Raw genomic sequence first — 72,089 nt, forward strand, 5'->3', positions numbered from 1 at the left:
CATCGGTCATCAGCATCGGTCAGTTCGGCAATCACTTCTACTGCAGCGTCCGCGCTCGCCTCAATAGGCCAGCTATTCTCAGACGACAAGCGCACATTTCAGTCCTGCCAGTTGTCTGATCCGTGCTGTAGGCATATTATGGTCCAGCTCTCAGGGGCTTCCTATCCACCTAACGCGTGGCATCGTCGTCAACTCTTGCGATTTAAGCTGGAGAATGGAGTTCTGTACCGTCACATCTACCACCCTGATGGTCAACGCTGGGTTTCCGTGCTACCACGCTCTCTTAGACTTGACATGCTTAAAGCCTTCCACGACGACGTGACTGCCGGACATCTTGGTATTCAAAAAACTCACGACCACATTCGAAGTCGCTTCTACTGGCCTGGTATTTCTACTAGCATCGCGCGCTACGTTGGTTCCTGTGTCCCGTGCCAGCGTCGTAAAATCCAGACAACTGCACCGGCCGGGCCTCTGCAGCCGATTCCAACGCCATTTGAGGTTGTAGGTATCGACCTTTACGGCCCTCTTCCCGTCACATCTACTGGAAAACGATGGATAGTGACCGCCGTAGACCACTTGGCACGCTACGCGGAGACAACGTCTGTATCAACTGCCTCTGCTTCGGAAGTAGCCGACTTCGTTCTGCACGCTATCATTCTGCGCCATGGCGTCCCTCGTATGTTGCTGAGTGACCATGGAAGGGTGTTCCTGTCAGAAGTAATAAATGAAGTATTGCGCGCCTCTAGAATAACACACAAGACAGCTTCAAGCTACCGCTCTCAGACCAATGGTCTCACCGAGAGGTTTCACCGTACTCTTGCTGATATGATAGCCGTCTACATCAGTCCAGATCACAAAAACAGGGATACTCTTTTACCATTCCTCACCTCTGCCTACAACACGGCCGTTCAGTGCACCACCGGTTATTCGCCGTTCTACCTCGCTTATGGACGTTCCCATACTTTCTTCCTCGACATTTCCTTTTTCAACTGTGACGTCAACTCGCTTCCGTCTTCCACCGAGGAATACATTTCAAGACTAGCCCGGTGGCGCGATCGTGCTCGCATAAACACGGAAGCGCGACAGCAAGATCGAAAAGTCATTTATGACGCATCCCATCGCCTTATATTCTTCCGACCTGGTGACGAGGTGCTCCTGTTCACACCTATTCGTACACCTGGTCTGTGTGATAAGTTTCAGCCACGCTTCATTGGGCCTTACATACTTATCGAACAGACTTCGCCTGCTAATTATCGTGTGAATCCACTTGTCGTCCCAACAGACCGCCGTCACCGCTCCACAGAGATCGTGCACGTGTCTCGCATGAAGCCTTTCAGGTGACGTTCTCGGTCACATTGACTTGCTACGGCCAAGTTCGATGTGGGGGGAATTCGTGTGGACATTCGTTATGCTCATCTTCTCATATGTGTATTATCATAATCATGATTATCCGTCTGGGTCCCTGTCCTCATTTTCACTGGGTGTCTTCACAATCATCATCGGGTGTGTGCGCGCTCGGTCTCACTCTGCCCGTTCGCTGCTGAGCCCTTGGGCTGAATAAACGCTGTCTCAACCCAGACGTCATAATATATATATATATATATATATATATATATATATATATATATATATATATATATATATATATATATATCACAGTGGTGGCGGAGATATAAACGAGAGAGAAGAAATGAAGCGGAGGCAGTCCAACTCATTGTGCTCACGCGAAGACAGACGGGAGAGCTGGCGCATGCGCAGTGGGAGAGTGGACGGTCGCTGAAGGACGGACACAGCCTCAACCAAAAGCTTCTTCGCATCTAAAAAATAGTAGCTTCATGCACATAACTGAAGCGTGCCTGCCCTTCACCTGTGAAAGACAGTCTTATTGACTGCAAGTTCTAATTCGAAACGTTTGTATTTTATAGGCTTTCGACAAAAAGAACTATGCATATTATGTGTTAAGGGTTTAATTTTACTGCCATAAGCAATGCGTTTGGTTGAACCAGGCGCTTCTTTGAACGCGTCAGCGAAATAACAGAATTACTCTCTGGCGCAACCTAAAGGTGCCTAAATTGAGTAAAATGGAATTTCAAGTGCTGGGTGACGCTAGTGGTCATTCTTTGTTGAGTTTTCACATCAGATTAAAATTATAATTGACTTTCGATGAAAGAAAAGCATGCTCGTTGCCGACGTAGTGATGAACAATATTCTAGTTTTCACCCAAATTAGTGAAATTTTTCCTAGTGGTAGACAGCCCCGTTAAACCAGCGGCATAAGCGTGAGTCAGTTTAGCGAAGTCAACTATGTGAAGCAGTCGTGAAGTGTTTCATGACACAAATACAGCGAGATTTCTATCGTGCTCCTCGTTGGATCAGATTGAGGGGCATGATAGCCATCCCAAATCCTATGTAGCATCTGGGACGGTTGTCATGCTTCCCCATAGTAGAGTGTCAAGTACTCTAAATTGTTAAACACTTTTTATAAAGTCTTTAAGACAATGCCTTTGTTAGATAATTATTGACCTCGATAATGTCCGGGACAGCTGCACGTGGCTCTCCCATTAGAGAGCACAGATACTCTGGGTCAGTTAGAGGGGATTGCTTCCCTATAGTTAAGCACGAAGTACTCGAAATTGTTGGACACTTCTTATGAGCCAAGTTATTGGTGGAGCTAAGATTTCGTTTCAGGTTGTAACCGTGTATGGTTAGTATACCTTGTCTGCATATCTATGTACCATATTCCAGAAAATTGAAACGGGTATGACAAGGTACTGGGACCGGTCTCTCGCCTCACTGATGGTGAGCTGGTACGCGCTGCAGACGAGCCTCATGTTCGCCTACGCTCCTGCCATCGAGTTGATGTATGAAAACAGGACCGTGGCCCTCGAGGCACACAAGCGTTCCTGCCTCGACCTTTCGATCTCGTTTTCCGGCACGTCGTACGGCTTCTTGTCGTTGCCAAGAGACCAGTTCAGCAACGCCTACTGGGAGTCGCGCATTATTATCAACAGGGTGAGCAAAAATGACGGCGTCTCCCTGGAGAAAATGCTGATGAGTGGGCGAAGCTGTAGGGCCGGAATGTTGATGGTAGCGTAGGCGGAAGGAGTTGCAGAAGTGTGGGTGGGGGCATGCACTGAGCACACTTTTCACGTGTTTGGAAGAGCATGGAGCTGGAAAAGTTGGTGTATGTAGATGTGTATTGCGTGCCCTTTACGTGAACATGATACGTTTATGCGATTGTGAATTTTTAGGTCGCATCTAAAAGCGGAGTGTCTCTATACGCGTCTTTAATGGTTATCCCGCCATCTACTTCTTCTAAAAATATTTATTTAAAATGTCTGTCTTTTTGTACAATATATATATGTATATATATATATATATATATATATACATATATATATATATATATATATATATATATATATATATATATATATATATATATATATATATATATATATATATATATATATATATATATATATATATATATATAATATAAGGGAAAGAAGTGTATACCTAAGGGCTCGTTTTTTCGTGTTTTGACACAATAATAATGAGATCTAACAGACAGTAATGCCAAGGAATGTACAGGGGAAGTTATTAAAACCAATGGAATGTAAATAAGAAGAAAGAAGAAAGAAAAGTGGATGAAAAAATAACCAGCCGTGAGCAGGAATCAAACCTACGACCTTCAAATAACGCGTCCGACGCTCTAACCACTGGGTTATCACAACGGCCTTCCCTCCATCCTTTTTTTGGGTTTATATGTGAATTTAGAAGTAGGAGTGTCAGTCAGCGCCATCTATAAGCCAAGGGACGAGTGTGAAACACTCTTTTATGCGCATGTTTGGCGTCACCTAGCACGTGAACTTATTACGAGCGGAAGGCCGCTGTGATAGCTCAGTGCTTAGAGCATCGAACGCGTTATTCGAAGGTCGTAGGTTCAATTCCTGCTCACGGCTGGTTATTTTTTCATCCACTTTTTTTTCTTCCTATTTACATTCCATTGGTTTTATTAACTTCCCATGTACATTCCTTGGCATTACTGTCTGTTAGATCTCATGTATATATATATATATATATATATATATATATATATATATATATATATATATATATATATATATATATATATATATATATACGTGCGTGTGCGTGTGTGTGAAGTGTCACGCCCTTTTTGACGATATAGTCATTCAGTAAAGAAAATACAAAATTCCCCGGTGTGAGCATCAGTCAGGGTATGCCCGTTGATCTTACACACCAGGTGACGGATTCGTTTCTCGGCGAGTACATCAGTCCCAAGTGGCGCTCGAACAACGCGACCGCCATCGCGCTCTTGTCCCTCAACCGGATCTCCCTGAGCCTGCTCGAGTGGGCGGTCAACGTGGTCCAGAAGTGGTCCACCTTCTACCCCGTGCGACGGTCGTTCGTCGAAGTGTGGAAGTGGGCCTCCAGCAGTCGCGTCTCCGACGTCTACCGCAACAAGAGAGGCAACATGAGCTGCTGCGTTCGCGCAGAAGGTGTCAGCGCGCTCGTCCCGCCAAAATCGACGGCCGACGGAGGCGACTGCTGCGGCCTATTCGACGAACTGGTCGCCACGGACGACTGGAGCTCACTGGGATCGTTGAACATCAGCGCAGCGCTCGTCGAAGCTCAGCGGCCGTACCTGGTTCAACCGGTCGCCTGGAACGTTCCCTTCTTTGCGCCCAGCATGGACGTGAGTCTCGTAAACTTGAACGAAACGTTTAAACCGTTTAAAGGAATAGCTAAAGTATATTTTAAGAATATCGCTTATGCATTCACGTAAGACGAAAACTCGCAGGTGAAAGTCGCTTCTTCTTTTCCATAGCTTCCGAGAACAAAGGCACTGCAAGCTTTTTGAACATCACTTTGTTTTACACTGCCTCCTTGATCGGCCTGCCTTAGATAAACCGAAGATGCCATTTGATGACGCCATCACGTTGTGTGACGTCATAATGACTTCACAAATTTTGGCGATCTGCGACCTTATGTGGTGACGTTATAACTTGATGTTTGATTGTTGATGCTGGTGGCCAATTTTCGTGTTTGACGTGCTACATAAGGCTTCGCCTCAAATATCTTAGCGGGGTTGGGGTTATCTCTATGCGGTGTTGTGTGAAGAACAAGGCGATGACGTACTGGTCATCGTCCTATTAAAAAAAAAAACAACTGCCACCATCTTGACTGCTGGACTATTTTTCTACTCTAAAGCAGTAAATACATCCGCAACATTTTGTTGGATATGCTGGGTTAAATGCAAGATGCAACTTCGCAGCGGACGTGTTCTCGACAGCTCCATCATGTCAACAGGAACTAATTCTGCCACTCCTGCTTCAGCCGCGACTCCGAGACAGCCTGCACAGCCAGTCGTATTGATGCTACCGTGTAACCCTGGCAACTTCTATTTATTATTATTTATTATTATTTATTTATTCAAACTCTCGGCCTTTTCAGGCCTATACAGGAGAGGGCGTACAGAGCAAATAACACTTCATATCGCGAAGATGAAAAGAAAAGAAAAATAATGATATAACAGTATAAAGCAATACACGAACAATGCACATGTGTTTCACTAAAAAAATATACTTAGCATGATAACATCAATGGTAACATTGATATACAGATGCAGGTGGTTAAGCACATGTAGCAATGTGCGAGCACATGCGCGATACAGTTTCAACCTTTATTTCGGCGAAGATAGCACAGGATTTATTGCAATGTCTGTAAATGAATTTCCAACAGCGATGAAAATGATTCAGGTGATTGTGCACTGACAACGTCGTTCGGCAAGTCATTCCACATCTCTATAGCTGCGGGAAAAAAATAATACTTCAACGCGTTACAACGTGACAGGATTGAGCGTATGCATTTGTCATTGTTAGTTTTACTGGAGTGACGGTGTGGAGCTTTAAGGTAATCATCCTTATTTAAATTTACCAGGTTGTTTGAAAGAAGAAAAAGAAATTTCAGGCTGGCTGATTGTCGTCGGCTAGCAAGAGTTGCGACACGTGCTTGCAAACGCAGCGCGGAAACACTCTTCCGCCTGGCATACTTTGAAAAAATAAATCTAAGAGCCCGGTTTTGAATCTTTTCCAATGCATCAATCATGTTCTTTTGGTGCGGGTTTTGAACTATTGCTGCATATTCCACGAAAGGTCTAATGAGCGTCTTGTACGCTGTTAGTGTAACTTGAGGGGAAGTTCCGGTTAGTTTACGCCTTAAAAAACGCAGTTGTTTAAATGCACATGCAGAAATTTGATTAATGTGGACATCCCACTTTAACGATGATGTTATTGTGACCCTTAGGTACTTTGTGGTATTTACGTGCTTGATGTCTGCCCCGGAGAAGTTGTACTGAAAGTGGAGTGTTGTCTTTCTATGGGAAATTGTAATGCACATGGTTTTGTCCGTATAAATTTGCATACCATGTTTTTCACACCATTGCTCAATATTTTCTAAAGATTTGTCAAGTTTCACCTGGTCTTCTATTGTGCTAGTGGGAGAGCATATGACGCAGTCATCTGCAAAAAGCCTCATTGTAATACCTGGTTCCATAGCAGTGTAGATGTCATTGATGTATATGAGAAAGAGTATTGGTCATAGTACGGACGCTTGGGGAACACCAGAGAACACGTCGGCACGGTCGGACTCGACATTATTAAAAGAAACATACTGGTTGCGGTTGGAAAGATAAGCAGCAGTCCAATGGACTATTTTTGAGTTAACCCCAAGTGATTCAAATTTTTGTATGAGCAACGAGTGCAGGACGTGGTCGAATGCCTTAGAAAAATAGAAAAATCAATAAATATTGCATCTATTTGCAGTCTAGAATTAATAGCTAAAGCAAAGTCATGAGTAATCTCTAAAAGTTGTGTAGTGGTCGAAAGCTTCTTTCTAAAACCGTGTTGGCTTGGATAAAGCAGATTATTTTCTTCTAGATAGTTCATAAGTGCTTTGTTTATTATATGCTCCATTAGCTTGCAGCATGTACTTGTCAGTGATATTGGCCTGTATGTGTTTATCAGTTGTTTGTTCCCACGTTTATGCATAGGAATTACTTTTGCACGCAACCAATCATCAGGAAGCACTGCTGTTTATAATGATAAGGAAAATATCTTTTGCAGAAAAGGGGTTAGCTGAGCGGCATAGCGCTTAAGAAAAGCATTAGAAATTTCATCCGGGCCTTGTGATTTTTTGACATCGAGTTGAAGAAGCAGGTTAAGTATACATATGCCAGACTTTGTTATTGTTAACTCTGGCATGTGAATTTCACTGTTAGACGACAGTAAAAATGAAGGCTGCGTACGCGTGAAAACTGATTGGAAGTAAATGTTGAAAGCATCTGCAATACTCTGTGCATCTTCAACAAGACTACCCGATATTTCCATTTTAGTTACTGTGCTATTTGGCTTTGATAAGTATTTCCAAAATTTACGTGGTTGATTTGTTATAAACTCAGTCAGAGTGCTTGAGAAAAGTGGTCTCTTGTGATCTTTATTTCCGTTTTTAAGTGGCGTGAAAGCTCATTGAGCGCAGTGGATTTCTTTTTATGTTTGCGGAGTCGTTGCACTTTTCTATTTTGGTGGATTATGTTTCTCGTAATCCACGGCGTTTTACGCTTAGTTTTCTTTAGCTTAGTAGGTATGAAGGTTGATTCACAATGCGTGATTCTAGATTTTAGTTTGTTCCATAGATCCATGACACCCGATGACGTATTAAAGAAATCGTCTTGTGATGCTTCAAGAAAGTCTATAACACTTTCGTCATTTGCTCTGTAGTAATCTTTAACTGATATGCGCGTCGTTGCGTGTGATACGCAGCCGCCCATGCCATAAAATGTCAACAGAATGAGCTTGTGATCAGATATTCACTCTTCAATACTTATTGGTGGTGTTAATGAGCCAGACACAAATGCAAGATCAAGCACTGAACATGCCGACCCGTGGATGCGAGTCTGTTCTATCACCAGCTGTGTCAACGAGTGACTAAACATCATGTCAAAAAGTATATCTGAACCTTCAACAGCAGTATTTCCGATGGCAAAAGTGTCCCAGTTTATTCCCGGCATATTAAAATCACCAGTAAGTATTAGTTTCGTTCGCTCACCTACACAGCCGTGAAGAAAGTTCTGTAGCTTTACAAGGTATTGATCAGGAGCATTCGGCAACCGGTATACATCACCAATCAACACAGGGGTGTCATTAATAAGGATTGAACATCACACATTCGTGACCAGCAATGCCACTTTTTTTTTTATAAAAAGGCATGTTCCGTTTGATGGCGATGGCATGCCCCCGCCATGGCCATCCCGATCTGTACGAAGCAGTGCGTATGCTAGTGGCACTATCTTTGAATCGTGAATATCAGTGTTTAGCCACGTTTCCGTAATGACCACTACATCAGGTCCGTACAAAAGCAACAGTTCTTCCAACTTCTGTGTATTGTTTACGATACTTCTTGCATTAAAGCAAAGCAGCGTAAGTGGCTCTTTTGTTTTCTGTCACGCTTGAGAAGTGCTTGCCTTCTTGTGACCATCGGTACGGGCACGTTTCACAGCTACCATTTTATTTTATATCTCATTCCATGTGAAGCACTCTCCGTTGATTTCAAGTTTGTCGTAAGCTAGTGTCACCTTATCTCCGTTACTGCGATTCAGCGCAGACGCCTGCCACAGCTTTCTGCAAGTTTCACAAACAAACTTAGAATAGTCTTTCGATACAGATATGGCTGTATTTTTTAGTTTATAACAGTTTCATAATACCAGCATTTTTTCTGTAAAATCATAGAAGCGCAATATAACCGGTCGGTCGCGGTTAGGCTTTCGAAGACCGAGCCTGTGCACACGCTCAACAGATTTCACTTCGATGCCCAACATTTCAGAAAATATCCCTGGCGTGAAAAAGTTGTTGCACCATTTCTGGTTTTTGTTCTGTTTCTTTAAGACCATAAATAATGATATTGTTTCGGCGGTTTCTATTTTCTAGTTCTTCTATTTTGTTATGCATTTCAGTGAACTCAGTGCGCATAGCCAATGCGGTTGCTTCACATTTTTTTATCTTCTCCTGACATTGCTTTAATGACGTAAGGGTACTTTCAATCTGAAATAGCCTTAGCTGGACATCTTTAAGACCCGTCTCAAGAGCTGTATGAGATGTCTTAAGTTCATTGACGGCCTTTAGTATTTGATCTATTTTGTCAGGACCTGGGTTCTCTTCTACGTCACCACTCAGTTGCAATAACAAAAATATCACGCGAACACACTGCAGGTAGCAAAACATGTACTGTGGGCTTGGCAGCACAACTAGTCCAACGTAACTAGTTTTAGTACATTTAACAAGGGACCGTTTATCACCAACCTGTATAACGAAGAGCACGTAGTTTAGCATGATGCTCCGAACAGTGCCACCAAGCCCAGTGTAGCGCGCGCGGGTCATGTTCGGCCTTTTATGCAGTCCCGCTGATGTGCCAGATGTCGCTGGTGCGCCAGAAGGATCCTCCGGACGTGACTTGCGAAGCGTCGCATCATGATGGGGTTCTTTTTGCCATGATACTAGCGTCGTCCCAAGTTGCACGTGTTGGATACTTGATGACATCGGCGTTGCGGTGGAATGACCGCAGCAACCCAGCAGGGAAGCACGTTCAGTCCCGTGAAAGCCAAGACATACCTGTATAACGAAGAGCACGTAGTTTAGCATGATGCTTCAAACGGTACCACCCAGCCCAGTGGCGCCGGCCACGTTGACGTTGTCGCATTGTGCGTTGAGAAATCGAGGCGGTGTCTCCACCATGTTTCCTGACGCTCCCACCTGATGATAGACCAACAATTTCGTTTATCCAGCAGGTTGTGGGGGAGGAGCTGGCAAACGTTGGACTGCAGCTCGTATATTCGTTGACGGAACCTCGTGTCAGTACCATAGCGCCTTCGCTTTCACCGGAATGATTTGGTCGCTATCGTGATCCCGCTTGGTAGAGAACGCAGGACGACAAGCCGGTCTGTTTTTATTGCCATGGTGTAGGACATACTTCTCGCTACTGTTGCTCTCGTATGGCAGATATTGTAATCCAGCTGTAGAACTTTCAGCTTCTCTGTACTCACTTCAGACCCGGGCACAAGAACAGTGCTCTCGTCGTTAATGCAGATTAGTGATTCACACAATAATGATAATCGTTGACGTTTTACGCTCGAAACCACGATATTATTATGAGACGCTGTGGTAGAGGGATCCGGAAGTTTCGGTCACTTCGTGTTCTTTAACGTGCACATAAATCTAAGTACGTGGGCCTCAAGCATTCTCGCATCCATCGAAAATGCGGCTGCCATGGCCAGAATACGATTCCGCGGCCCGCGGGTCAGCAGTCGGGCGCTGTAACAATTAGACAACTGCAGCCGGTCAGTGAGTGGTGTTAAATTTATCGGAGGCTCCGTCAAAGGTATGAAAGAGGACGTAACTCATTTCATTTGTTACGCTCTCGCCTTCGGCGCGTTCGCGTGGGCGGAGCAAGACGGACGTTTCCTTCGCGTATTTTAAAGTGCCTGCTGCGACAATCACGAAAAAATTTACATCGTCCACAGTGATGTCTATCATTGTTAACCGCGAAGATATACCAAATTCTAAATTCACTTCACGTGCTCTTTGAAAGGACGCAAAAAAATAATTTCTTCTCGTATCACAGAATGAAAATGTCAGAGGTATGCGCAAATATTCGAGAACTTATCTTATTCGAACGGATATTATAACAAAAAATTCGACGTGAATTTAAGGGTTTCGAGATTCCTACGTGGTCGAAATGAACGAATGAAGATTTAGCTTACTGCAAGTAACAACTTTGTAAAGGTGTTTTTTCTGCAATGTAGGCATGATACTTCAGAAAGTCGCCTATCTATCGAGGAGAAATCCGCACTGCCGTGAAGCCTCACCTATGCTTCAAAGCAAAGATCACGTATAACCTTCTCCTGTATTATCATTTTTGAAATTTAAATGTGCGTTATGCACACTTTAAATGCCGCCAATGCAGCAAGTGGCATAATTTATAAAACTAAACGTGTTTCCCCTCCTACAAAAAGGAAAGTGAGATTCAAAGATGTTTGGTTCTAATTAAATATATTGTGTGAATTCGCTCATTACAAAAATGCTAAAAACTCTCATCAAAATAACATATATACGTTCATATTGCTGGCACTTTCGACAGAAACGCGATATGTGGCCGCAATACCGGCAGTAATAGCAGACAGGGTGATACGAGCGCCAGGGTGGTGAGTAAAATGCGTTAGGAGGACCTGAAGATGGTGCGGTCAGGTAAGCCAATGAAGGGTCCGTTGGAAATGAAAAGACTGGGTGAGCGGCAGCGCCGGACGCGTAAGATGGTAGCGGAAATTTTTCGTTGATGTCGCTGGAAGACGCGACAGCAACTTGAGTGTAAGTTGATATGGGCCATGAAGCAGGTGCCTCTACGAGCGCAGGGCCGGTCAGGGATGTAAGTTCCTCCCTAACGCTATCACGCAAGACCGCTTCAGAAGACTGGGTGTAAAGCGTGGTGAAGGATCATTAAAGACGATAGTCTTTCTTCGGGACCTTCGACGCAAAAATTTTGGTCTGTCTGTGTCTGTATGTCTGTACATTTGTCTGTTTGTTACTCTGAACGGCATCGGGTACTTGAAATGGTGGACTACATCCGCAGCGCCCATCAATGTTGCTCAAGGTTCAGTGTTCATACTTGTGGAATTGTCAAATAAAAATCAATTATTGCGTATGTCTGCGGCACCATAACAACACGTATATATTCGGCATTCCGATGGAGGCGGATATGTCGTAGGCCCGTCTGCTCAGATTTGGGTGCACGTTAAAGAACCACAGGTGGTCTAAATTTCCGGAGCCCTCCACCACGGCGTCTCTCATAATCATATGGTGGTTTTGGGACGTTAAACCCCGCATGCCAATCAATCAATATTCTGCATGTGCACCTCTTGCTAAAAAAGGCATACATAAGTAATTTTAAGTACCGTAACGCTTAGCACGTTGCGCTGACCATGCAACGCTTGCATGGAAAGGCGAGTGTTTCCAAAGCTGTGCTAAAACGAAACGGTGGTGGCACCTAACCGTCGCCTTGCGTTCTACACCTTACCTCTGAGATGGGCGTGCACAACCGTCTCAGAGCCATGCGCTTTGTTTTCTAAGACAACTGCCAGATGACACTAATGTCTCACGTGTGACGTGACTTGATGCGCTCGTTCGCCTCCGCTGCACGCTCGAGGCACTCTAACGCAGTGCCTCCAGAATACTATTCACCGATTTTCTTGCGCAGAACATCAAATAAACGTCTTGTTCACTCTCTCCACACGCAAGACATCGTCTTTCGACGACATTTGCAGATTACATGCAGATACGGGGCCGATTTTTTGGGGTATGATGTCCCGTATAAGGTCATGCAGATGTCAGTGTGACGTAGAGTTGTTGCGCGAACATGTTGGACTCGTTGTGCGTGAGTAGGTCATTGGCTTGAATATCGCTCGCTCACTTTTTCTCTCTGTGACTTTTTTTACTTCATGGGGCTTGTCGTGTAGTCACCATTACAATCTACGCATCAGTAAATTGACCGAAGCAGTTTAAAGGACCACTTCTGGCTCTATTTGTGCTACTTTGTTTATTTAGAGATGTAGGGCTACTCCTTTCGAAGGAGTCTAGCTACTCTATTTCGCCAAGAGATATGTTACTCACTTCAGGTGAAGTGCTATAACCCTTTCGAGTGGCAATATTTTATATTTGCTCTCAAAGAGAGGTGAATTACTCTGAAAAAGGCAGTGAAATATTTTTCTTACTTTTTTAAGCGATGGTGGGTGCCCACTTTGCTTACAAGATGCATCCCAGCCCGTTTGTATATAGAGAAACGCCCCACTCTCTTGCCGTCTCTCGTAGTTTTTAGGGAGTTCTGGAATAACGTTTGCAGGAGCTGCGGGCGTCGCCGGCATAGCGGGCGCCATATGAGTTCTAGAAAAGCGTTTGCCCTTCTGCAAACCGCAACGCTCAATCGCAGCGACACCGTAGTCTCGAAACCAGCGTTTGGGGGCCGCATGCGGGCCACACACGCAGTCGCTATTTCGGATTTTCTGCGGGCGGGTCGTGAACGGGAATGGCGACTCGCGTAACGACGTGTGCGCAGTGGCAGCGACCCCAGCACAAGGGCTCATGGGGCGCTATTCTAAAGCTCCCTGTTGACAGGTTGAGCAGTGCGTAGTTCTTGCGGCAGGTAGAAATTGGGGAAGCTTCTATTCGCTTATCACCTGCCGGGATGGTTGTTCCTGTCGGTGTCCAAACTGTCGGCTCGAACAACGGCCGTCAAGGTGGAACTGATCAACGGTACTGATAGCTTGCAAGTTTCGTGATCCATAACCCGCAACGCACGATCGATCGTCCATAGGCACGTCAGAAGAAGCAATGGTGTTGCTTTGTAAACTGAATAAATGCAAGCGACCTTTATTGAAAGGAAATGGCAAAACTTGGCTCGCTGGGAATAGGTGGGAAATTGGCAACAAGATCAAAATATGATGAGCAGAGGTATGCGCAAATATTCGAGAAGTATGCGCACATGCCACACCTTCGCACAAGTCAGTAGATCTCTCCTGCACCGCTCAAAACTGGCCTTTTTAGAAAGCGTATATTGCGATGGCTCCCTGACTTCATTGACGCACTCGGGGAAAGTCGCAGCAGCACTGTAACAACTACCTGTAACACCTGTTGCTTTTTTTATCGGAGATTGAAAGTGAAGTTACATACAAATGTAAAAAAAGTGAGGCGTAAATTGGGCACGCGTTTTTTTTTTTTACTGCCCTGCCTTTCTTTTTTTCTTCTTCCCCCAGCGTAGCAGCACTGGCCTGGTGCAAAACGAGTCCTGCAGTGTGGACGAAATTTCACACAGATCGCAGCACTGATGCCGTTCTGGTCCAACGCTGTAATCACCATGGGCGTATAAATGCACAAAAATACATTTTGCGAGTATTGGCTCGCATATCTTCAGTGAGATACATAGACGCTCTTTGGAGAATTGTTATACTTTCGCGGGAGAGCCGTGGGAACCAAAAGAGAGTCAACGCGACTATTTGAAGAGAGTACACGCAAAAAGTCAGCACTACCGGACAGGAGTCACGCATACTTTTTTAAAATGCAAAGCATTTCTCAGCGAACTTCGGCGACTTTGGGATTATCTATCTATCTATCTATCTATCTATCTATCTATCTATCTATCTATCTATCTATCTATCTATCTATCTATCTATCTATCTATCTATCTATCTATCTATCTATCTATCTATCTATCTACCTATCTATCTATCTACCTATCTACCTATCTATCTATCTATCTATCTATCTATCTATCTATCTATCTATCTATCTATCTATCTATCTATCTATCTATCTATCTATCTATCTATATATCTATCTATCTATCTATCTATCTATCTATCTATCTGTCTATCTGTCTATCTGTCTGTCTGTCTGTCTGTCTGTCTGTCTGTCTGTCTGTCTGTCTGTTCGTTCGTTCGTTCGTTCGTTCGTTCGTTCGTTCGTTCGTTCGTTCGTTCGTTCGTTCGTTCGTTCGTTCGTTCGTTCGTTCGTTCGTTCGTTCGTTCGTTCGTTCGTTCGTTCGTTCGTTCGTTCGTTCGTTCGTTCGTTCGTTCGTTCGTTCGTTCGTTCGTTCGTTCGTTCGTTCGTTCGTTCGTTCGTTCGTTCGTTCGTTCGTTCGTTCGTTCGTTCGTTCGTTCGTTCGTTCGTTCGTTCGTTCGTTCGTTCGTTCGTTCGTTCGTTCGTTCGTTCGTTCGTTCGTTCGTTCGTTCGTTCGTTCGTTCGTTCGTTCGTTCGTTCGTTCGTTCGTTCGTTCGTTACTTTTAGCTCACCTGGCAGTTTCGATAATGGTATCGATACCAAACTTGGTATAACGTAACATTATTATATGAAGAACATATTTGACTAGTCATAACATGAAAATCATGGCATGTATGTCATGAATGTCATAATTTACATTTCATGATCCTGCAGCTCTTGCGTTGGTTTCGTTTACATGGCATGTTGCAAAACTGGTATGGTATGACGTGATTGCATATGCTTTTGCGAGAAAAACTCTGACACGCCCCGCACGCAAGTGTCCCCATTCACGGAAGATCCGCGTGTACACATCCGCAGATCCCGCTGAAATATGGCGCACTTGGATCGCTGTTGGCCACCCTAGTCGCGGCCAACTACTTCGAAACCAGCGACCGCCGAGAGTACGACATGCTCGTCAACAGCTTCGCCGCCTGCCTGAACAAGACGGAGATGGCCAGCGCCAGCTCTTGGAGCGCGTCTGCCGGCGCCGTCGCCAGGATCCTGGCGCTGAGGAACGCCTCGCTGGAGTCGCTCTGGAAGGCGTTCCTCGACGCCTGGCAGCACCACAGCCGCGACGTCGTGCCGTCTAGTTCCGGCGACGTTCGGTCCGATCGTCGCGCCGACGACCGCCTCTTCTTCGTGTCGTGGTGCTTCGCCGTCTGCGGAGAACCGGGCGCCAGCGAGCTGTGTAACGTTCCGCTCCGGTCTGGGAACACGACCGCCAGTGGCAACTTCACGAGCGCCTTTCGGTGTCGTCCCGGCGACCAGATGACGACGCCGACGAAGTGCGCCGAGTGAGAATAGTGCACGCATGGTTGCGTGGCGTCGTTAGCAGTGTCTGGTTGCGCGTCAGCTCTTGTTTAATTTTACGCAATTTTTATAGGGAATATACATGGGAGGAAGATCATTTCCTACGCATGACTTTCAACACGAAACCATATGCTCGCAAACAGGATTCAAATTCTCGGAAGCCCTATTTATGATACATTAGCCGTCTATCGAATGTTTGTACAGTGTAATAACGTAATTATTTGCCACCATTTTTGGTGTTTCAGGGCATTCATGCCGCCCAGTTCTCGAATTGCTTTCATTGGATATCGCAATGCATGGCGCATTCAGTGTATTGTGCCATTATTTAGCTGTTTCTACTGGCGTCGTAAGTGTCCCCGAATATATATCAACAACTGACGCAATAGGCGCTCCAATTGTGCTACTAATTTGCGGTTTTTATTAGGAGGACATTCCTTCACAGAGAAGATGTTTTCGCTCTTGTTCTCCGACGAACAAGGAATTGAAGAACGCTTATAATGTTTTTTGTCGAGTCATTATACAAACAAAAAGTGCGACTGGGCGTTTTGTGTTCTTTCATATACCCCCGTTCATTTGAACAAAGTGTGAATAAACAGCTGGAAGTTTCCCAATATGTGAACAGGCAAGCCCACACTCACGTGATCGAAGAAAAAATTTTAGGCGCTGCAAAGGCAACGCTTAAAATGTACACTCAGCTTCATAGACTAAGTCTCGAAGGCACCCTGCGGCAGTAAAGATGACCCGTGCGGTAAGGGAAATTTGTGGCCTCGTGGTGTCTATAATTCGCAGCCACTCACTCAGCAACCGTGGGTACTTCATGAAATCGGTATGTCGAACTATTGGGCGAAACACGGCCACTGTGAGAAGAAGCATTTGGTAGATGTTGGCAATCGCTAACTGACATCCACACAAGTGTGTTGACCCTGTTGGCTTATATGTTCTTACTCACAAAAGTTAGAGTATTACAAAGCAGTGAAGCGAAGTGATACAGAGAGAAAATATATTAGCGATGTTGTGTATTCCCCGGTCGAGTGGCAAGCTCACTGCGTTTTTTCCTGCGTTGTCCTACTCGCCCACCGCCCGCTAGGAAAGTACACAAGAACGCGAGGCGCTTGAATATTGGGCACGAAAACTTTATAATGTGTTCAAAACGTACCTCCGTCCCAAAGAACATGCATTCTATGCGAGACGCAAACGCAGAAAGGCAAGGGCTCGGGCCCTCCAGAAACAGTATAGCGAGGACCATGACACGGTCTACGTGGGCGTAGCGGAATACATTTAAGGATACTGCATGACCCTGGCGGTACAGCTGAGAAACAAGCAAAACTTCTAACGTCATGCTCAATCATCACCAGTTCCTCCACAGAGGCAGAAGATGCAGCCATCGAGCTTGCGCTTATCTCTACATCCGCCACCACAATCGGAAGCAACTCGAAATCGGCTATTCTGATCCATGTCAATGGCTTGATATCCCGCACAACTGCTCGCTTACTACGCTTCTAGCAGCCCCGGCATTCCACAACCCTCATCTGGACGCCAGCACATGCCGGCCTCCTTGGCGACGAGGAGGCTCATTCTCTAGTCCGAGGTCTCACATTCCGGGCGTTAGAAACAAAGTCCCCTCCACAGGCCGATGAGCACTTGCTTTCCTTCCGTGACATTCCATCATGCTATCGGGACCATCGAAAAGAATACGCACTCCAAACCCATCCAATCGCATCCACATTGGCGACGCCTACAAACTTGAACAGCTCCGTATTCCCTGTTACTGAACACGTAATACCCTAATTATTACCCCTTTACATGCATACTTTGCGGCAAGTTGGGAGATTTCCTACACATCCTCCTCGCATTTCCTTCAGCCCCCAGTACTGGCTGACGTTGTGTCTTAGTAGGAGACCATCATGACCAGCACCTCTGCTTTCGATCACCGCCGGATCATCTTCTGCGCGATGAAGAAGATTGCGCTTCAGGGGCTCTCATTTGCCTAGCTAGGGTGCCTCCTCACAGTGAAGAAGAACCCGCGTGCCGTGTAGATGGCTCGGCCTCCGTGCTCTACAGCGGCAACGAATGCTTTTGTCACCACCGTTTTCTTGTTCTGCTTTACATTAGGAAGCTATGCCAGCTCGCGTCCTGTTCACCACTTTACAACTTAGCTAGAGAGGGCCTGCTTCAAAACCAAAACCAAAGCCCGAAAAAAAAAAGCTTTTTTTCAGCGTTCTGCGATATCGTCATGCTTTGAATTTTTTTGCGAATGACCCGTGTGTCAGAGTTGCCACACAATCACGAGCAAACAAATACATATTCATCTCAAAACGAAAGACCCCCCCACCCCCCCACCCCTTAGAAGAAAAAAGAACTAGCAGCGTGACTTTCATGAAGCAGCGCGAAAGAAGCGGAAGTTTAAGGAATTCGTCCGTTAAAATATTTTTATTTTAATAAAACAATTTCACTCAAATACAAAGCGAAGTTGAAAAAATCAATACACTCACGCATGTACGTTTGCCTGATTACCGTTGATTGTTGATATTCTCCCAGCGTATGTTTGAGTTCAACACTCAACTACTCAGTGTTCGACAAACTCAGTATTAGTGAAGATGAACATGATGATCACTAAGATAATTATATCCCAGAAATTTAGTATAACAACAAAAAGTTATATAAAAATTAATGCGACAAGCAACTGCAGACTTATACAAGCGACCCGGCGAAACGAGTGCAATATGCGCTTGTTTAAATGGATCTGACAACTCCACTGTGGGCGCTTTGTGTCCTCAAAAATGGGGCGAAAATCTGCGACTAGCGTTAGCGAAACAAAAGGGCAGTTATGAGAATTCACTGGACGCCAACCATGGCTCTTTGTGTAAAAGCTTTCGTCTTCCGTGTAAAGTTCGTCGTCGAGCGTATGAGGATGGTGTGCAGCTTATACTATCGAAAATAATGTGCATTTATTGTTACGTGATAATACGAGGAATTTGAAGGCTGTTAGGTGAGTTGGTAACTGGTGGGGAAAAATAACTCGAAATAACGTGGGACAAGATGCAGAAAACTTTTTGCCTGTGGTGCATGTCTGGTTCTGCTTCTTGTATATACTCGTTTTTGTCAAATGAAAGTTCAGATTTAGTATGCGCTTGTCGTGCAGTACCATCAGACAGTGGTTGTCATAGTCGGATCACAATGTTGCTGCACAGCCTTCGAAGGAGTCTAGGTCGTGTAATTAGAAAACGTTGTATACCTGCAACAGATTCGAATTGCGAGTTGGAATTGAGTTTTCGAAATCAGATTCAGTGCTGCATATAGTCATTGCTCGCAATTACACGTCAGGTTGCGATTGCTTCTCTTGAGTCCCAGTGGCATTGTTCACGTGGCAGTAGGGTTCCGCGGACAGGCCGAGTAATCGTGCGCCCGGTCTGTTCTCCAGCGGCACAGATGTAGCTCGCGACACTCGTCGTCGCACCTGGTCTCCTCACCTTCGCGACGCGTCGTGTACCTGAATGAAAAAGTGGTTCGCGCTTAGGAAATCAATCAATCAATCGATCAATCAGTCAATCAATCAGTCAATCAAACATTCAGTCAATAATTCAATAAATCAGCCAAGCAATCAATCAATCCTAACTGTATTTTAGCCATGCACAAGTGCATTTTAAAAGGCGACAAAACAAAAAAACCTGTGCTTGCGTAGCTTGAGTAAGTTGTGGTCACCCGTACTACAGCAGACGCAGGACGAAACAAACGGAACAGGCGCATCTTCGACACACAAGGGAGCACGACGAAAGCTCGTGGTGGGAAAGGGGAGGGGGTGGTAGAACATGGAAGAGAATGAAAAAGTCACCTTCTCGATATTTGTTTTCATGCACATTGGAGCGCAGTTTGGGGCACCTTTCTACCCTCGAAAGCAAGTGGATGCCAGGTGGTACTGCGAATCACAGTCCCTGTCGCATTGGGGAATTATACTCTATTCACAACCGCTGCAGCATGTATATGAACGTCAACAGCAGCGCCAGCAGGGAAGACGGAGAAGCTTTTCTAGGTGTAAAATCTGCTTGTCAGAGGCACTCCAAAGACTTACGTAAAGCTCACGGATGCCTGTCGGTTTGTGGACAGAAGAAGGAAATGTACGTGAATACCAACAAACATAGTGCTGTTATTGAAGTTATGGAGACAATGTTCTTTTTCAGTGGATCATACGGAAAAGTCGAGAAGTTGGCTGCTCGAGCTGTTTTCCAACCTAAATGCCACTACCAGGGCACTTTCTTCTTTTGAACGATGTGTTAAGAGAGAGTGTGAATGACGGAACCCATTCACACGTGAACGCGAAAGATTCATTGCGTAATTAACATATTGTAACGCGGACTGAAAGAGCGAGGAAGAAGAGATCGGACGTTGTTTCATGTTGCCCGAATCCCGTATGCACCCCCGCATCAACACGGGAGGTGCTACACCGATACGCCGAAAACCCTATCGCGTATCCCCGTCAGAGAGGCAAGTGATCGCCGATCAAGTCAACGACATGCTGCAAAAAGATGTTATTCAAGAGTCAAGCAGTCCCACGGCAGTTCCTGTTATATTGGTAAAAAAGAAAGACAACTCTTGGCGATTTTGTGTAGACTCCCGCCGTCTCAACGCCGTCACAAAGAAAGACGTGTATCCGCTACCACGCATCGACGATGCTGTTGATTGTCTGCACTCGGCCGCATACTTTTCGTCCGTCACCTAAGGTCTGGATACTGGCAAATACCAATGCATTCGTCTGACAAAGAGAAGACTGCTTTTGTCACGCCTGATGGGTTATTTGAATTCCACGTTATGCCGTTTGGCTTATGCAATGCCCCAGCTACCTTCGAGCTATTCATGGACTCCATCCTTTGCGGTCTCAAATGGGAGATATGTATGTGTTATCTCGATGATGTAATTATTTTTGGCAAGACATTTCACGAGCACAACCATCGGCTTAGCGTTGTTTTAGATTGCGTCAAACAAGCTTGTCTCATTTTAAACGCAAATAAGTGTAATTTTGGTGAGCGTCAAGCCCTTGTGCTTGGATATCTAGTCGACAGGGACGGTATACGACCAGACCCGCACAAAATCAGTGCTGTCCGAGACTTCAAGCAACCGACGTCTGTGAAGGATCTCCATAGCTTCGTGGGCCTGTATTCTTATTTTCGTCGGTTTATCAAAGACTTCGCCCAGCTTGCTCATCCCCTGACAGAGTTGCTCCGCAAGAACTCCCCATTCCGATGAACCGTTGAGTGTGAGGCTGTTTTCGAGCAGCTGAAGTATTTGCTTACTTTCGGGCCCCTCTTGCACCATTTCGACCCGGAGGCATTCACGGAACTGCATACAGATGCTAGTGGTATCGGTGTTGGTGCCGTGCTAGTTCAGTATCACGACAGCCGCCAGCACGTCGTGGCGTATGCAAGTCATACTTTGAATAAAGCGGAGAGGAATTATATGGTCACCAAACTGGAATGTCTTGCAGTTGTTTTCGCCGTCCAAAAGTTCAGACCTTATTTGTACGGCCGGCAGTTCAAGATCGTCACAGATTATCATTCGCTTTGTTGGCTTGTCGGACTACGTGACCCAGCTGGTAGGTTGGCTCGCTGGGCCTTACGGCTTCAAGAATATAATTATTCTGTTACCTACAAGAGCGGTCGATGTCACGCAGATGCCGACTGCTTATCTCATCTTCCATCTCCGACTGTGGATGCTGATGATGATTTCGACAACTACCTGGCCGCAATGTTATCCAACTTCCCAAATTTGGACGTCTTCCGTCACGAGCAACAGCGTGACCCTTCGCTGAAACCAATGATTGATGTGGCTCGTAGCTCTAAACGCGCCACGCTATTCGTGATTCATGACGCCCTACTATATCACAAGAATTACTCCAGCCATGGTTCCACACTACTCCTCGTCGTGCCAGAATGCCTGCGTCTTGCGGTATTCCAAGCCATGCACGATGACATCACGTCTGGGCACCTTGGATTTGCGCGAACGCTTCACCGTACCCGACAACGTTTTTACCGGCCTCGACTCTTGAAGACCACCAAGCCCTACGTCGCAAGTTGTGATGTCTGCCAACGCCACAAACAACCTACCACACCATTGGCCGGCCCACTGCAGCCAGTTAAGCCACCGACATCACCATTCGAAAAAGTCGGCATAGATTTACTGGGCCCTTTCCCCAAGTCTACCACCGGCCGCCGCTGGATTGTTGTGTGCGTAGATTACCTGACGCGGTATACTGAAACGATGGTGGTTGCTTCAGCCACATCATATGATGTGTCACGGTTTCTTCTACACTCGATCATACTTCGTCACGGGGCCCCTCGTGTGGTGATAAGTGATCGCGGCCGACAGTTTACCGCTGACGCTGTCGAAGAGTTGCTACGGCTTTGTGGGTGTCAGTATTGCCATTCCACGCCATACCACTCTCAGACCAACGGCCTCACTGAGCGCACTAATCGTACCATCATCAACATGCTTTCAATGTACCTCGCAGTGGATCACAAGAACTGGGATGCCGTATTACCTTTTGTTACATACGCCTTTAATGCCGCGAAGCACGAAGTCATGGGTTATACGGCTCTATTTCTTCTCTATGCTCGTCATCCCCAAAGTTTCCTTGACACCATACTTTTTTTTTCGACGAACGAAAACGCCAGTGTCGCGCAGACTTTGTGTCGCGCCGAAGAAGCTCGTCGACTTGCTCGGCTCCAAACTCTTTCCGCCCACGCCCGCGGGAAAGACCGTTACGACGCAAAACACCCGCCCGTGACTTTCGCTACAGGTGATTTGGTCTGGCTGTGGACGCCTGTTCGAAAGAAGGGACTTTGCCAGAAGTTTCTTTCTAAGTACTCAGGACCATTCGTCATTACTCAGTGTCTAAGTGACATCACTTACGCTGTTGCGAAAGTGACAGCTCAGAACCGGCGTTCGCGCAAGACGCTAATTGTGCACATTGCCTGATTGAAGCCCTACAACAACCGATCGCTTCTGATTGGTGAGCTTCGTATTGCCCGGAGGAAAATGTAACGCGGACTAAAAGAGCGAGAAAGAAGAAGAGATCGGACGCTCTCGGGCGATGGTGATTCGGCAGTGACGGTAAAGCGCTGACATTTTTCAGTGTAAATAAACCCATCACATCCGTAACAATATTCAGACTGTATTGCGAATAACAGAACTGCCACCAGATGTCCGAATGGCACTGACGTAAAGCTTGCGGACGGAATAAAGGCCTAAGTACAAGCTGATCGGGGCAACCCAACGAGCGAAGGAGCAGAAAGTTTGTAGGTTTAACATTGATAAACTACAAAATATAGCGCTAAGAGTGAGCCAACGCGTGTTGTTTTAGATCTGCATATGATTGAAGAGTGGACGGCATTGGAAGTCAGTTCTACGGAATGCCGCAATGGTTCTTAACAGCAGGAGGGGTGCGCGAAGTCTGCGCCGTACATTTACTTGACGGGAAGGGGGAGCACTGTGAATAACCTTTGTCGCTTTCCCCCCCCCCCCCTTGAATAGGAACCTTGCGTGTGCCCGTGATTATATATAAAGAGGCTTAATACCAAAGCTGATCAGTTCTCATTATTTTTATTTTTGATTAAAAAGTATATTAATTTAGCTACCGTACATTTGTAATCTACACTAGCTGATGAAGAAAAAAATCACATGTATAAAGCAAGAGCTGCCGCTATAATGGGCTGGTCACTTCTGGTCACGTAGAGAAGTTGGCGCAGTTGGCATAGAATTTAAGATGTTTAGTTGAAAGAAAAGCGAAGTAATGAAAATAACTGGAAACTGAACAAGGTTGTATTGCCAGAACAATCTTGCGAGAAATTTGAAGGGTCAACAAATTTTTTTTGTTCACATAAATGAACTGAAAAAAAATATGATGTATGATAGTACTAAATCTTTTCTGGCTACGATGTTCCAGAATGATGACATGCCCTTTAAATGAAGTAAGTGGGGTTATAGCTATCCTTGACATGAAGGTGGTTCTTCATTCGAAAGTTGTACGATTAGACAATTGACCACCTTTCCTAAGCGATAACTTCACGTGCTCGAAAACAACTGTGGCGCCACAATTTAATGCTCGCCTTGTCACCAAGTTAACGACATGAAAAGTTAGAAAGAGAGGACAACATGCTTCTTAAGCTATTCATGATGTTCATGATCACACCAAAGTTTTAAAGCTGGTTAGAAATGCCACCTATAGGAGCGGGTGCAGACAATGTTAACAGCTGCCACACAATAGGCTTAGCTGCAGGCTGTTATGATTTGCTGCATTTGCAGAACTTTCAAGACTGACTGCCTGCAACGTTTATAATGGTATACAAAACGCTACAACTATTTTCAGTAGCGATGTAGTTATAAAGAGAAATCACGAATGTTTTCAGTTCCACTGGCGCCTCCAAAGCCGTATATTAGATTGTGAACAGCAATACCATGAGCTCGTTCATAAGGAACCTTTAGTAAGCGAAGCAAGTAATCTGGGAATTTCTTAAACTGTGAAGTTATTCTTGCGGCCAGGAGTACGGAAGTGTCAAGTATACTGGCAGGTGAAATTTCTACCCATATGCAGGGAAGAAAGGAACTGTAGGCGAGCCAATGAATAAGAAGCAAGAAATATTCTTGATGATGATGACGATAATGATGATGATGATGATTATAATGAAGAAGAAGAAGAAGAAGAAGATGATGATGATGATATGTGAGGTTGAACGTCCCAAAACCACCATATGATTATGAGGGAGGTCATAGTGGAGGGCTCCGGAAATTTCGACCACCTGTTTTTTTTTTAACGTGCACCCAAATCTGAACTCATGGGTCTTCAGAATTTTCGCCTGCATCAAAATTGCAGCCATCACAGCCGACTACTTTAGCCACTAGATCACCGTGGTAGGGCCAAAGAATATTCTTGGCCAACTTACGGTGATCGTTGTTAGACATTGATGGAGGACAACTACATTCGTGATAGCAACATGTTCTCGACGATGTGTTTGTGACAGATTTATGTGGTGAAATTTATGTCCGCTTTTCAATTTTGGTTCTGTCGCAGCTATTATAATTTAGAGGTCGCAGAATGAAACCTCGAACATCCAAAACCACGAGGGCAGGTGTCGCACATGCATACTGTACACAGCATCAGCTGCACTTACCGAACATATTGGTCGAACCGGGTCTGGTTGGTCTCCATAGTGCGAATGAGTGCGTCCCAGTCCTCGTACCCTGCATGATCCAGGCCTAAATCGTCGGTGCTGTATTCTAGTCTCCACTGAGGCTCTCCGCCATCTTGGTTTGCTTCGGTCAAGTTCATGAAGTACGTCTCGTGTCTCGTCACGAGCTGCAGAAAAAAAAAATGCGACAAGTGGATCAGAGACTTAGCTAAATGGTGCAATCACCACTGTGCGGTGGGGTATGCATTTTTTTAACAACTCTTCGAAACCCACGAGCTTGTAGGATGTCTCGAGATGTGCTGTTTAAATAACTTTGTCATTTATCATTGTGCATCGCGAAGATATAACACTGGCTCAACAGTAACAGTCTCAATCAACGAAGCTTCTCTTTCTCTCACTCACTCACTCACTCTCTCTCTAGGTATATATATATATATATATATATATATATATATATATATATATATATATATATATATATATATATATATATATATATAAGTTTCTCCGTGTTTTTGACACAATAATGAGATCTAACAGACAGTAATGCCAAGGAATGTACAGGGGAAGTTATTAGAACCAATGGAATGTAAGTAAGAAGAAAGAAGAAAGAAAAGTGGATGAAAAAATTACTACCAGCTGTGAGCAGGAATCGAACCTACGACCTTCGTAGGTCGTAGGTTCCCCTCCAGAGCCTTTTTCAAACAGTATTTGGGTAACTGCTACAAGCACGCTTGCTGGGTACCCACTATGCCATATATAATCATAATTTTTGTGTAGTGGGCCGACATTCATTATGATATCCTTCGTCAATCTTCGGAGAATCCGAAACACACTTGCAAGAAATTTAGTAAAGATTTTTATGCAGTGGCTAACGATGATGAACATTTATGCCTGAAGTGGGTAGGTGCCCCAATTGTAGGTAATCAAGAACAAGCTTTTGTAATGGGTTGGAGCATCGGATGATATACTCGTTACGCTATTCACATTTCGTGACGCCTGGTTGTTCCTTTGTTATACTAAAATGCTTTATTGCTCATACTATATAACGGAGTTTCTTTCCCGACATCAAGCCTGCCTAAGGCAAGTTTGCAACGAACTTCCAAGCACCGGCGTACTTCTGCAGCATAGTTTTGGGCTGACACGCAGGGGACTGGAGTTCGAAACCCACCGTGTCGTTTTTAATATTTTTTATTTCGTGTGATACTGGTTAGAGGCACTGGCGATGATGAACAATTACGATGAGGCAAGCGACCTTTGTTGTGAGGTATTAACAGCTTTCACTGTAAAACCTTGGAGGCTGCCTAAACTTCACATTCAAAGGGGCCATAACGTTGTCAGAAGTAGAGCATCGATTATATTTTTCAGTGCGAAACAGGCCACAGCTGTCGTCGGCTGTGTGTCCCGCCCACCGCTGGCGACCGCACTTCTGCCATGGCGCCTGTGACGTTACGTACACAAGGAGTGGGGCTGTCTTCTGCTACCACGGTTTCAGCCACCGCAAATCGTTCAGTTTCAGTGCTAAGCAGGAGAAAGCGCCAATGTATCGATTTCACTTGCAGCCAACGGCGGAACAATATCATTTGCCGGAATGAAGACAATCGCACAGCCATGGCCTCCGAGATTGCGGGCGCGTGGTGGGTGTCTTCAAACAGGCCGCGTGCCCGCAATCTCGGAGGTCATGGCACAGCTAGCTGTTAATTACGTCAGGCCTCACGAGTGCGCCACTGTTGCCCGGCACTATGGCCTATCGTGTGTCTGTAAAAGTGTAATAGCAAAAAAAAAGCGCGACCAAATGTTCTAAAATTTCGCCATCTTATTGGTCAACAATCAAGGATTTAACCCGCCATTTGATCGAAAACTTGGTGTCATGGCTCATTTAGGAGCGGAACGAGATAGCGTAGACCAGCTCCACTAGTCTAGTCTCATTCACTTTCCATACTTCGCTTCACGGTGAGCCCCTAAACCAAGCGATGTGCAAAAGAACGCCTATGTGCGTGAGGTGGGCCGCTCTAAACGCTCCTATAGAGTGCTCATACTGTTGCGAAGAGCGCACTACGCATTCATTCGTCATATGTCGAAGAGAAGAAGTGCCCGAAGTGTCCACTATAAACGTCTGTGGGGCAACAAACACTGGTTGATGCTATGACTGATGATGACGAGTAATTATATATGAGCGTTTCGTAGGGGTAGGCCTTCAAACCACGCAATCAGTGCGCAATCCATAGTTGGGATTCGCATTTGGCTATGTGCCCTTTTCACACTTAAAAAAAAAATGTGCCTCCAAGGAACATAAATGCTTGAAAACACTCGTCGACTTTATTCATCCTCGTTAATAAATTAAAGACACTATTAGTGCGTTATCGAGCGTTCTGTAGCTTGCTATAAAATCAGAGAATTCAAACAGAAAAACGTTTTGTGGTAGAAGCCCATGGAGTGTCAGAATACTTTAGAATGTCCATTAAAATGTTTGTTCAGCAAATCTCAGTTATGGTAAAGAAATTCCGTGATTATTCTTTAGAGGTCCTTGTAGCGTACAACATCAGCGCACGAGAACCTTCGGTGGTCAAAATTATACGGAGCTTATAACCATGCCGTTTAAATTGCGCAAAATTTATAACACGAGTACACAAACCATTGTTGCTGTATAATTTACAATGTTCCTAAGCCGCGGCTTGCGTGCGAACATTTTATAAATGTTTGATTACGATGTTCCGAACTCGCATGAAAGCATTTTAAATGAAACTCGCGCGTTATTTGTCAGAAATAAAATAAAACGAAAATATTGCCTCAAGAAAATAACAAACGAATACATGATGTATTCTTACTTCCTGTGTCATTGCCGTTACCATGTTTTTATGTGCGGTTGAGCGGTCACCTTGGAATCCGAGTCGACGTCGTACATCCGGTAAGCGGGGTTTAGAAAGGAGTATGTGGTGACGCTAGGAGCGACGAAAGCGAGTCCGAAAGGCCGTGACCGTTTGGCGGAGGAGTAGTACACGATCGCCTCGTCGTAATGCGTGTGACCGTAGAACTGGCCGACCACTGTGTCTGAAAACCTGCGTTATGCGTTCGGAATAAAAAAAAATATGTCGAAAATTCCACTTTGTGAAGGCGAATGACCAGCGAAGATGTGTAGCACATATTCAGAGGTCACACAAAATTTTGGTGACAGGTGCAAAAAGCCATAAGATTTTGATGCAAGGTACAGAAAGGCACAGAATTTCGACTAAAGGTACAGGGAGCCACAAATTCTTGATGAAAGCCAGAGAAAGCCATAGAATCTTGTGAAATTACAGAAAATCCAGTACATTTTTGACAAAAGATGCAGAAAGCCACAAACGTTTTATTGAAGGTACTGAAAGCAACGGAACCTTGATGAAAGGTACAGAAAGAGACAGAAATTTCATGCAAGTCACAGAAAAGCACAGAATTTCGATGAAAGGTACGGAACACCACAGAATTTCCATGAAAGGTGCAAGAAGCCACAAAAGATAATGAAAGATACATAAAATTACAGTACTTTGATGAAAGGTATAGGAGGTTACAGAACTTTGATGAAAGGTACAGGAGGTCATAGAACTTAGATGAAAGATACAAAAGGCCACAAAACATTGATGAAAGGTACAGGAGGCCACATAATTTGGATGAAAGATACAGGAGGCCACAGAACTTGGATGAAAGGTGCATGAGGCCACATAACTTCGATTAAAGGTACAGTAGGCCACATAACTTTGATGAAATATACAGGAAACCATAGAACTTTGATGAAAGGTGCAGGAAGCCACAGAACTTCGATTGTAGGCACTGGAGGCCACAGCACATTGATGAAAGGAACAAAAAGCCAGAACTTTGATGAAAAGTACAGAAAGCCACAAAATTTTTATGAATGGCATAGAAAGCCCTAGAATTTAGGATTGATGCTCAGAAAGCCAAATAATGCCAGTGAAATTTACACAGAGCCACCGAATCTTGATGGAAGGAAGAGAGAGCCCCATAATTTTGATAAAAAGTGCAGAAAGCCACAGAACGATGCTGGAAGTTACAGTAAGCTACAGAATTTTGATAAAAGCAACAGAAAGGTACAGAATGTTGATAAAGACGCAAAAGGCACAAATCTGAAAAATTTGACCGATATGCTTTAAATATGACCACTTGGATCTGGGTGGGCCAGTAGTGCAATGCGCAGGTTATGCACATTTTTTGTTTTTTTAGTTATTCATTGTTTAATATTTGATATTGTAGTATAGAGTTCGTCGAAAAACAGCTGTGTGTATTGATATCGTACGTGTATATATGCATTTATTTGCTAATTGATTAATTCATTTTTATATTGTTATCTTCATTGTAGTGTAAAAGTCGTGTATATTAAGGTTTGTCACATTTCTGTGCCATATACCTGTTAGGAGTTTTCTGTTGAGTTTATTATGGCCTTGTTATACAGGGTACGTTAGCTAACTCTAGCCAGAGTTTAAAAATATACGGACCCATACGGTGCAACTAACTCTATGCTGCTGATTGTTGCATGGTGTAAACTACGCTATTTTATTTAGTCTGTTTAATTGCTTAGTTAGGCTAAAATAATTATTTTAGTCCTCGAAGCAACGTAGCAAGGTGTAAAAGTTCAATTTAAAAGTTATACACTGGTCTGCTAAACGGGTGATTAGACAGTTTCCATCGTTCTATTAAAGTATTAGTTTTTTTCTGCTTAGTGCCAATACTTGTGAAATGTTCATTTGCACACCCTGATTTTAGCGCCCCTTTACGTTCAGCCTGTCAAGTTTTAGACGCTGTAAGTCGCTGTTTCCGAAATCTTCATTTAGCCTGAATGCAAAATAGGTTGTCAAGGATGCTTGCCGGAATATCCCGTCGTCATCGGTGACATATTCACTGGGGATGCCACCCAACCAGCCCTTAAGGGAAAAACATTTGCAACGGCTTTATCATGAACAAATGCCTTCGTTTTTGTGTCTTATTTTGCTTGCAATTTATTCACATATAAACAATTTGCTAGTGAATTAGCGATCTTTATAACGTGAGAGACATTGTCTGATTTTATTTGTGTCATGTGCCTTCAAGTCCCATCAATTCGGAATATGCATTTTGTATATTTTTGGCCACTTGTGATTCGCAACAAGCGCATGCATATGCCGTGCACCGGGTTATGCACATCTGTCCAAACAGCCTTTAAGTTACGAACTTGAAATCAAAGAAAACAAAATTTGTATGCCATCACCTTTCGACAATTTTGTGAAACATGGCGCTCCAAGTTTCAAGGCAATCAGATAAGCCAGGTGGTATGTGCCCGATCAAGTGAACCTAGAAGGTTGACAAAGCGAAGTGAGGGATTTATGCTGTTCGTATAAAATAAATAGTTCAGCCGGTATTCCATTGACTGCTGTGGCAAATGTTTATAGCGGGTGCTTTAGTGGCTACTTTACATATATTCGTACACAGCTTTGTAAGTTCGCGGCACTTCTTCCTAAATGGCGGACGCACACAAGTTTGAACCAATGAGGGCACACCACAGACAGACGTCATGAGGTGAATGGCAGGCGGCGCCACCTTCGGAGAACATTTGCACAGTGCATACTCCAGACTGTGTGTTCAGTCACGGAGGTGATCGGTCACCGTGTTTCGTTCAATCCGCGTGAGGCTCCCCCGGACTTCTTAATATCTTAGTGCAGTTCATTTGAATAGTTCTTGAAGGATATCGAATTTTTTCGACACTGAACGTTTACGTACACAAGCACACAGAGTGTGGCAATCATGAGCACAAATATCCTTGTCGTGCGAACGATCCTTCAGATTTTCTTTCCTGAGTGATATTGCATCGATGCGTCTTGTTCTGCCATTCTTTGGTACCGCATTTCCCGAGAACACAGCTTACACGACCAACATTGCCATAGTGATTAATGCATATCGTTTATGCACATCGCAGCGGAAATCTTCAAGACGCTATAGATAATACGTAATGGATGACCGAGATTTCAAGTTGGTTGTACAAGATATCTTGTATGTAGTGTCTTCGGGCCTTAAACGTATGTGTAATAAATAAATAAATAAATAAATAAATAAATAAATAAATAAATAAATAAATAAATAAATAAATAAAATAAATAAAGCAACGTTGCCCTTACGTGCTGTCCTTAAAGAGGTTATGAACAAGCTATTGTGCTTGGTAGAAAAATGCGTATATAAACAGACCCTGCTGTGAACTGCTCAGGCAAATCTTGCAGTCGTGCGCGGCAGGGAGCGCTTCAGAAGCGTAACGCGAAGTGGCCGCTTTCTCGAGTACGCTCTCTTCTCGCAGAGGCCCGTCCACATATTTTTTCAGCGTGCGAGCCACCATGTCGCTATAAGGCATCTTCGTAGTCAGCCTGACTACGCCCACTGCAGGGCAAAGTCCCCTCCCATGTTCCGCCAGTCAACTCGGTCCTGTGCTTGCTGCGGCCACTTCATACCCGCAAACTTCCTAATCTCATCTGCCCACCTAACTCTCTGTCTACCCATCACCCGCTTGCCTTCTCTGGGAATCTAGTCAATTACCCTCAATTTCTATTGTTCGCTTCATTGTCTTCTATTTAAGTAGAACCCTCTTCATAAACCTCCACAGTTCGACTCCATAGGTAAGTACCAGTAAGATGCAGCTGTTATATATCTTCCTCTTCTGTTGAACAGGCCATGGATTATGTTGAACCGGCTACCGCATGGGCAGTTTTAGGCAAGGTTTTTGAACCACTGGTTAATAATTGGATGGAGGTGGGAAGGTTAAGGCTGGCAGATTAGAATCGGCGGTACCAATATGTCTTTTATTTAACCACGCTCGCAAGTTACACCAACAAACAATGCACTAACCGCGCAAAAAAGTACTAACAAGAATCAAGAAACACAAACCTTGTCGCCGACGCGTTCGGCATCAAGTAGCTGATCCACCAACCAGTGCAGCTGGTTTCCAGGGTCAGTCGAATTCACGAAGAGCCAGCTGTGGATGATTGATATAGATATGTGTGGTTTAACGTCCCACAATTACAAGCGGTGGATAGGCCATGATGCGGCCATGGACCAGTCACCAACAGAAAAGTGATGCAGATGCTTGAAACGCTTGCATAACTACATAAAAGTATAACCTCAAATAGAACAGATACCTCTCTCATAATATCCATTTGTTTTACTTCTAATTCATATACGAGTATAGGGTCGACATTGCAATATCGGGGTTACCAGTTGTTTCAATGAGTGTACAAGTAGCTTAATCTTGTAGTGACAAGTGCCAGGTCACTCGTTCTAGTGTCGTTCCTGCTTCATAGAAATGTCGGGGTGACTTAACAAAAGATTTAGAAATGCCGCATTCTCATGTGTTTCTAGCACCATCAGGGGCAGTTTCTAGCACTCTCGCTAAGTGTTTCATATCGGCTTTGCGTCATGAGGCTCGATTATTGTAATGCATGGAAAACTTTCATGAAGAGGAGTTTCAAAGCCGTACAACCTTCACCTTACAAAGACTTTCTAGTTGATTTGAACTATGTAACCCGCTACCCGATCCTTCAGCCTAATTTTTTGGCGTTGCTTAATCAGTTGCGCCACAAGAGCAAATTATTTTCCTTAGCTTGGCAGGACTAGAACGCCTGTCAGTGCACAGTTTGCATATCACATTCTACACGGCAGTCGTTTACTTAAAAAATACATTATTTCAGCATGTACTTACAAGTTGAAAATGTAGCAGTAGTTTGTGTTGAGCGATATCACTCGTAGGCCCTTCGTTGGCTTCGTGACGTAGTACCCTACACTGGTATAGAAGTGAAGAGATCGTTTACAGTAATGGTAAGACAGCAGCGTGCGAATCGTTTCGCTGTGATAATGCAACGTGATTTCCTAATTGAAAAAAAAAACGTTGCGAAAATATAATAAGAATCTCAGTAGACTAATTCCCCGCATCCCCCCTTTTTATCGGAGGGTGTGTCGAATGAAAGAAATAGCCGGTGGTAGTGGCCGTCCCCGTGTCTTGATTTTCACTGTGATCGTGTCTTAATTTTAACTCTCAGTTTGTTTCCCAATCAGTTACTATGTTAGTCCAACTAGCCTTAACCACTGTCCTTTTGAAGGAGCTTTGTTTCTAGCCTGCTGCTCACCAAAAAACATCGAACTTTATAGTAGAGTTCACAGGTGCATTTCCGAAGAATAACACCTCGAAAAAAGAATATTCCCAACTATTAGTGAAATAGCCCAAACTCAGAGGCAGGGGGACACAAGGTAAAACGACACAAGTACTTTCCTCGCCCTGGTGTCTATGATTGCGCTATTCCGCTCACGTTATGTGCCTACAAGTCCAGAGCGCTTCCTTAGAATGCCTTGTAGACCTCATGAAAATAGAAAAAATGACCGTTGGTAGCGTTACATCAAACCAAACGGCCCCAAAAGTCATTTGTTCACAGATGATGCTGTCCGTGCCGTCGTGATGCATTTACAGGTAACCTTAACTAGTGACGTCACTATGGCGTACCTATCACGTCACCACGAGACATCGCCGCCTTGTCAAGGTAGGCCGATTCTAGATGAAGTGCAACGCCACGTGAGGTGCAGACAGCTTTTGTACCTTACGAGGGAAAGGGGGATAATTGCGATTGATGGGCAAAAAGTATTAAAAAAAGATCAAGGTGGCTTTCGCCTTGTAATAAAATACGCTTGAGACCACGTAACTTTTCTGAAACCGCTGTGCTATGTTGCTCTTTTTAAGTGTACACTGCAGGTTCAGGATACGCATCCAATGAATATTTTAATAAATTAGATTATCATAATCATCATAATTACCTATTAACTCTTAAAAGCCCCCTGTTGGGGTAATAAATGACGGTGGAGCACACGTAAGAAAGGAATCGTTTAACAACCAATAATAAGTACAATAAGAGCAATATTTAGAAGAGAGTGAGGCTCATGAAATGCTAAAACAGTCAAAATACACAGTACAGGAACAAATATGCATTCAATGTAAAGAAAACGAAAAACCAAAAGGCGCTATGCATACGCACTGAAAACATTGGTAATACCTTTCAAAACTTGATGGAGTGACGTATACCATTACTGCAAGGTCAGATAAACTTTTCCGTTTCGCAATGACTACCATCAAAAAAATAAAAGGCTTTTAAACATTTCGTAGAGCTGTGCAATTGTTGAAGGCTGAAGGTGTTCGAGAGACGGCTTGTAGCGCGGTTCGGCGTAAAAAGCGTGTCATGTAAGTGCACGTGGGAACTTACATTACAGTTTTTGTAAAAAGTATAAGAAAGCCGTGCCTCTTTATGTTCCAGAAGCCGTACATGTTCAGCCATACACGAGTGACAGCGTGTGTATAGAATGCACGGAAACAGAGTAAATGAAAAAGAAGCATGAAAGCGAGGCGTTAACCACTGAGCCACTCCGGATCTATCTGCGGAAGCCACTCCTCTTGAGATGGAACTTCAAGACATCCACGGCGCAATCCAGGATGCTACTTCTAAGCTGCCCACAATTAAGCAGATTGACATATACACTGATTCCTTAGGAACTATTAAGAAGCTCAAGAAAGTACACAAGGCGATGGAGATCAGCGAGGCAATTCATACGCTGAAACATAATACGGCTACTTTCGTAAAAGTACATAGGATTCAAGGCCATGCAACGAACCCACACAACATTGCCGCTGACCAGCAGGCGCACTGCCCTCCAGACATAGACCTTCCAGCCATTCCCCTTCCACCTCAGCCCCTAAACTTACTCCATACCCGTAAAAATGTTCTCCGGCAGGATACACTTGCTCTCATTCCACCGTGTGTCTGCTCTCTCCCCCCTCACCTCACTAGGGCGGAGGAAGTTGTGCTTAGGAGGCTTCGGGCAGAGGTGGCCCTTACACCGGCCGTTATAATATCATTGAACGGGTCACATTTGCGAGTTGTTGATACGTGTCCGTACTGTCCCACTCCAGCGATGTAAGCAGATGCATAACACCTTTTATGGACATGTAAAGGGTTGCAGCCAGAACACACCCGTCACCTCGCTCAAGCCAGCTTTCGCTACAGCGACACAGCCAGTTACAACCGCTGGATACATGAAAACAGATTCTACAAGACACTACTTCACTTCATACATAACACCGGCCTAACAGCACACATTTAACAAAAAAATATTTTGCCTTAAGGCAAGTCATTGTCGCAATAAAAAAAGAAAAAAAGTATTTGGTGTGGGTGAAGCAGCTTTCCTAAATGCTCCATTATTTTGATGTGTGGCAACTAAAATGCTGACGTAATCTCTAACTTTGTAGTTTCGCGTTCGCGACTGCTCAAAGAAGGGTTCTTCCGCGTAATGCAGCCCATTAAAAAAACGTATTGTGAAAAATTTCTGAGTGTGTACTATGAATACTACTAGTGTAAATCGGTAAAGAAGAATGTTGAAAACGTCCTTGACCGGTGTGAATTGAAACGCAATCACGAAATCAAGAAAAGGAATGAATGTGCGGTATTTTATGTGTCCCGTGACTGGCAACACTCGTCACCAATGAAGATCTACGAACGGATGTCCCAACACCCTTAACCTAGAAACTTATTCGATTAATATTGCAAGCAGCTTTCACAGAAAACTAAAACAGGCCTGTTGTGCCCTTTTTCTCGCTTTGCTATGCTTTCCCGCTAACAAAGCAAGCTAATCGCCATTGCTTAATCTGTTGAGTTCTTCAGAAGTGAAATTTATCTAGCTGAACCAGATTGTTGCCCACTGGTGGCCATAATAATATCAATAATAATAATAATACCATAATAATATCAAGTGGCCATAATATATCATAGATGTGATATATTCGCCTAAAGGTGAAGATGTTATTTTCTTTAATGAAGACGATGGCTATTCTGTAATCGATTGCGATATGCGCCGCAGCGCAGCGTGACCCGTAAAGGATTCAACAAGGCTTTGTATACAAACACTCATGTTGAAAGTACGTGCATTTACGGTAAAAAAAAAGTGTCCTGTTTTTATACATGTACATTAGGCAACACAATGCGATGCCATAGACGCAATTAGCTAGGACACTCCGTTGTTGCTGAACTTTGACGGACTTACGCCTTATCGTCAACACGAGTTCCAATCTGCAGCTTTACGTTACAGGATGAATTGAAGCTAACTCGGTGTAGTATGATCATGGTACCCACTTGAGTCCAGGCAGCCCCCAAGAATGTCGGCGCAACGAATGATCCAGATTTATTTGATCACGGTACAGCTCGTCGACTCCATTCTCTTCCTTCTTGTCGCTCACGCAACGCCCCCTTTATTTCTTTCAATGCCAGGTGCACTTATCAATGGTAGCCTTCGGTCCGCCTTAGTTCAGGGAGTGGTCGTGATGAGGCGCTATATGAGGAGTCGCGCTGCTTATGCCACACGTGCTTCCGAGTGCTTTCCCCTGGAGATGTGATACATCTTTTCTCCACTCCGATATTGTACATCTGTCAAACTTGTTTCTTCGTGCTCCTTTTTTGGGGGCTCGAAGCAATGCCACCAGCTTATCATGGCGCAGCGCATGTAGTAGCGTGGCAGTTACGCTTCGCCATTGGTTACTCGCATAGCGCCACAAACGGCGACACGCTATTTCAAAACGCTGTATCTTTTACAGAGCCAGCGTGACCGCCAACATAGCGAACACCAGGAATTGAAGACGACGGCCCACGGATCTGTACACAACTGAACAAAAAATTACTTCGTATGATTTCCGTCGTGAGGCACTGCATGATGGGCTCTCTTAACCATGACTGCAAAGCACTCACGAAGGGTAGGCGATGGGCGAGAGCAGGAAAGGGCTAGAGGAGAAGGTGGTCAACTGCTGGGTTGGGTGCATCTGGCTGGCATTGATAAAATAGTCGAGGCGTTGGTCCATGGCTCACGACAAGTGACTTGAGTGATAAAGCAGGTGTACCCACCGTCGAATCATGGCCGCTTGGTGACCATACTGTACAGCCCGAAGATAAACGCGACCACTTGAGCGACGAACTATGCGGGTGATCACTCTCCTGAGACGCCTACCTTCTGACGGTGCCGACGGCGTCTTCTGGAAGCCAGACCTTCCAGTCGTCGGCTAAGGTGTTGTACAGCCACTTCGACTTCTCGGCGATCTGCGCGTCAGAGTGGCCACTCTCGGGGAACCTGCAAGCGCCGGGATTTTCGAATGTAGATTGCCTCACGTTGCTCTCAAAGCATCTACTACACAACCTGCAGAAAAGAAAAAAAAACTGGCAAGGTGAGAGTAGTCAACTCGCCACCATTATGCGACGTTGCATTATTTCCTGTTTTCTTATCGTATAATAAACTGATGAGGCCCTGTGACACTTTTCTAAGTAGTAATTCAATGGCTTCACTAAAAGAAAAACTTGTTGACTCATAAACCGACTGCCCCCCTCCTTCCAACTTTTTAGAATACGTTAGCTACGAGCGAATTTACGGCGATTCATCGCTCGCTTCAAAAACTTTCTCTTTTCGTACTATAGCGGGCGAGCTGAATGCTACGCAGGCAGTGGGGATGACAAATGCGCAAGAAAGCGCATCCGTCCGTCAGGTCGCATTGCGATCTTAGGCTTTATTCTTTTTCTTCTTTATCGAATTATTGGCGAGTGAGCGAGCGGGCACATGGCGGAATCCTGCAGCGGCCATGTTATCTATTTTGCGCAACCCGCGAGGCTAAAAATCATCCTGTGGCAGGGTACTTTGGGTCCATGGCGAGGTAACTAGTGTTTATAGCATGGATTGTCTGATGAAAAGGGAACTATTTTGTGGTGACTGTCAGAATTATTTGCATGTTCCAGACTTCACGCTGCACTATAGTTTTTAGCTCGCGTGTTCTCAGGATCCTCGAATATCGGTCAGCAGCGTTTTCTGTCCATGCATGCTGAAGAAGTATTTGCAAGGCCCCGTTTACGCGTATCATCGCATTTATGAAGAATACTTTCCAAAAGACAGACCATTACTACCCTTTTAAAAATGCCACTGCGCTTAAGCGATGAATGCCCGGCTTTCTCATCATTGAGCGGAATTATTACCGATGAAGACGTTCTAATAATAAAAGGCACATCTATGCTACGAAAGAGATTGCGAGCATAGGTGAGAATGAATGTTACCCGCTTTACGGAGCTTCTGTTAATACTAATTTCTGAGAGTTCACGTGCCAAAACCACAATAGGAGTACGAAAAACGCCGTAGGGGAGCGCTCGGGAAATTTAGGAAACCTGAAGTTTCTTAACGTGCGCTGACATCACATAGTCTGTGAGCCTTTTGCATGACACTTCCATCAAAATAGGACAACCACGGCCGGGGACATTACTAAATTTAAATGTTTAACACGAAATATTGTGCAGCGATAAATGTGATGCAATGCTATTTACAATTAACGTATTCCAAGGACTATAGTGATGGCCTCATAGAAAAAAAAAAACGTGCCTTTCCTATGGCACTAGTGCTTTCTAACCTTTTGAAATTAAGCGCTAGAAAGTATATGGTGCAATTAGTCGCAGAACAATAGGTTTTCTTTCCTTTTTTTTCTCCTTCGTTGTATATCCTAACAAGTATACACCAGATGAACCAGCAGCTAGTATAATAAAACAGCAAGTCTAGCTGTGTAGTGCTGTACTTTAAAAACAAGGAACCATGGTTGAATACTTGAGTATTACATTACATGCATGGTGATGTTGGCAAACTTTACTGTGTTGTTAGTTTTCTGCGTGCAAACCCCCCCCCCCTCTCTCTCTACACACACACACACATACATATATATATATATATATATATATATATATATATATATATATATATATATATATATATATATACCTGAGCCCGTACTAACGAAGGCGTCCCTTCCGTATCGCTTCGCTTTGTAGTATATGTATTAATCGCATTTGACATAACGTGTCCCGTAAATAAGGCGGAGACTTAATACGTGGCAGGACACCGCGTAATAGTTTTTTGACACTCTTTATCTGTACTATGACGTACATTAGTTCGGATAAATCGAATTGATAGAGTTTACCGGCAGAGAGGGAGCGCTTTAGTAAGAATCTTATTTACATTGAATATCTCACCACGTTCTTGAGGTGTGCTTTATTGCCGAAACATTTTATCAATATCATTTTATGTTCAAACCTTTGAATATTGGGAAACCTTCTTCTACACATTGACATTAAGAAATCCGCTGGTCCAGACGGCATTCCGAACGAGTTTCTATATAGATATGCTCAATGGGTCGCAAAGTATCTTACTATAATCTTTCAAACTTCAATTAATCAAGCCTCATTTCCTGTAGCCTGGAAAGAAGCTAAAATAATACCAGTTCACAAAAGTGGGAACACTTCAGAAGTGGGTAACTACAGGCCTATCTCTCTTACGAGTACCTGCTCCAAACTGCTTGAGCATATACTGTGTAAGCATCTCTCTAATTATTTAGACACTCACAATTTATTATCACCTGTGCAACACGGCTTTCGAAGGGGATTATCTACAGTAACGCAGCTTGTTGTTACAGTTCACGATTTTGCGCAGGCAATTAATCGACGGGAACAGATTGATCTAATATTCTTAGATTTCGCCAAAGCCTTCGATAAGGTCTCGCATCCCAAACTCTTACTAAAAGTAAATGAAATATTCAGAAACTCAAATATTACTCAGTGGTTCATTTCTTACCTCCATTCTCGTACACAGTACGTAGAAATAAATAAAATTAAATCGAAGTCCAGACCCGTTATATCCGGTGTGCCTCAAGGCAGTGTTCTGGGGCCTCTTTTATTTCTTATTTTTATAAATGACCTGCCCTCAGATTTGTCTGTTCCCGTGAGATTGTTTGCAGATGACTGCGTTATATATAACAAGATCACATCCCTGAGAGACCAGGTAGACCTGAACAACAACTTAAACAAAATTTTACTATGGTGTAATGAATGGCAGATGGTTCTAAACCCCGTAAAATCAGTTTGCATGAGCATAACAAGAAAAAAGGTACCTCTCAAATATAATTACAATATTGGTTCCCACGATCTAAAAAGGGTAACAGAATATAAATATTTAGGGCTAATATTCACTCCAGATTTGAGGTGGAATACTCACGTAGACGTCACCTGTAGAAAGGCAAACAAAACTCTATGGGGTCTGAGGCGCAGGTTACATGACGCAACACCCGAAGTAAAAAGTCTTGCGTACAAAATGCTAGTACGCCCAATAATTGAATATTGTAAAATAGTATGGGACCCTCATACCACCACTAACCTACATAAACTGGAGAAAGTTCAAAGAATGGCTGCCAGGTTTATATTCAATAAATATCAACGTATGCACTCTGCTTCCGATCTTTGCAACCGTGCAAACCTACAAGCCTTAGAACTTAGAACTAAGTATGACCGTTTGAAATTCCTATTCCTCATTATTCGTAGTCAGGTTAAAATCAACTCATTAGATTTCTTTGAAATTTCTCCAGATCCGCGCTCTAGACACAAACACACTTTATATATACAGCCACCAGCCACCCGAAACGACGCATTTAAATACAGCTTCTTTCCGAGGGCAATTAAAGAATGGAATGAACTACCAAACAAAGTCGCGATGTCTTCCTCTATCACGGCGTTTTCTGCAGCTTTAGAATCGCTTATTTTCTCCGAAATAGATGCGTCATAATTCACGATGTCAATGTATATTGCCTCTCGCTTTGTTAATTGTTGTTTTCTATGCGCAGAATGCAAGTGCACATGCCTGTGTTTAACTTTGTCTTTTAGTGTAAATACCTGTGTTCGCTGTATGTCTCTATTTTGTAACGTATTTCATGACCATTTCTTTCATTTGTTTTCCACTCCTGTAAAAACCCCAGCTGGGGTTGACAGTATTAATAAACAAACAAATAAACAAACAAAAATGATTGCTTTACGGAAGCCTTTTCCGAGGGAATGTCAATACTTCCCATTGCATCACAGGTTTTCACTAGAAAACATCCAAATAACACAGCTTGTTTGAAGTCCATCACTCTTTGTTTGCCTTGTTAAGTGTCTATTTTGGGCTTGGTGAGCAAATGCTTTTTTGCATTCCGTAACGTTGACGCATTAGGAGGGGGGGGGGGGCAGGTTTGCTATAGCACGTTCATTAATTTTTTTTCAGTGCGCTTAAAGAAAAAAACGCCGTGCTTTGTAATAATAATAATAATAATAATAATAATAATAATAATAATAATAATAATAATAATAATAATAATAATAATAATAATAATAATAATAATAATAATAATAATAATAATAATAATAATAATAATAATAATAATAATAATAATAATAATAATAATAATAATATTATTATTATTATTATTATTATTACTACTACTTTGCAGGACAGCAACCTCTTCAAAGGGAAAAATCTCACCAACCCGATTGCAGTTCTCATTCTTCTACAAAATTGATTTGACAAATTAAGCAAAATTTGTCGTTCAAATCTTGTTTTGCCACTGGTTCATATATGTTCCTTTTCACACAGTCTCATGGTCCGTCTAGTACTTATTCCATTCTTGGGAGTTTGGCTTACATGTTCGGGGGAACAGATTCGTGGTTTCCGACAACCGGGTAGACCGTGAGTCCCGGAAGCCGCTTGCCAATAGCCGCGGTGGTCGTCACGAAGTTCTTGAGGTTAGTCGCTCTCGTCACCTTCCACAAGTCGTGCGGTGGGAGGTCGCCAGTCCAGTAGGCGAAGTCGGGCTTGTAACAAAAAGAAAATGGCAGTGGCTTAGCTCAGCTATGCCAGGATATACGTAGCGTTTGCAAATGTTCAGCTGATTATTCTTAGCTTTCCAGATATCAAGCTTACAGCTGTTCCAACGACACACACACGGTATACGTATCATGTGGCACATGTATATTTATTTCGCCGGGCAACTACTTCGGGACTCGATGAGTTAAGCTTCTCCGCTCTACTGCTCCGTTGAGCAGCATTTGCCTTCTCCTTCTCCATGGCTATACCACAGTGGCAAACGCCAGTCAGAGGCGCTGTCAAGCGGCTCCAGCGCAGTGTCAGATGGCGACTGCACGGGGAAGGCGTGCGCGTCGGCATCCATATGTCTACCAAGGCTATGATGACACTCCTCTGGAAAGCGCACATCAGCGGCGGCGAGTCGCGCGCGGCCGCGGCCGAGTGCGAGGGAGGTGCCGGCTCCGGTGCGTGGCACCACTGATCGTCTGCGCAAAGCATCGAATTGCGCACACACCGGCGGCGAGCCGCGCGCGGCGGCGGCGGAGTATCATTGCGCATGCGCAGACCAGTGCCACGCGAAATTGGCTGAGCGAGACCAGTGTAGCTAACGCTACAAAAGAAAATGGTTCCATGGAGCTCTTAATCGCATTCGAAATGTCGAACATGCCTCTCTGCGTAGCTACATTGCACTTACGCGCACTGACGGGCGCCAATAACATCCTGCACCTTTATTCAGTCCATATAAACCGCTATGAATGAGCGCTTATACTAGCATGACTTGTCGGGTTTGTTGCATCTTATAAAAGTTAAGACGCACACAGGTGGGAACAGAGTGAAGTGCTTTGATTCTTCTTCGTGCTTCCACGCATGTGCACACTGTAACCTATATAAGACGTTTGTACTAGCTTGGCCAATACTTGCATATTGTCAGCGCGCCTTTTTCACTCCTGATGAAGGGCATATAAAGTGCATAGCTTGGCGCACTCGCTCATGAGTCGGCTTACTCGGACTCACTCAGACTCAGATTCAGCTGTGAGTCTGAAGGTGAGTTAGTCCGGGCGAGTAATGTTTTCGCGAGTCCAAGTTCAAGTAAGTTCAAAGCTTGAAACATATTTCATGACTGAATGGGAGTGAGCTCTGCAAGTTTTGCCGACCTGTGATAGAGTGTGAACATCTTATCTAACTGAAGAAGAAATAGCGGGCAAAATGGGCAGGCGAGTTCATTTTTGAGGAAAGTACACAGACGTAAAAGCACAGCTCTACAGGCGCATTAGCAAAGACACCAAAGAGCCATGTACAGTAAGACACAGTCATACCATGAAGAACTGACTCCGAATTGATGCGATCTGAGAAGGGGCGCAGCATTGCACGATATCGAAGTGCTATTTCTTCTTACACACAAGAGGAACAATTTTTCACCTTGCGTTCATGAGTTCCGACGTGCTCGAGCATGCTGTCCAGAGTACGGAAGGGCAAGTCGCAATGGCGGAAGTCACCCCAGCGTCCCGCGCGGTCGGTGTCATTCTGCACCTCTCCCGAATCAGGTTGGCAGCACAGGGGCGCGTCGCAGGCCGCCAGGCTGCCTTCGGTGTATTCAGGGTCGTAGTGCGTGTCCGACAGCTGTAGCACACGAAGAGACGACTCCGACTTGTCCCTTGACCGTACCTGCTCGAGTCCAACGAGGAGCGATCCACTACACCAAAATCTCACGCTTTAATTGCTTCTCACAAATATGTTGACTGTAACAAGCTTAACATTCGCTGGCTGTTTTATCAGCTCACTTTTTATGCGTGAGTGCAGGAGCAGCGATGCGGAAACATCGTATGCAGTTTTTGTGAGGTCTACCTTGTAAAGTTTACCGTATTCACTTTATAGTATAACTGACTCATATTAATAATTGATAGTATTGGTGCGGGGCGGAGTCAGTGTTGTTTATCGAGGTACGCAGTTTGATGTAACTATAAGTAACGCTCAAAACACTATTTTTTACCGCAATGCGAAGACTTGTTTTATTACATACAGTTACTTGCCAATGTCGGTAGCAAAAATGTCATTTGTGTACATACAGTGTGCTTAATACGTTGACCATAATTTCATGCATGTGCTCAGCGTCATGGCGTGGTTTCATTTCGTCGTGTATTGGAACATGCCCTGGAGCTTGCGTTTATGTGGCGCCTATTATTTCGTGTCACGGTGCATGTCACAACTTTATATCACACCCTCGTTGGTAAACCACACTTTGCAACGCCTTGGGAATGTTTCCTGATAATTCTTTTGCAAAAAATGCGCCGTCGCCATGAGGTCACGAGTGAAATTCAAGTGATTCCCAGATGGTCGCCTACGTATCTGTAGCTGCCAATACATTATTGTTTTCATCTATCAGTGCTTAGTCATTGTTTTTTACTTGCTTCAGTTTTCGGGTAAAGATGACCAGGGTTCTAGTACCATCTCTCGTGAGAGACAGTGGTGGCTGAACGTAACCTAATGCGAAATAAGCAAACAAAAGCGTATCTCTAGAAGAAAGCTCGGTATAATAAAACAACTCCTGGTTATATTCAGCAGACTTATTCGAACACTCTGTTAAAATTATTGTCGCCTTACAAACCCCGTGGCTTGCCAGAATGTTAAATGCTTTACAATGGGACCTTGTGTTTCTAATTTACAGTGTTCAGTTGTCTTGGGAAGCCACTAGCATAGTAGTGTAATAGTGATTTCACCAAAATATTCCACTAGATCTCTGCTGTATAAAACCTGAAGTCGTTTTTTTACGACTAGCTTTCTTCAAGATTCAATTTTTACTGCTTATACCTCATTCAGTCATGGCAGGACGCTGTTGCTGTCTCCAAAAGATGGCGCCACGTACAGATGTCCCCTAAAGTTTCTACAGTTTAAAAGCAACGACAAATACACGCACGCCCTTTTGAGGCGTCCAAGCAGCAGCACTAGCAGCCGACGCTCCGCTCGCTCGTATGCAATCCGAGGTCGCCTGAAACCACTCTCTGTGAGCACTTGAACCTGTTGATTACTGTCATTTGCGGCGAAAGGGGCTCAAGAAACTTTAAATGACAGGGGGCAACTAACGATCTTGGAATACGCTAAACGTTGATGTAAAGCACGTTCTTTTTTGAAGCAGCTTCTGAGCAATCTTCCACAGCAGTTGTCAAGCATGTTTTTCATATTTTCGTTTTTTGCGTGTTTTCAAGATCAGCGTAGATAGGAATAGATGTACGAATTGTGTTTTATTATAAAAAAAAACATGTTGTGAGCGTGCTGCTACTTTCTGAAACTTCAGGGGTAAGCTTGCGTAGTGTGAGTCACCTAACATGCGATATGACTTGTTTCATTGAAATTGTCAGCCTTTAGAAGTATCCCCATAATTACCCGGTATTTACAACTACGCCTGTTTTGTTTAATAACCGCTCTCTAATAAGGTTACTTAGGAGAACGAGATGCACTGCTTGTGTGGAATAATAAAAATCAGAGTGCCCTTCATTATATAGAAAGTCTACCGTGCCCAAGAGTGTTTCGCAAATTTTAAAGTGTAAGGATTTTTGAAGATGTAGTACACTTATCGAAAGCCGTCCCCTATTTACTATTCCCGCCACATTCATGACCCGGTTGCAATGTTACCTAATGCATCTTCAAATGAATTTGAGGTATGCATACATCTACAGGCCCTAAAACCAGACTGCAAGCAAAAATTCAGTGTTAGGTGACTTTTGTTAGAATGCACAAGGATATAAAAGAGTACTCATTTAAAATGTGGTACTATTGCATGAATTCATAGCAAAGTTTTTTTTTGGAAGGTTTGTTATGAATACTGATTCTTTCCCATTCGCTTGTAGCGTGCACTTGGCTTCCGTTCTTTCTGCATCGGCAAATTAGCGAAGATGTTCGGTGCCGCATGCATGACAAGGTGTGGTAAAAAACTAATCAGAAATATTTCTTCACTTGTGAGCTTTTAGTAGTGGAGCCAGCCCGTCGAGAAAAACAAAAGCCACTGTATTGGTTTCCAAGCTATCTACTGCTGAAATACGGGCGTGACGGCATTGTATAATGCGCACACATTTACGGCATGAAGATTGGCAAATTGATAGCAGTGTTACTGTGATAATGCTCACGCATATGCACGAAGAAAAGCCTGCCGGCAGGCAAAAGCCTGCTTGAAGTCACGAATTTTACGAAACCACTTCACACAGCCAGTTGTTTTTTTTTTGTAGGGAAAACTTTTTTGCCACTGATTTTCTCAGGTCATACCATTCCTTGGCATGTATTTCTGTCACCGTGAGGTATGGCAAGAAATTACGTTTTTTTCGTAGTCTACGCAATACAGAAACGAAGGCATTGATATCCGGCATAGAGCACGACACGCTTCTAACGTTCAATTTAAACACTGTATTTCGGCGTTCCTTCAGCTTCAGGTACGCAAACAATTCTAGACTACAACAACAAATTGACAGTGGTGCGGGAACTACTCTGTATTTGCTAAAGCTGTCCAACTCCATGTTTGAAAGTGCAGTCATCCGTGCCGGCACAGCACTGCCGTCGCTTGACCCTTTGTGCGGGGTGCGAAGGCCAGAAGGTCATGTGTCACCAACCAACCTATCGGAAGGAGTAGCGGCTGGATAAAAATCTTTCGCTATTTTCGAGAGACAGAGTGACTTTATTGTCCCATAGTCCTGGGAATGGCTGTGAGTTTTTTTTTTTGTAGCAACGAAGTCCTCAGCGAGCAAATTTAGAGTCATATACATCATCAGGAACCATATATACTGAATGACAGCAATGAAACCTTAACCACGCTTCCATGATGGATACTCGCGAACACTTTCAGTACATGAGGTGATGAGGATGAATCAATTTCTAGATACTGCAGCCTACCGAAAGACGTTTTTGAAGTTATTGATAGTTATCGAATTAGAGACTTAGGCTAAAAAAATTACTCAAGCTGTCACAGCAAACAGCTAAACTACGAACCGTATATTGAACGAACAAGCGACTCACCCTTACCTTGGTTGCTGATCTGGTGGAGGAAGGCCTTTCGGGAACGTCGATCTCCCACACGTGTTCGGGCAACGTCAAATTTCCGCACGTTCTGCCGAACATGAGCGTACATATCTCGTTCGGAGAGGACCTCGTGGTCCTCATCACATAACCGAGGTCGTCCTTCAAGAAGACGAAATGCAAAAGAGGACACAGTCCCAGTAAATAAAGGCGAATAATCGACTATACTGAGAAATAGAGATTAACATTGTGGTGTTATTACATCAGAAAATAGGGAAGAGCGGTTTACAATTAAGAAACGTCACGAACGCGGTAATCAATAGCACTGCCGTAGACAATCAATCAGACGCATACTTTACTAACAGTGTGAGCACACAAAGTTATTACAAATAAACGCGAGTGCTGCTTTCTGTATTTATTTTCTTGTAGTACTTCGTGTCATCAGACTGTTAGTATCATATATTTCAGTTGTCGAGGATCTTACTTTCGAGTCAAGCAGCTATACGAAAACTCTATGGGTGTACTGCATCATCGGTGCATGGTGTGTGGTGCCTCGTGTATTCGCACTAATTGCATGCCTCTGTTTTTATGAATGGGCGAAATATGGTAAAGTGATTGCCCGTTTTTACTTTTTTTGTTCCTGTTAGACACAAATACTTGTAAAAAGCGGCTCCCTTGATTCGTTCTTTCTTCGTATACGTCACAGCCATGAGACAGATTTTATGTTTTTAGGTATAGCATGCGGCTGTTCATATGTGAGTTGCAAGCTTGCAATTATGGTTACATCATGGTCACGAGTGGCGCTGGCTAACTCTTCTTTAGTTGCGCTTACAAAAAGTTCACAGAACTACCTAATAAAGGGGACAGCGGAACGACCACCGCTGAAGAGATCGCAAGCGGCAATCAGAGGTGCGGAGTTTGGTATACAAAAGCGGCGAGTGATTTCCTAGTTCACGTCAGTGAACTTTCCTATTCATTCGTTATTACTAAATTTAAACTTAACGTACATATAACGCCACCCCACCCCGTGACATTCTTGGCTTCACTGTCTTAGTTGACTTCATATGATGTCTTCGGTGGCGAGGCTTTTCTTGCAGAGATCCATCAAAGAAAATCCAAGTGCATGTAAAAATCAGATAATAAAGGGTCATGTAGAGTTATAGCAGTGAAATTACATCTGGCTAGTCGCAACGCTTTTCTGAGCGTTCGGCCGAGCGCAGTCATCATTGCCCTGGCCCAACGCTTAAGGAAGGAACAAATAGGTGGGAGGGGGGGGAGAAGTGTAAAATATATGTACAGGCAAAGAAGGAAAGCGCAAACTACAGGGCTCGTTTTCTTCTTTAGACACAATTTTAATGAGAACTAACAGACAATATTAGCAGGGAAAGTGTAGGGGATGCTATTAGAAGTAATTGCGAAATAAATGTGAAGAAATAAAAGTGGATCAAAAGAGAGCTTGCCACCGGCAGGATCCAAACCTGCAACCTTGGAATAATGCGTCCGATGCCCTTAACACTGAGCTACGGTGGCGGTTATCCTCCGTCCCCTTGAAAGGACATATATGTGCATTTAGACGTGGAAGTTTCAGTCAGCGCCATCTTTTGCCAAACGTGGTGGCAAGCGTGAACACTCTTTTTTTTGTATGTTTGGTGTCCAGTAGTACGTGATCTCTTACAAGACGGCAGCTGAACAGTAATCCCTCGCATACCACCTCATGATGCCTTGAGATGGTATGCTGACACCTCTGAAAGTGGGTGTCAGGCTGCGCATTGGTTGGAAGCCTTGTCAGCCATTTAAGCCCTGTCGACACTAATGCATGGTTCTGTCCACGTTTTTCATACGACAAGTATGCGCGATCTTGCATCAGCCCCTAACGTGTCTTGCGTTATTTTTGTGTTATGCCCTGTTTACTTCGACCGATAAACAGCACGCCGATTCGGTCGCATGTCGTCAAGCAGGGAAGATATCCGTCTTCAAAAAAAAATATATATATATATATGAAGTGTTACTAGCGCCAGGTGAAGCCATGCTTTTATTTTAACTGTAAAATAACCATCTTATCAGTTGTATACAGTTGTCGCCCGACTTCGAGCTGGTGCACCTCACCTTGTAGGTCTTGACGATTCCCGTGCACACGTCGCTCGTCGTATAGGACTGCAAGTAGCATACGATCCACAAGAAGGCAACCAATAGGCGCCCGGAGATGGTTCCGGAATAGTTTTTCAGCACGCCCATCAAGTATTCGCACGTCGAGCAGGTCTGCGGCGTCGTTATACCTGTGTCAAAGGTCTCCATAACCTGCGTTATGTTTTCGAGAAACAGGTCCATGTAGATAGTATTTATAAGGGCAATGCATACGTTATTACTTGTAGTTACTACAGAGTATGGCCTCGTGTTGACTCGAGTTATCTAATGGCTTTGTCCCGGCGAGTCCAATGTGCACCATTAAAAACGATTGCCTTTACCGGGCGTGACTGTTGTCTTTTTGCTGGTCTGTTGAACGATTCATTTTAACTCCTTGCTCCACGCCCACCCTTCTTGATCTGGTGGCTGTTTTATACTTGTGATAACTGTCAATCTAAAAGCGATTATTACGCATATTTTAGGCGCTACATCAATACGTAAGTGTTAGGCAGCGTGCCTTTTTATTTCGAAAATGCCTAGATACGGAATTCTGAAGACCAATGGATTAGTCCACTGCGCTGACAATGCGACGTTATGAACTAAAATGTGGGCGTTACCTACGCTTCTCTGAAAAATTACGGCTTTAACTAAAACAACTCGGTGCAGACAGTGACTCTGCGTAAAAAAAAAAAAAAAATTCATTTCTTCACATTACTGCCAGATGGCGCCATGTTGCACGCAGCACCTCCGGACAAAAGGCTGTCGTCTTTCGGAGTATTTTGCAGCGAATCACGGAGATACGCGGCCAATTTATCAGCGTGTAACAGTGACGGCTGCGTTTTCTTGCGGGCAAAGTGCATGAACGTTGATGCATTTATATTTTGGTACAAGCTATGAACGTCCAATTTCAGAGTATTTGGGGAGCCGCTCTCTGCGGAGTCCTTCACCTATCGCTTTGCTCCTTCATGACGTAAGAAACATAAATTAGTTAAGTGCGCTTTACTAAAACTAACATGAAAAACTTGAAGCAGTACAAAAAAGGCTGTTCAGTTTGGTTAATTCAAATTTAAAATAACGGATTCGACGATTGAACTATTGAACACATGACTGCTAACAACATTGAAGCGCTTGAACTACGACGAGAAATGAACTGGCTGAATCTTCTCAATATTTTTGTTAATCATAAGGTAGCCCCTGACCCGGGTGCTTATGTATTTCTTCTGTCCACTCGGCATACAAGTCATCATTACGCCCATTTCTTGACCCAGTATTTCGCTAAAAGCAGCTTGTTTCAGCTTTCCTTTTTTTTTCCGTATACTGTATTAGAGTGGAACTAACTGATCTTAGCCAATTTTTTGTAGCTTAGAGCTTCAATATGCACTGTTAGAGTTATTTTTTCGTATCATGTAATATTTTGCCATGTTATCTTTTAAGTAGATCACTAGTAGGTGTTTTGATTGCGTTTCTCGTGATATATTTTGATGATATCACATCTGTTCTTCCTTATACACCGCCTCTTGTACCTGTTCTGCTTGGGCCATGTGCTGATCTAGAGTGTTGAATAAATGAACGAATAAACAAAATTTAGTCTTTCTTCATGCTGTCAACGTGAGTGGAAACTTAAAAAAATGGACGTAGATAGCGCAAATACACAAAAAATAAAATGATACGCAGGTCAGGGCCGTGAAGAGAAACGTTGATTTTGTGCACTTGGCGTTATTGCAGAGAGGAAATGAAGACTCCATAACAAAAGAGGAATGGGCATTGGCTTCTGCAGGCTGTGAGCAGCTTCTGAAGGAGTATCTTGAGGCTTGTGCTAATAGCAAATTTTAGGTTCGAAGCCAGTAGTTATTTTGGTAGAAGAATAACCTCAAATGAAGTTCGAATTGTATAGTCGCATGTTACAAAGAAAGTCCTGTAAGCTTCACCTTTCACAGTTCAACGCGATAGCGTTATCCTGTCCCTAGTGAGTACTCGAACCACATGGTGCATGCTTTTTCATTGTCTGATGTTACTCGAGAAGTTCAAGTTGCAGATTACAACAATGTCATCGATAAAGTTGAAGGTGGCTGTTGGGGTGAAACTTTCGCATATGGCTACATTCTCTGTGTAATGGGAAGCATACACTCTTAGAAAAAAGGTGGTAGTACTTGCTAACTTTGGGGAAGTAATGGTTTGTCACATACAACCCTGGTAGTAAGCGCAGTTATTAACGGCAAGGGTGGTAACAGTTACTACCTCTGCTGTTACTGCCAACAGTTAGTAACTGTTACTGCCCTAGCCGTTACCACCCATTGGTAGTAACTTGATTGATTGATTGATATGTGGGGTTTAACGTCCCAAAACCACCATATGATTATGAGAGACGCCGTAGTGGAGGGCTCCGGAAATTTCGACCACCTGGGGTTCTTTAACATGCACCTAAATCTAAGCACACGGGCCTACAACATTTCCGCCTCCATCGGAAATGCAGCCGCCGCAGCCGGGATTTGATCCCGCGACCGGCGTGCGGGTCAGCAGCCGAGTACCTTAGCCACTACACCACCGCGGCGGGGCCATTGGTAGTAACTTGTAAAGGTTTCAAGAAAAAAAGGTAGTAACCGATAGTACGTAGTTCATTCTAGCATATTATTACTCCTCTGCTAATGTTGGCTAATCAATGTCCTATAACTAGACGAATTCGACTAAGAATCGGGGTGTGCCATGATTGCGAAGAGTGCATAGACCAAATAAGTTTACTATTTTTTACGTATATATGTACTAAGAAGTAAGCGTGGGGTATATATAGCCCCTAATTCGCAAGGGCATGTCTGGCACAAGGGAGCACTTGCGTTTCAGGATGAATTATAACAAATATAAACCTCAAGCACTATATTATACTACCTGGTTACATGTGTTTGATGACGTAGCACAAGACGTTCGAGCCTTACTTATAAAATATAATATCTCATATTTATTCATTATAAAATGGCCACAAAAAGGCATTATGTACATGGCCGGAACAATGTACCGAACTCATTTTCAGTGCATTTTAATGCTTCACACGACTAAAATATCAGCGCTTAAATGTGTCAATATATCAGCGCTTAAAAGGTAATAATCGGTTTGGGGATTTGACGCACCGAAACAATGATAATATTTGGAGACACGCCACAGTAGATTAACTGTGAATGTCCTCGAGGCTGATTGCGACCGTCTGGTGATTTCGATCTGCTGGTCTTGTTAATATGTGCTGTTTTTACTAAGTTTGTTGTGATTGTATATTACGAGGCGTGTAGCACTTGCTTATGGTTCGTAAACTTGTACTTCTTCGTTTCGACAATATCAGAGTGACATTTACATATCTTGGTTAAGTAATTTACAACAAAATGTATTTTCTTGATCTATGGATACCTTCTGCGTCATTTTTCCGTGTAACGAATGTAGGTTGAGACGGTTCCTCTCATAAACTCTCAGAATCGCATTCACACACTATTTTGGAATAGATAGTCAAACGCCGGGTAGCAAAGAGGTAGTAACGGGGCAAGAAAAATAGTAACGGCTGAAGTTACTACCTCTTTCATTTCAGTTACTAACTGTTTACTAACATAGGTAGTAAAGAGGTCGCAAAAAGTTAGTAACGGTTGCAGGTAGTAACTGTTTACTAACGTAGGTAGTAAACTGGTAGCAAAAGGGTAGTAACGGTTGAAGAAAGGTAGTAATCACTGCAGTTACTACCTATTTGCTTGCAGTTGCTACATTTTCACTAACTTCTTTTAAAGAGTGTACTTTAAACCGTGAGTAGCCATGCTCGTGAAATGTTTCAAACCTCCTATGCACTCTCTCGTTGTCTGAAGGGAATACGTGCAGTGACGTGTGTGCTTCTCGAAATGGTTCGCTGGTCTTGAGCCACGATGTAGTTTTGATAATCACTTGTTCTGGCGCCCGAAGGCAATGTACGCTTATACCACTCAATATTACTCCAGTATTACATGTGAAGCCTGCATGGAGAATGCGGGTGTTGGTAAAGCATGAATGTTATTTTCAGATCGTTTCCAAGCAGAGGAAGTTGTTTTCACTGCAGTTCTAAGGAGACTCGTAGCTGTGCGGTAGAAAATCTGCTAGCCAATCATACAGCCCGGGCTCGATCCCCATTCGGAACCGGAAACTTTTATGATTTCTTTTGCATGTTTGTAAATTTTTCGATCACGGACAAGGTGATAATCTTTGCTCGCAACCAAAGATGCCGACACCGAGGCCGGAATTGCTGCGAAACGAGCTCTCTAACGCTATCGCGTGAAAATGAGCATGTTTGTCATGAATAAACAAAAAAACTGCTCAATATTATTTAAAAAATTTAATCAAGGCTTTTGCAAATCTCTTTTTTATTGGTTGAAAGAGAAGTGGTTACAACTTTTGAGCCGTTGCATCATTACAGATTCGGCAGAATGCAATTGATAACCTGTAAAATACGCTAAGTTTTAAAATATACTACACTTGGAGCATATAAGCCGGTATAACAAGCTTTAAACTTAAAAAAAAAATTATGCATGGCTGTAAAGGTAGTACGTTTATTTAACCTTAAAGTAAGACTCCAAGACTCCAAGACTCCACGGCACTGTAGCTTTTTCCTGGAAAACTGTATTTACGGCATAGAATTTCCGCATTACAGTGATACCGTCTTTACGAGAGAAGTTACACGAGGAATAATGCGATTCGTTCATTTGAAATAAATTTTCAAGAACTTAAAATTGAATTGAAGTGATTTATAATTCTGCAATATTAGTCTGAATACTAGAAGTGCTCAAGTATTCGCACAAGCCCAAGTATATCGTCTTGTTCTACCTTTCTTTCACCTAGCTTCAATCCTCCTTTGAATCTTTCTCTCTTTTTTTTGCTTCCTGAATAAGTAATTCCGCGATGATTTCGCTTGAAGTAACAGTAAAGTCCGTACGGCTGCTCGTGCTCACCGCCAACATATTTACGTCAGGCCACGAAAGCGCGGCGACGTGTTCGAGGACCCGCTTCGTATCGAGTGGACCGCCCGAACCTTCCAGATCAGGATCCAGCAAGGCAGAATATCCCACGTTGGACAGCATGTCCAGTGCATCCTGCGGGTCGCGAAACTTGGCCTTGCCACGGTTAGACAATGAGTGCCACAATGAAAACTGTGCCCCCGCCAAGGGCAACAGCACTGCCGTGGCTCCAGCTGCCACCAACGATTGCATTGCTCCCCTTCTGAAAGGTTAAAAAGAGGAGTTTAGACAAAAACACTTTTTTTCAGGGGTTAGGGCTTCCACCACTCTTTATATATGTTTGCGGGTGTCTTTGTAAGTGAGTGTGTATGTACTGACAAGTCAAACTTAAAAATTTTGTGGCTTCACCTTGGCTGCGCCAGTAGTTAGAAACATAGAGAGAGAGAGAGAGAGAGACGGAGGTTTGTGAGATAGACGCAGTGAGGTCGGCCTGAGTCAATTTTCTTACCTGCAACTCAGTGTTAGGTAAGGGAAGAGAGTGGCAAAGAAAGTATAGAAATGGTGTTGATGATGGCGAGGATTGAGGATGGAGGTGAGGATAGATTGAAACCTTGAAAGCTCAGAAGTTATGTACAGTCATTTTTTGAGTTTATTTTTCTCGCAAAAAAGAGATTCATATTGAAGGATGGACATGCGAACACGGGCACGACAAAAAACTGATGACTGCCTTGTCTTTTCTCCGTGTCCGCCTTTGCATGCGACGTCTTTTAGCATGAATGCGTACCAACTGGCTCAGCTCTCTCTGCTTCAAGAAACCAAAGCATTCAGTACATTGTGTGCTGCCTTAGCAGTAGAGGCTGCGCTGGATCGTCTATTCGGGACCTGTAACAGTGTTAACAAAGACCGTGCCCGACATTTATGCAGCCTGCGCTATCCATGAAGTGTAAACAACTTTAATAAGAAGGGGAGGGGGAGGGAGGGGGTATAAAGATCTACTAAGGTGAGAGTCATAACCTTCGACTTCAGGGCTTGAGCGGAAATTGTAATCAAACTCAGCCATTTAACAAGTGTCACGTGGGATCATAAGTTTATGACCGTGCTCTGCTTAGTGTATAAAGGAACAGCCAATTTTTATGGTTTGCTCGTTGTGCCCGATCTTCATATGGCATACCTTGATGGCAGGTTTCACAACCTTACCTTGGCGTTGCGTATATGAAAACGTGCTAACACAAAGTTAACATGAGCACATTGTTCTTTGAGCCGCCGAGTACCACTTGGCGATAGACTAATAACTTCTAGTTCAAGCGTAAGTGTAATAGATTTTCCAGATGTCAATGTCGCACTCTGCAACGCATACAAGAGCGCTGGTAGGACAGAAACATTCTAGCGTGTACCCTCTAAAGATAATTTCGCCAGAGAAATAAAGAAATATCGTTTACTCACGTTTTGCACGTGCTATATTATTTTACTAAAGTTTGAAGGAGAGGTCGTGAGTATCGGCCTGATGAACTGCCATAATAATATCATTAGGAGTGTTGCATGGGGGTTTCTTTACGCTGTCACATTTTCCTTATCTAGATTAGTCACATGGAGATTGCTGAAATGTCATTGCGTACATCGTAAATGCTGAATATCACAGTGGTTGTAGACTGAGCTGTGCCGCTTCGGCTGGTTATAGGAAATTTGGCTCACATAGCCGTTGACGGTGACGATGCTGGTAGCATTAACCGAACGCCACCTTGTGGATCTCACCTAAAAGGTGGAAGTCAGGCCGCGTACTGTACTTCAACCTGATGGCTCACACCAAAGAAGGTCACGTGTAATGACACCCAGTATTCTCGATGCTGGCCAATCCAGCAGGCGTATAGCATTTACCTATCTTGTTTCGGGACGAGGCCTTAGCAGAAACACACAATTTTCATTGAGCTCAATACATAGAAACACTAGCACCCTGTTTTACCCGTTAAGATTGTCCAGAGATTACCTCCTCCTTTTGCCGTTTGTACATGCACGCTTGGGCGTCTTCTCACTAATTTGGGCACCACCTTGTTTCACACGTTTGGTGTGGCAAGTATAGTGTTATGACCCCGTGACCTGTAAAATAAGAGGAAAGCCATAAATATTGGTAGGCCCATGAACTAAAGTTGTGAAATGTGACAGCGTCTACCGATAACCGGCACCCCCCATCTACTAGAGGACTTGAACAAAGCTTTTGCCGTCAATAGAGAAGAAATTTGGAATTTCATCTGTTAGTGGACCTAACTGCATTGAAAACAGTTAGAAGGAAACCTTTTATCATGCATTTCATTGGTATTTTTTGGCGACGTGTCAGTGGGACTCAGCTGCTTTAAATTTCTGCTCTCGCATTAGCTTGGAATTCTAGCAAGCACCGTCCGCATATCACCGTTCTACGCCCCCAGCGCTGCCTTCTTACCTGATGGCTGATCGATGACATTTAGAAGACTAGCTATATCGGTTTGTTGGTTGCTAGCGAGTATGTGACAGAGCACTCTTCAAAAGCGCCACCACTACACTTGTTAATTTGCGGTAATATGCTGCACCTTTATATACGTAGATTATAGCTCTCTCTGAAGTCATTTCCGGTGTATACTGCTCGTAGGAAACAAATTATCATCTCCGAAAGCGCTGCAGACACTGACATGACGGAAGTTGGCGATATAAATTTCGTGTTTTCGCAAGCCCTGCAGCAGCTGGCTTGTCGAGTACTTTGATTTCCGGAGGCATTGTCATTAGTTGCGGTACTGGTTAGGCTTACAATTTTATGGATATACCTGCTAACATTATCACTAAGACCATCACTCCAGTCGATTCGTCCTTTTTGATTTTACTGGATTATTTAACCCTTCACGCTTTACTACATTTTTGCTGTGTCACCAGGATTGTTTCGATGTGGGCTGTGTTTTATTGCTGAATTTTACCTATGTCTGTTTTTCGTACAATATCGCGGCAAGAGTCTAACCCCTGTAGAAGCTTTTTGACTCTGGCCCTCAGCATTCAGAGTGTTGGATTGTTGTAAATCAGTAGAGTACAGTGAAGTGGTGTCCCGCTCACGGGATGGGCACGCCATGTGTTAGACGGTCCCTAATTTCAGTAAATTTTAGAGAACTGTACTTCTAGAGCGTTTTTTTACGGTGGGTGCATGTCGCAGAAGGGAAAAGTGTCTCAAAATTTATCTCATACAGCCTGTGGTCACTTGTATACCTCAGATGATGAAATAAACTAATGCTCGAGCAAACAAACCGTAACTGAATTAAGGTTAACTATTTCGACTTGTCATCGTCCCGTGTCCATTTTCCATAACGTTATACATTTTGACGATACAAGAGGAGAGCTGACTCCTCTAGGGAAGCATTACGTAGTGTATTGACAACTTCTTATACCTCATAAATATGTGTAGAGCACTGATAGACTCTCAGCTACGTCATGCCGCTGTGTTTGAAGCAGTAAACTTTACAGGCGCTTCAGTAACTATTGTTTTTCGTCAACGCCGCATTGACTTAGCTGCCATATGTTCCATAAATAGTCTTGGGAAGAAGAATGTGTTGGGAAAGAGAAATTACAGAGGAAGTCTATGTGATCGTAGCACGATGTCAGAAAAGTAATCTGCCTGATCTTTCTTTTTTTTGTACGGTGCATTAAAACTGACCTCTCCACCGATTCAAGGCGGTAACTCTTGGAATTGAATTATTAGCAAAATAGAAGTAATGTACTGCCAGTAAAAAATATTTTGGGCTATCCTCACAGTATTTCGCAATTTGGAATTGGTGATTGAGAAGTATTGTCAAAATATTTTTTTGTGCACCTTCATTAACTATGCAGTCACTGATTAACAGCAATGTAATCGGAGTTACAACATGACAGAGCGTTCAGCATTGCAGGCCAGTCGAAGTTTCTGATCATTGAGCTGTGAAATATACTTCCAACTTTGCATTCATTTGTTTCTTTCTCAGCAGATGGTAATTTGTAGTTATTGTCTCGTACACACATTTCATTTGATAAGTTAATCTCACAGTTACTTTTCTGTTGTGCTTTGAACAATATACCTCGTCATATTTTGTCTTCAAGTTTATTACGCACGAGTGGTACGGTTCGTAACACCTCTATGATAACGTGAGAATGTCTCTTTCATACATTACCACAAAAAACAGAGGTATTACTATTCGACGTATTAGCAATGTTTTGCTACCACCTTTGTTTTATTCTTATTTTTGGTTATTTACTTTTTTTCGTTGGGCCACACTTTTTTCTGTATTTTATACTAGAAGTATCTCAAAGTGATTAAAATTGTGGCGTCATTTTTTAATAAGTTTAATCCCAATATTAAGAATAATAATGTTTCATATTATATTCTTAAAATAACTCATTGTTAACGTGATTTTCAAAAAAAAAACGACAGCATTAATGGGCAGCCAGCTGGTTTATTAAAGGAGCATCGCTTCCAAAGAACTTCAAACTTCAAAAAGCATAGCCGTTGAGCTCCAAAAAATCTCGGCAGTCCGAGGATCAAAAGCCTGCGTATGGAGGGACGTGTGCAGCAGCTGATTGGATGCATTCCAGTGGCTCCTGCCCAGCTCTAACTCGCCTTTCGATAATCGGCAACCCTTCCGGGAGTCGAGCCAGAGAAAATCTGCCCCCGAGCACCGGAGCAACCGGAAGGGGTGCCGCTCGAATGAACGCCCAGCTCAAGAGATTGAGAGAGCATTTCTAATGAGTGCCAAGGGTGAGGTGAATGTGCTTCGAGTGCTTGAAAGCAGTTGGCCGAGTACGGATTCTGTGAAGCCTTACCTGCACAGTAACGGCCCTAGCGCACGTCTCCTGGGTCGTCTTCGATTGCGCGAATGCCCGTGTCCCGAAACGTGCGCTTATTGCGATACGCGACCCTCACCTACTCTAGCTTTTATTATAATTTTTCTTGCTGTACGAGAAGAGGTCTCGCTTCTTTCACGGTGCAGAATTTCCAGTTGGTGCCCGCGGAAGTGAACTCAAGTCATGGCTTAAGGCCATAGACTTTGACAAATCGCATGTATACGCCAACGCACTTATTTTGTCGGTCACAGCCGGTCGCGGAGCTGCGTAGCCACGTTGTATATGATCCGTCAGGGGTTATTCTGCGGGTTTGCCCCCGATTATGGAATCACGTGGCGAATATAGGGGAAAAAAGAGTTGCATTTCCGAAGCCCTCGGCAATTCAAGACTACCATTCATGTCAAAAGTACAAAAAAAAAAAGGAACTGATAGATGGGTCTGTCGATCTGTACGCGTGTATATGTTGCTAATGAGGGAAGCCCGTGACATAGCATAGAAGTAGGACAATAAAACCAATGATTATTTTTGATGCAGTACCCTGTGAAAGACGTTGTCATGCTTGAGAGAGCCACGAGGTGGGCTCTAGATTTGTGGGATTTAACGTCTCAAAACCACCATATGATTATGAGAGACGCCGTAGTGGAGGGCTCCAGAAATTTCGACCACCTGGGGTTCTTTAACGTGCACCCAAATCTGAGTACACGGGCCTACAACATTTCCGCCTCCATCGGACGAGGTGGGCTCTAAATGGAAGGTAAGGTTAGATGAAACGCGTGGCGATCTCGGGGCACATTACAATCTGTGCACCCTATTCGATAGACAATCCTAGTAAAAACTTCGACAGATACCACGCACCTTGGGAATTTATGTTGACGAAGCATGCGGATGGAAGGAGATAGTGCTGAAACTTTCCTAATGAGGGAAACGTTTCGGACTAGCGCTAGAGATATGTACAAATGCACGCACATATATACGTTAAACAGACGCATATGTTTAATATAACCAGTTGTTTACAGTTGCATAATGATGCCAAAGGCAACATGGATATTAGCAATACCAGAAGCGGTAAGCAGATACGAAGCACTGGTGTTCGCGAGGATGGTAGCCCTACACACTGCTTCATAAATAAACTTGAGCGGATGGCGCCTAACTGCAATGAAATTAGCCCGAAATGACTGCTGAATCATAGAAGTACCTATGTAATGTTTATACAATTGAATAGCGAGTGCTGTAACCCGAATTGACTTTTCACGTCCATTTGAAAAGTAGTTCCGTAACCTGGCGTAGCTCTGTGGTATAATACTTGAATTGCCACGCAGAACGCTGGGGTTCGATTTCTGCTGGGACTCTCTAATTTATTCTTTGCATTCGTCGGGTCAACGCTGCTGATGTTAAATTATTGTGCCTGATGTTAAAGTTACCCGTGCCTGTTCTTGCCGTTCCTGGATAGATATAAACTGTCAGACACCTGTGGCACACATGTCTGTGGCACATGTGCGCTTGCGAATAGGTATTCCACGTCTGGTTGAAAACGTTTGACGACGTACGCGACGGGATTGGAACATTATTCAAGTCATGATGAGTGAGTCATATTCGTCAAACCATCTTAACCTACCATATTAACTTTGGTTTACCCCAGGCTGAAGGGGTGATCACAAAAACACCCAGACATAGGCGACTAGATAGATAAATGAATATATACGTAGATACACGTTACGTAGATAAATAGTTACGTAGATAAATATATGCGCAGATAGACGCTCAAAGTGCCCGCCATACGCTAAGAAATGCTTCACATTTAAAAGTGCGCAGGCACACTCGGCAGGCGTATTCATGTCATTGCCTGTACACTGTTAACGAGGTAAGGATGGGGCTCCGATCTTCGTGACACGTGGTGACTTGCCGCATCACACGCAGGTGTTGTAGAAGTGCCCGGATGACTACTCAAAAGAGCGCAGGAGCCTCGGCCTCTTACGTAGACTTGTGAGTTTGCACTACAGCTGCTGTTCCACTCGCTCCACAGTCCTCGTAAGAGCACTGCACTGCTATAACACGTTCAATAAATGAGCCCGACATTGATTTATATGTGCCTCCTTATACGTTATTGTCAAAGTGGATAAATGTCGTGGCTGCGGGATAACAGAGCGGCAACAAGAGCGTGTGGCCACATGGGCATTTCGTAGTGATTAGCACAATGATGGCCTCACATCGTTTCCTGAATTCTATCTAGGTTTATCTTTCGCCGTATGTAATTTGTCATGTTCGTGCTATGACTTGAGAGTTCATATTGATTTTTATGCACTCTGTGGGTACTTCTTTTTTTTTTGCTTCAAGCGTATTCATGTTCATCACGTTTGCCGCTTATATAATATGTTTCATGTATTGCAGTTTATTATCTTAGGATACTCGATTATTGGCCAATTGAGAGAGCGCTTATGTGTCATATATGACTGGAAACATGCCCGCCGATTCTAACATCAAATACAAAACGAAATTATTATAAATATAACCAATCAAGATACAAAAAAAAACATGTAACACGAACTGGGGAAAACAAGAAGGAACAATTTGCCAGATGATACGTAGAATGGGAATGAATGTCATGCGAAGCAGGCCAAGAGAAGATGTCTGTGGAGTATTTTTTTAGTGAGGTTTTTTTGTTGCGAAACGACGTTAAACATGTTCTATGCACAGACATGCATGTTGAACTGCCATGCATGTTGAACATGCATGTTGAACGACAACGACAACAGCAGCAGCAGCAGCAGCAACGACAACGACAACAACGACGACGACGACATTATCGTCGTAATCGTTATCGTCATCGTCGTTATCGTCGTTATCGTCATTATTGCTATCGTCGTTATTATGATTATTATTATTATCGCTGAAGTAAGTCCGCCATGAGAATAATTTTTGAACAGCTTTTAGTTCCTTTATGCTGCCTTCAGTGTACGGGTCCGAAACTAAATACTTACTTTCTACTACAGGATGGACAAAGTTATACATGCTGTTAATGTAAGCTTGTGTGTATATCGCCGCGAATTTTTCTTAGAGCAACCAAGTTCCCGCATAGACCTGCTCACAACTTCCCACATGTGTTCATTCCATTTCAAAGCGACATTGATAACGCGATTGCGTCATAGGGCTCGTTTCGCAGAAATTCTGGCGTCGGTGTTGCGGTGTGGCCGTCGTTGGTTGTGAGTGAAAAATGAGCGCCTTGTCTGTGACGAAAATATCGGGACAAACTTATGTAAAATAAATAAGAAAAATTATCTGGTTCGTGTGAGGATCACACCTAAGCCCTTTTCGTGGAAAGCAGGTGTTCCACCACACAGCTAGGTGACTTCCTAAAAGTACAGTGAAAACAACGTCCTATGCTTGAAAATGCCGTGATAAGAACTTTTATAATTTACGAACAAATGCACGCTGTATACAGGCTTCACAACGCAGCATATAAAAATTGGGGGACCATAAAGCTTCGCCCTTGAAAGTGGAACGCGAAAGCGACGTCTTGTTCCTAGTGCGCGATTCGTACACTTAGTGCATGAAAGCTTTTCGAACTTGCTATGTACCAACTACGTGGCCTTAAAGGTGCCGTGCAGCACTTTTTGAGCATGGTCAGAAAACGCTGCCGATTCCAAGCATAGGCTCCCGACAACAAGCAAGCCAAGTATTATAGCCCAGCATGCGGCCTGGATTTCACAATAAATTATCAAGTCGGCTAAAAATTGCTTTCTCTTCTCTCGACAAATCACGTTATTCACCCCAAAATCACACGTCAACGCCTCATCTATCAGCCATTGGCTTTCAAACTTCAATATTTATTTACCAGAAAAGAACTGGAAGGTTGCCAAGGCTAAAAGCCGTGAGAACAGCATGACAAAGGCCCTGGTGACCTGTGAATACACATGGCAGTAGGGTGAAAATGATTAGAGGTACATAACTTGCAAGTGCTAATATAAAACACGAACAATACATTCTAACTAAAAAATTATTTCACAATTGATTATTTTAAAATGCGTGTTATATATGTGCAATAAAAAAAGGAGTTTCCAAGAATCAAGGTACATCGTGCGTAGGCAATCGTATGCATTGACACTTGTGCACTTTAAAGCACACATATATACATTTCGTGAAATACAAAGTACATACATATGCAAGATAACAAGATGTAGCATGATACAATGTATTTAACACAAGGTGAAACTATGAAAGATACGAGACTATGCGAAAAGATTGTTGCACATGTTCCAATGACGCCAGAGAGCGGAAATGAGAGTGTACATGGCACTCTGCTGGTGTGAACATGGCGCGCTCGCTTGTTACAGAGATTGCCGCGGGAGGCCGCTACTTGTCAACGCACGCGTGCGCGCACGATCACGCTGGAAATGCCATGCATTGGAAGGAAAAAAAAACAGAGAGAAAAAGGGCTGAAGGTCACGAAGCGCCCGGTACGTTTTTATGTGGCCCTGCCATTCCTCCCTGCTTATATTCACGTGTTTTCGTCGGGACGAGAGAACAGAGAATGTAATTGCAGCATGCGACAAATCTTCGTAACTCCACTCGCCTTGGACAGATTCCTACAATTTTTGCGGCGTTGAATTTGTGAGGCAATGTGCTCTTCCAGTGAATTCATCCCATGGTTACTTGAAAAAAGTGTTTCGCGGCCCCTTTATAGCAATAGGCGCAGTAGCGTGCGTGCCTTTTGTAGCGGGTGACCGTCTTTAAAGCCACGAAGTCATTTTGATAAGCACATGTTCTGACGCCTAGTGGCAATGTTCGCTCATACCGTGCACTATTGCTGCAATATTTCATGTTGTATTGTGAAGGATGTAAAGAATAAGCATGTGTTTGTAAAGCATGAGCGTTACTTTCACTGCATATTCAAGCAGTGCAAAATGTTTTCACTCTATTCGCAAGAAGATGCGTAGTCGTGTGGTAGAACTTCTGCTTGCCACCCAAACGGCCCTAGTTAGATCCCAACTCTGCTCCAGGAATATTTCATACTTTATTTTAATGGTACCCTTCGCGATTTCTTGGTCGTGCATAAGATGAATATTTTTCTCTCACAGCCAACGACACCTACGCCGACGCCATAATTAATGCGAAGCGAGCTCTTTAATGCTATCACGTTAATATTGCAGTAATATTGCGCATTAAGCGTACTTTGCCATCGGGCGTCGAAACATGCGATTACCTAACAACTTCGTGGTTTAAAGCAGGCTACCCATTACAAGAGACCGGCACGTTACTGCGCGTATTCCCTACAGAACGCGTACAGGGTGCATAGCAAGTTTGAAAACATTTCGCGCGCATAATTATACTCGTGGTTTAAAGTATGCTACCCATTACACAGGATGCAGCCATATGCGAAAGCTCCACTGACACAAGCCACATTAAACTTTATCGATTACATTCTAGTAATCCACAATTGAAATTTCTGGACTGACATCATACAATATATGATTGATTTGTGGGGTTTAACGTCCCAAAACCACCATTTGATTATGAGAGACGCCGCATCATACAATATAAAGCTCGCGGTTGAAGTAAGTGGTTGAAGTACACACCAGGGACAAGATATCGCAATGGCGTCCAACTCTTGAAGGCGAAGCTTAGAGGACCACTCACTATGCAACCGCGTTCAAAGACGAGGATGTGGTTTCCTCCTCTCCTTCGCTATCCTTCGCACACGCGATGCATCTACCTTGCCCCTTAGTTCTCAAGAGCACGTCAACCATGTCGAAACTATGCGCTAGAGCTTATCAGGATTTCGCGCTTCTCGGCTACACGTGGGAACACGGGGTACCCCACAGGGAGCAGTGTTATCACCGCTCCTTTTCAACATTGCTATGATGCGCCTTTCAAGCGAATTGGCCAGGGTGGAAGGCACACAGCACGCAGTATATGCCGACGATATTACAGTCTGGACCACTAAAGGGAGCCTTGGTGAAATGCAGGAACGCCTTCAGCAGGCCGCATACATAGTCGAGGCGTATGCCAACGATTGTGGACTCCAATGTGCTCCAAACAAATCAGCGCTTCTGCACGTTAGAGCGAAGCCAAGAGATAAGTCAGCCATACACATCTCCCTGTCTGGGGTTCCCATCAGAGAGGTGGAGGAGCTCCGTATTCTTGGCCTGTTCATTCACCACAGACTCAGACCGGACTCCACAATAGCAAAACTCAAGAGAATAGGCGAACAGGTAGGGCGCATGATCCACCGCGTTTCCAACAAGCGGGGTGGTCTGCGGGGCAGGGACGCGCTTCAGCTCGCCCATGCCTTCGTGCCGATCCTCTACACCGTCCCATACCTTCGCACTAACAAGCAAGAAGACGAAAGAATAGATGCCATCATTCGTAAGGCTACTAAACGAGCTCTGGATATCCCGGTGGCCACTTCCAACGCCAAACTGAGGGCGTTAGGTGTGGTCAACTCCTACCAGGAGTTGCGGGAGGCCCACCTTATGAATCAATATACGCGGCTCGTGCAGACGGCTCCCGGGCGCCGCCTGCTAAACCGCTTACATATACAGCACACTTGCACTGCAGAGGAGGCAGAGCGTATCCCGGAACTGTGGCGGCATATGCTCTCGGTCTTTCCACTCCCCAGTAACAAGGATAAGCACACGCACGAAAGCAGAAGACAGGCGCGGGCTTGGACGCTTGAGAGGCAACACGGCTCACGACCTGGTGTATTCTACGTAGATATAGCAGGGCCTTCGCCCACGGGATTTTACACGGCCTCTGTAGTTCACCGGGAAAAGCATGTCAATGGGCTCTCGTTCCGAGCACAAAATCCAGAGCGCGCTGAGGAAGTCGCGATAGCGCTTGCTGCTGCGGACCCCAACTCGAAAGTTATCCTCACGGACTCCCGGAAAGCATGTGCTCATTACTTGGTAGGAGAGATATCCCCCTTAGCCAGCCAAATTGTAAAACGGGCTCTCGCTGATCCAGCCCCGAAACGCATCGTATGGGCTCCTGGCCATCAGGGCCTACGAGGTAATCAGGCCGCTGACGCGGCCGCCCGAGCGCTTACCCACCGGGCTCCTCACCTTGGCTCTTATGACTCGGAGGCCAATACACCGCTGCTGCGCTTCAAAGAAATTCTGACCTATTATCGCGACACTCACCGCCTTTACCCGGCTCCTGCAAAGGGGCTGAGTAAGGTGGAAGAGCGAACTCTAAGGCGCCGGCAGACAGGTACTTTACTCTGTCCTGCAATCCTAAAGCATTTCGATGCGAACACAGATGGGCGGTGCCCACACTGTGGGGAGACGTGTGATATCTCCACATGGTATGGGAATGTCTAAAAAATCCCCACCTACTCCCTTCCCCTACCCCTTCCCGAGAGGCATGGGAGACTGCCCTCCTCAACTGCTCATCACTAGAGTCTCAACGGGCTCTGGTGAGACGGGCGCGAGTAGGGGCCTCGTCATGCGGTGTCCCGGACTAAGGACGCCGACCATGTAACGGGGTCATGCTTTGGCCCCGTGCCTCTCTCTTTTATAATAAATGTTTTTCATCATCATCATCATCGGCTACACGCTGTTCCTGGCCGCTTGCGCAGTTGTAAACACACAAAATGAAGTGGGATCGGTTGATAGTGCACGATATTCGTGCGAGACAAGGAAGAACGGTTGGGCAGCTGCGTGGCAGAGCAGTGCAGGAGACAAATCACGTGTGATGTTTCGCGTATATGGGCCAATCGAGAGCTTGTACTCACAGACGTCACGGGAAGTATTGTCTGCGCCACAGAAGTACGCAAGAAGAACGCGAAATATCTGCAGAGACCATTTTGCTAGTTTTATTTTTACATTTTGAGATTCTGGTTAATGAATCCTTAAGAATACCCTCGTCTTTTTTCTGACAACCACATATTTACAGCAGTGAGGGAGCTGCCACTTATGCAGCGTCAAAATGTTAAGGACTGCTGGTTTTGTGTCATTCATCGCCATGAGCTTCTATCACGTTTATTTTCTTTTGCAGAAGATATGTGTAAACACGTAATATGTACATCCTGGTCACTAGCATTATAAATGATTTGATAGATTATGCACTCGAAAGCATACAGCTTAATTCTAGCGGGTACATTGTGAACTATACCACGAATGATTTGTAATTTAGAATGACAGAGGTCCCAAAACGGGTGCTTGTGGAATGCCCGAAATAAGAGTAACAGGAAAAGAGCAGAAGCCGTCAGTTCTGACACAATGAGCTCAATCGTAGAGATGAGCTCGGATTCAATAATTGAGGAGATTATTGTTTAATATTAGTTTTAGCCCGACCAATACATAAAAAGGAAAACAACAGGGTTATGCCTGTTGCGTGGCCCCTAAGCTTTCTCTCGGCATAGTTATCCTCGCGACTACTGTGGCGCCTCTAAGGAGGCTTAAAAAACTTGCTGGAGTGGAGATTCTTACCCACGAGTGAAGCCGTGCTAACCGCAAGATGGCGGCTGGGGCAGCTTTCTTACTAGGGGCTCGATGAGCTGTGGCCGCTCGGTGAATGAGAAGGAGCGTTTTCCTCGCACGCCGGACGAGTTTGAAAAGCAACCTTTTCGGAACAGATAGTGTTCAAAGTGCGTCCTTGTGTTACTAGTTTTCTTTAGTAAGCCTCGAATTCAAGGCAGTTTTATTGAAGGTTATGTCACCAATACTAGTCTCTCTGGATCATTTCTTTGGAAACAACAATTTTTTATTTATAATTAACGTAGCTTTTAGACTAACAAATTAAAGACACTTCATGTGCAAGTCGGCACCACCAGAAAATGGCATGTTTCTGAGATCTTTGGAGGGCAAACGCTGGCTTCACTACTGCTGGCAAAGCATTGCGGGAGCTTCCACTCCAGCAATTTTTTTAAACCTCCTTGGGTGCCTCGTCCCGGGTACAGCTGTTCATAGAGAAACGCTTACGCTGTCGCTCGGGCACCCGCGACAGTGACTCTTTGTCAGGTTGTAAATAACGCGTTTTACAGATGAACAATACAAGTTGAACACCGAAGTCGTTAGTAGAAGAGGCGATTACCCCTCATGTGTGAGGGGTAATCGTGAACAGTTTGCCCTAAGCATGTCACGTGCAACTGTTTTGTAGACTGGGCCCTAGTACTCTCCTTGAAGGTTTCCCGCTTGACCCACCCTAAATGAAAATAGGCTCTCCATACTACATTTCATTCTGAACAAATTTACGTTTTTATTCAAGACGAAGCACTGAGTGATGCGGGCACTGAAGAGGGTGGCCGAAGAGACCGGACGCTTTTTGGCCTGAAGTTAAACTTTTGCTCTACCTTTGTAAAGTGGAGCTTTGGCCTAGTTGATCTTGAATTATGGTTTGGCATTATGGTTTTGCACTTTGCATTATCTTCCTCTATCCCTCTGCTTTCGGCAATATGACAAGTGTAGCCGGTTGGACATGTTGGCAAAGACGCATGACTTGAATTCAGTAGCATTTAAAGAAACGCCGGCAAAATTAGATACATAGAAACGACAAGCACTACTCTTGTGTGCGTCTATTCTTCTTTTTTTTTTGACAGGCTCCTCAGATTATATTTTTGCCAATGTTTGATGGGCATGTCTCTCCCAACAGCTCCTATCCGTCCATCACTTGGCCTAATTTCGTTAACGTGCACCTTAACTCCTTCAAGAAGACATTGCTGGCTACGTGCCTGGTTAAACGTTATTAATTCATGAAACGAAAACCAGCTACCAATATTTGTGAGCTTATGGCAAACATATCTATAACTGCATAGATGAGTGCTAGAATTGTCCACCTACGTGGATGCTGTGGTGCTCAGCTGCTGACCCGAAGGTCGCTGGTTCGATCCCAGCCATGGCGGTGGTGTTTCGATGGAGCCAAAATGCCAGAGGCCTTTGTACCGTGCGATGCCAGTATACCTTAAAGAAGACCAGATAGTTTTCGGAGCCCTTATCTACGGCGTCCTTCATAATGGTGTCGTGGTTTCGGGATGTAAAATCTCCCACATTAGAAAAAAAAAGAAAAATATAATCGTGAAATGATTCCTTGAACAGCTCGACACTTTTACTGCCGTGTTATTGTAAATAACAAAGAGCTTATTTAGAAACGGAAAACATTCCTTTGTGCGACAACGTGAAAACTCGCTCTACACAACAGTTGCACTTGCCTTCCCACCCCGATTCGCTCTAAATGTCCACAACAACTTTTCAGAAATACACTGAACGACTTCCGATGCTGAACGTGGTCGTTTAATTTTTCCCCCATATAAAGTGTCCACAACGTGTGAAATGTGAAAGCAGTGCTTTTGTCACGAGGTGGCGCATCTTGCTGCTTTTTCTGACATCGTCTGCTGGCATGACGCGCTGAATCATGCAATTTTAGGGGCGAAGCTCCTTAGGGCGTGGGCTGTGCGTCCCCTGTAGCCTGTATGTAGCCACCTCTAGTTTAGTTCTTGCAGTGTTCACTAGATGGCGGTACCGTCCCCTGTATGTAGCCACCTCTAGTTTAGTTCTTGCAGTGTTCACTAGATGGCGGTACCGTCTCCTGCATGTAGCCACCTCTCGTTTAGTTCTTGTAGTGTTTACTAGATGGTGGTACTTGTAGCTGATGATGAAAAGATGTTATAAACTAGAAAGCGGTACTTGTAGTTGATGAAAGACGCAAGATCTTATAAAATAGGAATGATGTCACATATGGCACGTGTCATTGGTTGAAGGCAATCGTTCGATTTAGTGCGGCGACGTACGCTAGGGGGAGCGATGTAATAAAATCGAGTGGGCAAAATGTACAGAGGATTCATGGTTTACCAGGTTTACCTCCGGAGCTTCGCCCACTCATCATCATTCACTTCGTGGATATGGCGGAATTTTTTTTCTTGTTTTTATAAGCTAGAAGGCATTTCTTTATTTCATCTCTATCGGCCGTCAATTTTTTTATACTGCTCTCCTTGACGATCAACCTTTCTTCACTATGCTCACTGTTTCTTCGACTTTTCCAAGACATGCGCAAGATGGTTTGGCAGGCCTCCTGCGCTGAAAAACTTTGTTTTCTAGACAATTTTAGGGCTCACAGTAGAACAAGCTCTTAAACCTCGACTTCCAGAGGGTGAGAGGAACCTTTAATTTCGGTGCTCTTTCCTGAGCCTTCACAATGACCTGCCCCAACTACACTGTTTCATCAGCTGTATTCATATGACGGCGCTTTCGAGGCTGCACGTTTTCTTTTCTTCTTGCATGCACTGCGGTTCGCATGTGGTCGGAAGCTAAAGCCTCAGCTTAGGGTTCTTTTATATAGTTATCCCTAGTAAAATGCAATCAGCATACCAGCGAAATGTCGCTTGGCTTTCACCTGCTTTTTTGCCCGGCGGTCCTTGGCAATAAAATTTTTCAGCCACGCTTCCTCATGCGGTAGATCGGAGGAGAATTCACGACACTTCAATGTATCGTCTTTTATAGCGTCTGAGTTGCACAGGTTACGACGGCGCTACCTGACAACGGTGGACCTTCATCTGACGAGACCATCAAACTATGACGTGGGGCCCTATGGGCCCACCATAGAGCACTGTTGATGTATACAGTGAAAACAGGCCTTTGTGTATATAGTTCAGACTGTATGCAGTTGTAAAACTTAAAAATAAAGAAAGAAAACGTTGCACAGAGGCACAAAACTCCTTCGCGACATTGCTCTACAAGGAAAAAACGGTCAGCCACACACAAGCATACCAAAGAACCATACCGAAGCACACAAAACACGAGGCAAGCTTCTCGCACATACGATCTTTCGAAAAAAAGGGGGTGGGGGAGGGGGGGGACACATGAATGAACACGAAAGAGCACGCAGACACGCATAAATCCCGAGTGAACCGCATTTTACAAGGAACCAGGGCCTCCTCAGTGTACCGGAACCGTCGCGTCCTCACCAAAAAACAGTGGCTTCAACTGTCAACTGAGCAGAGACGCAATTGCCCACTGACGGCGGTGCGTATATAATCTCCGAAGTTTACATGTGTGGATATGTTTACGATGTGAGAGCTTTACGGTTTAAGACTTGATAAACGGCCTTTGGAATTCGAGGAAGATAATGTGTATTTGACAATGGGAATCAATAACTACTGGGAAGCCATCTGTTAGATTAGAGAACGTTACAGAAGTCATTAACTTATAGGTCATAACATTAAAGACTTCTCAAAAAGAAATCAAATAACGTAAAGTAACTCTCTGAAACACAAATATATATATATATATATATATATATATATATATATATATATATATATATATATATATATATATATATATATTGCCACAAGGCAGTAGTGGGATTGGGGCATAAAGCAGTAGAGGGTCCCAGACTGAAAGAAAAGACTACGAAGTGGATAGAGACTGGTTCCAGCACGCCAGTGCGCCAGGCATTGTCATCACGTGTAATCGTTGTAAATATCTGTAAATATACGTTTTCTTGTAAGATTATTGGTGGAGGTGCTGGATACGCCTACCTCTGGCTTTTCCGGCAAACCAACACGGAACTTCGGAGTGGTCGCCACCTTCATTTTCCTGCAATGGCTCAACAGGCCCACCCACAAGAGCAACAGCAGCCGCAGCTGCAGCAGCAGCAGCACCAGCACCAGCACCAGCAGCACCAGCAGCACCAGCACCAGCACCAGCAGCACCAGCTGCCTCCTCTGATTCTCCTGCCTCCACGAGACCCCGGAACCTTCTCGGGCACAGGCAAGGACAAGGTGAATGTTGAAGATTGGGTCGCTTTGTACGAGCGCGTGAGCGAATACTATAGGTGGGACCCTACGTTGATGCTGGCCAACGTTGTATTTTACTTGCGGGATACGGCGCTCACCTGGTATGAGACGCATGAGTCGGAGTTGACCAGCTGGGACGTTTGCAAATTGAAGCTTCTCGAGTTATTCAGCAGGCCATTTGGGCGACAGCAGGCCGCGAGGAAAGACCTGGAATGTCGCGTGCAGACATCGACGGAATCGTATGTATCCTACATACAGGACGTATTGGGCCTCTGTCGAAAGGTGGACGAGAACATGAGCGAAACTGACAAAATCGCTCACATATCGAAGGGAATTGCCGATGACGCCTTCAATTTGTTGATCGTTAAAGATTGCGCCACCGTCGACGCGGTTGTGAAGGAGTGTCAGCGCTTCGAGCACGCCAAGAACCGTCGCATAACCCGCCAGTTTGCGCGTCTGCCTAATACTGCAGCCACTTCGACCTGTGAAGACAGCCCCAAGTTCACGCAAGCTACATCGTCCGAAAATGTCACCCGAATCGTTCGTCGTGAACTCGAAGCAATGGCTCCTGCAGCCATCGCCTCTGACGGTCCTAAAGACAACGCATCCACCGTCTCCCTTATCCAAGCCGTCGTTCGCCAAGAAATAGCAAATCTCGGCATCACACCTGTTTGCGCCGTTCGCCCCACCGAGAGCTCGGCTTCTGTAAACCAGATTCCGGTGTACCCTTCACGCTACCCTTCCCGCTACCGGAACCCTGCTGAATGGAGAACGTCGGATGATAGACCGATCTGCTTTCACTGCTCTCGCGCCGGCCACATTGCACGCTACTGTCGCAATCGTTGGTCGTCCAATTC

The 72,089-nt window shown here is 44.2% G+C and overlaps 1 protein-coding gene across 1 annotated transcript; it reads right to left on the reverse strand.

The window, feature by feature from the left end:
• Positions 1 to 18,949: 18,949 nt before the first annotated feature.
• LOC142817562 (sphingomyelin phosphodiesterase-like) lies at positions 18,950 to 58,557 on the reverse strand. The gene is made up of 14 exons (XM_075894604.1): positions 58,482 to 58,557; positions 55,660 to 55,769; positions 53,670 to 53,937; positions 48,703 to 48,894; positions 46,555 to 46,758; positions 43,015 to 43,260; positions 41,434 to 41,603; positions 36,913 to 37,032; positions 32,582 to 32,662; positions 31,771 to 31,858; positions 30,110 to 30,192; positions 27,752 to 27,932; positions 24,856 to 25,040; positions 18,950 to 19,184 (listed from the first exon to the last, which is right to left on the reverse strand). Exons 3-14 carry the CDS (start codon positions 53,925 to 53,927, stop codon positions 19,055 to 19,057), a joined length of 1,938 nt encoding a protein of 645 aa, XP_075750719.1. The 5' UTR covers positions 53,928 to 53,937; positions 55,660 to 55,769; positions 58,482 to 58,557; the 3' UTR covers positions 18,950 to 19,054.
• Between the last annotated feature and the right edge of the window lie 13,532 nt (positions 58,558 to 72,089).

This window comes from Rhipicephalus microplus, chromosome 5 (genome assembly GCF_043290135.1).
Source record: "Rhipicephalus microplus isolate Deutch F79 chromosome 5, USDA_Rmic, whole genome shotgun sequence".
Classification (NCBI taxonomy): domain Eukaryota; kingdom Metazoa; phylum Arthropoda; class Arachnida; order Ixodida; family Ixodidae; genus Rhipicephalus; species Rhipicephalus microplus.

Excerpts from the sequence above, each read along its gene's own strand:
- LOC142817562 (XM_075894604.1), bottom strand. The coding sequence starts at position 53,927 with ATGCAATCGTTGGTGGCAGCTGGAGCCACGGCAGTGCTGTTGCCCTTG. Across the intron at positions 48,895-53,669 it reads CTGACGTAAATATGTTGGCG|GTTATGGAGACCTTTGACAC; the intron begins GTGAGCACGAGC and ends AACATAACGCAG. Across the intron at positions 25,041-27,751 it reads ACGTCGACTCGGATTCCAAG|CTCGTGACGAGACACGAGAC; the intron begins GTGACCGCTCAA and ends TTTTTTCTGCAG.